Raw genomic sequence first — 72,089 nt, 5'->3', positions numbered from 1 at the left:
ACCATATTATTATTTTATCACTCTAAAAAGTATAACAATCTATTTATCGGTATATTGATGGAAAATACTATAGCAAATGTCATTTAAGTTGATCTTAATTATTAAAAAAAAAATCAAAAAATGTGTAAAAAAAAAATTAAAAATACATATAGTATTAAAGTATTAAATTAAATAGAAGATTTTATATCTAATTAGAATAAATTCGACATATATCTATTTTGAATTTGAGCTTTTATTCTATTTTAATAGAATATATATTTTTCGTTTTATATGAATTATGTTACCATTAAATTACTATGTCATACATTATTATTTAATGTCTAAAAAAAGATAGCAATTTCATAATTTAAAACAGTACAATTTTCTTGTGATGTGCGAGTATATATATATATATATATATATATATATATATATATATATATATATATATATATATATATATATATATACACACACACACATGCATACATACATACACTCACTGACTCACACACACAAGAGTGAAAGAACTTACTTGTTGGGCACAAAGCTTGAATGATAAAATTACACATTTGTCCTCTTTATTTTATGGTGATATGAAAAAAGATTAAATGAATGTCTAATTGTGGCAAGCCTAAAATTGATAAAAGTTAATAGATATAATGACACAAAATTATAAGGGTTAGACTTAATGTGGCAATGTCGCAATAGTTGAGGACTAAAAGTGAAATTTGTTATTTGAAAATTTTTCCAAAAATTTGAAATAATTCATAATAAGTTTTCAGTTAACTATACCAACAAAAAGTTAAATGGTTCATTCAAGGCATGTGAAAACACAATTTCTTTAAATAACAAGATATGACAAAAATTCACGTAGAACTCCCCTTTCGGGATTGTTTGATCTTCATATAATGAGAATGTCAAAAAATAAAGCTGGAGAATGAAATATTCAGTTCCAAAACTCATGATGAGAGAAAAAACCACAATATCATCATAATAAGAGGTTTCATCTCTTAAAGCAAGTTTCTTTTTGCTTGAAGTTGTAACAGGGATATCAACTCCATAACAATTCTCTTTGCTTTTTCTGGGTTCTTTTGCCACAGGAACCTACACAAGTGAAATACAAACGAAAGACCCAGAACTATGCATGTCACATGCAACTTGGAAACAACTTAACAAATATCACAGAAGCACTTATAGATACAAATTTAGGAATTATCAAGTTGGGATAGAAAAAGAAAGAAGATCAACGAATAAAACAGATACAAATAGTAAGGACATTCAGGTAAAGCAGATTCAGCCACAGATTCATAACAGTTAGCATAAAGGGCACACAAACAATATTAGAAACGGTCATAACCGGACCAAGCAACGAACACGAAAAACCCATATAGATTACATAAAAGGAAGACTGGCAAACACAAATAAATTTAGATCAGTAAACAAAGAAAACATGGAAATAGCAATCTCATATTCAGACATGAAAGAAATTTCAATAGCAGTAGATAATAAAATAGTAGAGGTTACCGATGTCCCTGATATTAATGATTCAAGTTCTTTGACTTCTAAGATTCCAAGATTGCAAGTACTAGGTCATCCGTTAACTCTTGATTGCGGGCAAGATTCGCTTAAACCCTTTGTTCAACCATGTGTGCCATAGATAGCACGACTGTTTCTGAAACAATAACAAATTTATTAGATAAAAACAAAATTTATTCAATTTTAGAGATACCTGTTATTCCAGATTGTGGTCCTTAATTCGCAAATTTGTCAATTTTTTAATTCAGTTTCTCTATCCTCCACTAGTTCCCGAATATCATTTTGCCTCCATTGAGATGCTTTTGGAATTAATTAAGATACGAAATATGCTTTCTTGACCCAAACTTGCCTTACAAATGGAGCAATAAGTTTGTGAATGTACTTGTATGGTATTTGATCTTTACAAAAGTAGAAGCACCCATTTCTTGTATGTCATCTTAACCTCCAATAATTACAAACATGATTATAAGTCTGTTATAATTAGTTTGCCTTACTTTAAAATAATCACGCTGAACTGTGCTAGATTCTGGTATATCTGTGTATGCAACAACAGCTTTGACAAAGACGATTTTTTTTGTGATTTTTGTCTCCAGTAAATCCCAAATCGAACTTTGTGGTAGACTTCCTTCCCGAATCGAGTATTTGATCTAGAGTGTATGTATTATTCATTATCTTTATTCGTCGCTTTAGCATCTCCAACTCTTGTTTCAGCTTGTCATCACGATTTAGTCTTGCTTTTATCAGTATGTCTCTATTAGAGACTTGATTTTTGTACACTTTTTGAGCATTTTCTAACAATTTAACCTGACTATACAATGTACAATTATCTTTTTACAAAATCTTCCATTTTGAGTACAATTTCTTATACTCTTGTTTAAATGGGTAGGGATGGCAATGAGGCAGGGTGGGTGCAAGGGATATATCCCCCAATATGAAAACCCAAATTTTAATTTTATAAATTCGGTTTTAAGAAATTCCAAAATAGCCATTTTTCACTCTACCAAAATTTTTATGATGAAAACAGTGTTTGAATTAATTATTTTGAGCTACGTTTTAAATAAATTCAACACCGGGACTTATTCTATCTCTGAAATCCTAAATTCTCGGGTACATTGTGTACCAAGTTTTTGACCCAAAAGTCAATTTGATTGAAACCGGGAGAAATCTGAGAAACCTAAACCAAGTGGTTATCTAGAAAGTATTTTTGGAAAAATGTATTTTGACCCCAAATTACTTAAAAATATATTTCTAGACTTTGGTCCATGTTGCTTGGTGAACAACAAAACTCCATCCCTTGTCTGTTGCTTTTAGAAAATCAACCAAATTACCATTTTGCCCTCCATCAATCATTGTTTATTTTCCTAGGGTTTTGAGCTACTATAAAATGAATAGTTAGCAGCCATTTTCCTCTTGATTTCATCATTGTCTTCCCCACCAAGAGCTCTGCAAGAATACAAAGAAGAAAATAGTAAGTTCTTAGGCTTAATCTCATCCATTCATCCATTTTCCAACTAGCTTCCATTCCTTAGCTTTCCATCTCTGAGATTCTTGTTCTTAAGGGTTGTTGTGTGGCTTGGTTGAGGTATTTAGGTGGTGAAGGGGGTAGTGGCTAACTTGGGAAGAAGGATGAATCCCAACAAGAAGAAGAGGCAACAAAGGTATAACCCACGGACTCCCAAATAGCTTTATTTTGACTCTGTGAAGTCTAGATTGATGTGTAAATGCTTAGAAATGCTAGATTATTGTTGTTGTTGAGCTATTAGTGATCTATTGTTGATCTATGATTTTGTTGTTAAGGATTTGGGAGTGTTGGATTGCTCAAAGTTTGTTGCAGGTGAAGAAGAAACCCTCTGGTGAACACTGTCTGTGCACCAGACAGGTTCACAGAACTAGCCAACGGCCCTAGTCAGGGACTGCTGGCTAGTCCCATGGAGAGCCAGCCCTTGGGCACAGTTCTCAGCTAGAACCGTTGCCCAAGGCCGCTGCTTGGCGGGGTTCCCCAAACCGCCACAAGCTCCGCCAGGCCAATTCTGTGTAGTGGTCGGGCTCTCTGTGGCTCAACTACGTATCGTTCAGACTAGGACTCGTGGGCCCTTGAGGGTCAGACACTTGGGTTCGTTACGACTCACTAGTAGAAGTTGATTTCGTCAAATTTGGAGTTGAAATGTTAAAATTACAGTAGAATTTGTGTTGAGAATTGATATTGAAATGCACTGTGTATTTGTTTACAGTGAAGAAAAGTAGAAGAGTTTGAGCTTAGCTATTTGAATGAAAAGCATGATCATTATTTGTTAAGTTTTGCTTGAATAGCATGCCTAAATATCCATTGTGAGTTATTGAGAATTTTGTCAAGAATATGAAATATTTGGTTTTTACAGTACATGAACTTATTTGTTTACAGTGAAGTGAAATAATAGAGCATGAAGTTATTTCTTGAGTTTAAAGAGCATGATCAATACTTGTTAAGTATTTGCTCGGAAGTTTTGCTAAGTATTAAGTGATAAGCATGAATTAGCACTTGGTTGGCTTAAATCGCAATGAAAGAGAATTTAAAGCATTCTTTTCAGTAAAGAGCATGTGTTTAGCATATCATGAACAAAAGTGCATAAGTGGCTGAAAGTAAGCCTAAGATCCATTTCAAAAATCTCTATCTATTTTGGAAAATCATTATCCAGTTGCATTGAGAAGTTGCGTGATATTTGATTTCCAATTTGTGAGAAAAGAGAATTGTTGAGAAACTATATATGTGCATGAGATTGCATAAATAGATTTGTTGCATAAGAAAGAAGTGCATGAGTTATATCTATATGTATCTAGTGTGAGAAATCCGAGGTTTTGGAGGCCTGTTAGGACTATGTCCTTTCGAAAGAAAAGAGAAAGAAAGAAATTTAAGAAAGAAACGAACATTGCGATCCGATGTGAAGTAACGAGGTCAATATTCTCGAGTTACTAGGTTGGATACTACCCGCCGGACTTGGAATCCCGGTCAGGGATTGTGCACACTGACAAGTACGATACCTGATTACGCAGAGTTTGAGAAAAGAACCAAGAGAATGGCTTTGTGGGTGAGACGAGTATTAGGCCAACTAGATGCCGAGCCCAAATAGGTCCGTTCACATTATGATGAAGTTCCTACCTCGCCCACGAGTAAGAGTAAAGAAAGAAAGAAAGCGAGTCTATGTGACTCAAGAGAAAGAAGAGAAAAGCGAGTCTGTGTGACTCAAGTGAAAAAAGAGAAAAATGACCTGCTCATTTCTTACTTGATTTCTCATCTACAAGATCTTGCAAATCAATGGTTTGAATTTGTTCACGTACAAGTTCCCACCTGGGACTGGTTCTCATATGATTAAGGTTCCATAGATACATAAATACATATATACATACATTCATATATATATATATATATATATATATATATATATATATATATATATATATATATATATATATATATATATATATATTTAGGATCATATAAGAACATTTGCTTAGGTGAGAACGTAAGAACAAATCGTGTGCATCCATTTAATATTTTTTTATTGGTCTAGATTATATTAAGTGTGTACGATCTCGAATTAAATGTGTGCAAACGCGATTAATTCGCGTTCGCACACACTTAATTTAATCTAGACAATTAGATGAATGCACACGATTTATTCCTACGTTCTCATCTAAGCAAGTGTTCTCATTGGAACCATACTATAGGATACTGGAAACATATTTCCCACTACCAATTTAATAATGATGATGATGAGGAAGAATTATTTTCCTCTTCCTTCACCACCTCATTCTTTCCCATCATATCGAAAGAAGAAAAAAATAATTAGTGTTCTCATTCTTAATCAACTCTACTTTGGATTTTTGTGGTTAAGATTCATATTCACTAAAATACATTTTTTTCCGAATCAATTTGGAATAATGTGTGGTAACATCTCGTGGAATCCTGGTCAGGTGGTGTGCACATGACAAGTACGATATCTGATTTCACAGAGTTTGAGAAAAGAACAAAGAGAATGGCTCTGTGGGTGAGACGAGTATTAGGCCGATTAGATGCCGAGCCCAGATTGGTCCGTTCACATTATGGTGAAGTTCCTACCTCACACACGAGTATGAGTAAAGAAAGAAAGAAAGCGAGTCTATGTGACTCAAGAGAAAGAAGAGAAAAGCGAGTCTGTGTGACTCAAGTGAAAGAACAGAAAAATGACCTGCTCATTTTTTACTTGATTTCTCATCCATAAGATCTTGCAGATCAATGATTTGAATTTGTCCACGTACAACACACACACACACACACACACACACACACACACACACACACACACACACACACACACACACACACACACATATATATATATATATGATCATATAAAAACACTTGCTTAGGTGAGAACGTAAGAACAAATCGTGTGCATCCATTTAATATTTTTTAATGGTCTAGATTAGATTAAGTGTGTGTGAACGCGAATTAAATGTGTGCAAACGCGATTAAATTAGATAAATGCACACGATTTGTTCTCACGTTCTCACCTAAGCAAGTATTCTCATTGGAATCATACTATATATATATATATATATATATATATATATATATATATATATATATATATATATATAGGATAGTGGGAAACATATTTTCCACTACCAATATAATAATGATGATGATGATGATGTCATGATGATGATGAGGAAGAATTATTTTCCTCTTCCTTCACCTCCTCATTCTTTCCCATCATATCGAAAGAAGAAAAAATAATTAGTGTTCTCATTCTTAATCAACTCTAGATATTTTAGTATGTACCGTGGATTTTGGATTTTTGTGGTTAAGATTCATGTTCAGTAAAATACATTTTTTCCGAATCAATTTGGAATAATGTGTGGCAACATCTCGTGGAATCCCTGTCAGGAGTGTGCACACTGACAAGTACGATACCTGATTCCACAGAGTTTGAGAAAAGATCCAAGAGAATGGCTCTGTGGGTGAGACGAGTATTAGGCCGACTAGATTCTAAGCCCCGATAGGTCCATTCACATTATGGTGGAGTTCCTACCTCGCCCACGAGTAAGAGTAATGAAAGAAAGAAAGCGAGTTTATGTGACTCAAGAGAAAGAAGATAAAAGTTAGTCTCTGTGACTCAAGTGAAAGAAGAGAAAAGCGAGTCATTGTGACTCTAAGAAACCTACACAGAACAAGTGTTCCTTGTTACAAAAGAAAGGGTGTATATGTATATCTATCTATACTTATACTAAAGCATCATGTTCATCTTATTGCATGATTATGTGAGTTGCACACGTTTCATGAAAGCATGAGAAGAAGCATGACTTTATATTGTCATTTTTTTATTATCTTGATAGTATGAGATTGCTCGTTAAAAGTTTAAGTATATCTTTATCCATCAGTTGAGCATGAGTAATGTATTTTGCCATGATAAGTTATATCTGTGAAAGCATGAGTTATTGATGAATTAAATGTTTGAGAAAGCATGCATATCTATTGATTAGGTTGCAAGCATCTAGAACTTATTGTTGAGTATGTTTAAGCGTTGTTTGAAGTGATTAAGATTACTTGATCTAAGTGAAAGTGGCAAATGTTTTCCAAAAGTATATTCTATAGTACTTTACAGGGTTGAGTGGCGTTATACTTAGCTCCGTGCTAACGGGTTGTTTTCTACTTGCTTGTTTGTTAACTCCTTTCAGGTGGGCCAGTTCTTGAGCGCGATCGAGTTAGACTAGCTTAGCTTAGAGAGCGAGTTGTAGTCTAAACTCTTTTCAGTTATGTTTGTTGAGACTTGGTTGTTAGATCTGTTTAGATGTTTTTTATGGTGTTGGACACTGGGGTTTTATTCTCCTAGATTTGGTTGAAGTTGTTTAAGCTTGTCTTTAATTAGAACTTTTCCTTGCATGTGCAATCACCGTGTGTGGTGACTGTGGCGGTGACACCTTTTGTAGTTTGACTGTTAATAAGCTTTTAATGCTATAATATTACTGTTTAGTATCCTTTTCAGTTAAGTCTTGTAATTAAGGTTTAAGAATAGTGGGGGGTTACACCCGCTCCTGCACCCACATTCCTAATCCACTCCCCGCACCCGCGCGGGTAATGAAATTCTTACCCCATACCTGCCCCGCGCGGATTTTGCCGATGCGGGTAATACCCAACCCGCAACTCTAATTATTAAAATTACACTTAAATCTATTAAAAATTTGCTACTATAATTGTAATTATCACATGCATGAATTTTTTTACAAGTTTGAACATAACTTTAAAATTTAATAAGTGCCAATGAAGTTAATCCTTAATTGGAACTAAAATTGTGTTGGTAGTATAAATTGTATCAAGTGTTTACTCATTATGTTATCTGTGTTGTTCCTATTCAATTTTCATTAACAAAAAACTAAGAAGTTTAAATCATTATTCATTTTTAATTACAAAATATACATAAACTTATATAATAAATGAATACTAATAATATAATATATATAAGTGCGAGTGCGGGTGCGGGGCGGGGATACCTCCCCCCGCACCCGCCCCCATACCCGTGCGAGTATATAAAATTCTTCCCATTACCCAAATTGTGCAGGTATTTTAAAACCCCTAGGGGCGGGGATGCGGGGAACCCATTGGGTGCTGGTAGAATTTTCATCCGTACAAATGGGGGAGTTCGTTGCTCTTTGTCATCAGTTGATGTATACTCCACAGCTTTTGATTTTGACTTAGCACCAGCCACAGTTGTGAATGCAATAAAATTCCCTGAAATTTCTTCTGTGTCAGATTCACAAGGCCTGACTCAGGTTTGTCATCACTCCATGTTAATGCAGACATTGACTTTTTCATCTTTAAATGTGTGGGACACTCAGCTTAAACATACCCGTATCCTTCACATTCGTAGCAACGATCCCTTTGCTCTTAGACTTTTCTTTTGACTGTCAAGATCTCGAAGATGAGCATCTATTATGATTTGAAGAACCATTTTTTGTTGAGTTTTTTGATGAACTTAAGTTTGTTCCTTTCTGACTTTGTGGTTTGCCTCCACGTGAGTTATTCCTTTGTTTCACCTATTTCAAAAATTTAGAAAATTTCTTGGTTAGTAAAATAACAGGATCATCATTGGTCTCATCTGAGTTTGCCTCAAAATTATTTTCTTTAGTAGCAAAAGCAACATTTTTCTCATTTTTGTTGTGATATGACAGAATCTCTATTTTGTAGGTCTGTAAATTTCCCATCAACTAAGCCACAAATTTATCTTCCCAACTAGCATGCTCCTAGATGGCTATTACCTTCATTCTGAACTATTGAGGTAAGGACCTGAGAATTTTCTTAACCAGTTTAGGCTGAGGAAATGGTTCACCAAGGAGCAAGGACCGTGGCACGATTTGCAAGTTCTTGAACTCGTGCATGAAAGTCTACGTACTATGGATTCGTCTTCATTCATTCCGAGTTGTTCAAAATCAATCTGGACCAATTGCAATTTTGATTATTTTATTAAACTTGTAACTTCATAAGTGGTGTCCAGTATTTTCCATGCCTCTTCACACCCATCAATAAGTGTGAATTGATCCTCATGCATCAATGAAAAGATTGTGTCCAATGCTATGTTGTTGTAGTTAGCTAATATAATTTCAGCATTTGACCATTCACTCTCTAGTTTTGGTATAGGAGGATCACCTTCATTGCACCGGCTTTGGTGGGATGCTCCCATCTAGTTAATATTAGTTAACACAGATCAGATCTCCATACTTTTTGTCCTTGGGCCTTGAGATGGATTTAGTACGAGCTTTCCAGTAAACATAGTTAGCCCCTGTTAACTCAGTTGGTCTCAAAATTTTGTCTATCCTGAAATACTCAATTACAGGTAAGCACGAATAAAACATAATAAATAAAACAACTAAAAACACACACATATTGAGTTCCTGAGTTCAAGAAACACGAAACACCCAAATCTCTAGACTAATAAATTAAGTCCCCGATCTCTGATACCAATTGTAAATTCGTGAGTCTTGGATGCAGGGAAAAATCTGTTGGGTTGGGGCTTCCCTCCTATCTGGTAAATAGCTCATTTTGGACCAAGCCTATTCCACTGCAATATTTGTTAGCTTGATGGAAAAGTTTGCTGACAATTATTTAAGTTGGAGAATGGGTTTTTGGGTAGAAGTTAAAGAGTGGATGTTGGGATGAAGTTGTTGGGCAGAATTTTGCTTGGGATGAACTGGGGAAGAGATTTCCTAAGGGAACTTGGGAAGAGGTTTCCTAAGGTTTATAGGAGGAGATTTCCTAAGGAACTTGGGAAGAGGTTTCCTAAGGTTTATGGGAGGAGATTTCCAAAGGATTATGGGAAGAGGTTTCCTAAGGTTTATGGGAGGAAGTTGAGGAATTAATTAGCTTTTTTCATTTCCCAAGGTGGTTGCCTGCATCTATAAAAGGAGGGAGAATTCATTGTTTCCTCACCACTACACCAGACACTTCTACATACTACACATATTCCTTTTATATTTTTCGGCAGAAGCAGTAGGCCAAAAAGAAAGAAAAATTCAGTTTTTCTTTCTTTCTCTTTTTCACGGCCGTATGCAGCAGTTGAAGGAGCAAAATCTATTTCTTCTTCTTTTTGTGCTACTTTGTCGTGGGTTTGCCTAGCTTCTTTGGTGGCACAGCGATGGCGTGTGTCGGCAGGTTTTGTCGCACGTCTGATGGATTTGTCGTGAGGTTTGCCGAAGATCTTTGGGGTACTTTTCTTCATCAAATATTTTGTAGAGGTCAGTGTTTGTTCCAGGTATCATCGTTTTGGGTAAGCTCTAATATTTGTATTCTTTTCACCTTGTTCGTGGTGGTTGAATATTTTGAGTACGAGTTGGTATCCCGTTTTAGGCCTGTGAACGTGATAGAATGTATTTGGCCTAGTTGTTGTATTTGATGATTTTTAGGGTGTTTGGCTCGGGTGGTAGCCAGCAACTTTGTACTCAAGATTTGTTATAGTGGAATATTGTGTTGGTGGTGGTCCGTGGTTTTTCCCCGTGATTTTGAGGTTTTCCACGTAAATCTTGTGTCCCTTGTGTCTGTTATTTATTTTGGCTGTTTTGCACCATCTCGTATTTGCGTTCTTGTCGGTCCTGTGATTTTATTTGTCACAGGTGGTGGGATTTTTCCCAACAAAATCTAACTAGTTCCTACATAGATTTTAAACAAATTAATTATCTGCATTAAGCTCTGTGTTAGACACAGAAAAATGTAGGAAATAAAGAATAAAATAAATGCAGAAAAATAAAGGAACCAAGATATGTTTACGCAGTTCGAAAAACTTCTTTTACGTCTGCAACGCTACTCAACGTAAGCCCAACTCCACTAGATGATCACCAATATTACAAAAGAGATAGAACAGATTTATCCATACAACTATGGTCTAATCTTTCATATCACCCCAATCTCTTTCATCTTCTTGATCGAGTTGATACTTTGCAAGCCAAATTTTCACTTCAAGCTTTAACAATCATAACCACGCAACAAAGAAAGTTTAGTCACTTGACTGCCTTAGCTTGATATGCCTTTCGAAGAATTCTAGGATGAGGAAAAATAGAATAAATCACTTGGGATAATAACAAGACTTAAAGTTGTAGAATTGTTGTATTGCTAGAATTATCATGCCTCCTTTTATAGCAAAATTATTGGACTCATTAGATCTGAATTTTAGCTGCAAGATCTCTACAAAATAAGGTGAATCATTTAGCTTAAAACACTGCCTGAAGATTGCATTCTCATAACAAATTCATTTAGCATATTTTGCATCCTCCTGTGTTATCCTCTAAGACAGATACAGACTGTAATACATTGTCTAAAAAATAACCTAACAAGATTAAGTTTTGACAAATAATGTGCCAGTAAATATTGATTAACATGTGTATTATTTGTAAACTTACAGATAAAAATTAATCACGGGCATTTTTAGACTAATAGTCAAACCAAAATCTACTACGTATAATGTATATATATATAGTATATTTATGTACATAAGCAGCCATGACAATTAAGTACAAAGGAGGAAGAAATATTGTACTTAAGAGAAGTTGTCCTCCGCCCCCTTTGTCATTCCCAGACTCCTTTGTATAAGGTATTTTCATACAATTATTACAACTTTCCCTAATAATCTCCCTATTCTCTTGTCTTGAATCCATTATCTTTGACTATATCATTCTTCATAAATAGTGATAATATAATATAATGAAATATTATCCCAACTCGCATAAACAAAATTTCAAAGCCGCCCTCCCAAAAAAAAGAAAGAAAATTTCAAAGCCGCCTGCATATAAAGCGACGAGAGACGAGGTAAGAAGTCAAATTAAATTCCTATCTATACGACTTTTATTTCGTATTTAACTTTTGAGTGCGGTGTCAAAATTTAACCTAAAACTATGAGATAACTACACCTGTTCAAAAGATTAAAAAATAATAATAACTTTATAAGCACTATTTTTAAATCAATAACGTATATTGTCAAATGAAATTATAGTAAAATTAAAATAATATTTTAATGTTGCTATGATGAAACTAGTTAGTGTACTGTGCGTAGAAAATGAAACTACAAAACAAAGCAATATTGTCAAATAAAACTTAAGTGTCATTAAAATGATACGATATCGTTTTGCTTTATGGTCCATGCTACTACATGGACCATGGTCCACGCTACTAATAGACCATGGTCCACAGTTAAATTTGCCGGTGAAGAGGTCTTGATGGACTAGGAAAGAAAGAAAGAAGCATGGTGTTGTAAAAGGAATAAGCAAAATCGTAAAGACGTACTACCTACAAGGTTCAAACCTGCAACCTCTAACCTCACATCACGCTCCACCAACTAACCAATAAAGGTACTCACATCTCATATACCAAAAGGCAAGATACTCTATTTATCTATGTGAAGAGTGCTTACATCAAAGTAGTGGGAAACACATGTATAGCCAAGATTGAAGGCAAACCAGAGCCGTACACTTGTCAAGCATCTAGATGGTCCTTTGCATTATATAAGGGGCTTGATGTCTCCCTTAGACATCATCCATTGGTCCTTATAATCCTTCCTAGTCCAGTGTATGTGTTTCTAACTTCTAACAGGAACACCCGAATTTGATTCCTAGCAAAAGCATCATTATTTCTCAATCGTTATATCCTACACCACGGCGCACATAGCACTGTGCACCGCGCGCCTCCCAAAACGACGTCGTTTTGGGGTAGTGTTGGGAGGCGTGGTAGGAAGTTGCTGAGATTATGTGTATTTGTTCACAACGTTATGTGTATTTGTTCACAACGTTATGTGTATTGGTTCATACAGTTATGTGTATTTTTTATACAATTATGTACATCCGAATCTGAAAATTTGTGTGTATTATGTTAAGAGTTGATGTGTATTATGTTAAAAGTTTATGTTTATTATGTATTATGTTAGGTTATGTGTATTATCTTTTAAAAAGAGTATTTATATTTTGTTATATAATTATGTACATTCATGTATAACATTATGTGTATTCTAGTATAACATTATGTACATTCTTGAACAGCGGGTTTTTTTTGAAAGAAAAAACTACTGCCATTCACTGGGGCAGGAAATTTCAAAAAAAAAAAAAAAAAATTAAAACGACGTCGTTTTGCATCTGGGCGCATAGTGCAACGCGCACCGTGGTGTAGGATATAAATTGCCATTATTTCTAGCAGACGTTATGCCATGGAACCGTGTTCACCATTCATGGTGAACACGGTTCCAACGGTGTTAGTGCACCGTTATCTTTTTTTTTTTTTTTTTTTTAATTAATTACGTGACTGCCTACACATTCACTTTGGAACCATGCCTACACATTCACTTTGGAACCATGAGATTATGAATTTTCTGTTATGAGATTATGAATTTTCTGTTATGAGATTATGAATTTTCTGTTATGAGATTATGAATTTTCTGTTATGCGATTATGAATTTCCATTACATTCATAATTTCGGAGTTTCGGACATTCATAAATTATGAATTCATGCATGCACATTCACTTTGGAACCATGCCTACATATTCCCGTCCGAAATCACGGACATTCATAAATTATGAATCCATGCCTGCACATTCACTTTGGAACCATGCCTACACATTCACTTTGGAACCATGAGATTATGAATTTTCTGTTATAAGATTATGAATTTTCTGTTATGAGATTATGAATTTTCTGTTGTGAGATTATGAATTTTCTGTTATGCGATTATGAATTTTCTGTTATGAGATTATGAATTTTCATAAAATTCATAATCTCATAACAGAAAATTCATAATTTGATCAGTAACGCGTCGTTAACTCCACATTCGCGATTTTTTTTTTTTTTGCCTAAAAACGACGTCGCTTTGACTTGTGTTCACCATTCTCGGTGAACACGATTCCACGGCATAATTTGCGTATTTCTAGTCTACTACTTTGGGCTGTAATTTGTATTTATTTATTTATTGGGTCGCTAGTTTGGATCGTTATTCGGACATTGTATATACACAATCATTATTGGATGGACCATGGTCCACACAAGTTGTGTGGACCATATTTTTTCTACTGTAAAATAGTGTACATTTAATACAAAAATAATGTACATTCAGTACAAAAATAATGTACATTATATTCAGGAAATGTACATTATTTTTGTTCTGAGTGTACATTATATTGTATAATGTACATTCAGTACAAAAATAATGTACATTTAGTATATTAAAAATGTACATTTTATTATGGTTCACATAACATTGTGTGGACCATGGTCCATACAATAATTTGCCGTATATACACTTTTGGGCCTAGCACACCCGATAATACCATACTATTTATTAGGTTTTCTCTATTTTCTGTTTTTTACTTTTTGTTTTTTTTCTAGTCCATATCTCTTTTCCAGTTGTCAACAAATCTGATAAAATGTCTACGTAACTGTATGTTTAGGTTTTCTCTAAAAACATAAACAGAAAGGAGATGATGTTGATTTTTGTTTCTAGCAAAATAGGTTGTTGACAAGGCACGAAACAATGACATTTGTGGTGTAGTTTCAAAATCAAAGTCGTGGATTTGAAAACACACAAGAAACAGTATAAATTTTGAAATTTTCTGCTTGAGAGTTGCCCCTACCTTATCATGTCTGTAGGATTGATTTGACCAATTCAAGTTATTTGTAAATAATATGCTAGCAAATGAAGAAAATTATACCATTCCAATTATGCACTACAAGAAAATTAACCAAAAAAAATGTAGTAATAAGCATCTTTAATTTTTATTTAAAGATAGCGAAAAAAAAATCATATGATGGTAATTTCGTAAATTTTAAAATAACTTAATTTAAATTTAAAAAATATTGAGACAATACGCATCTATAGTAGCCGAATACAAACTTGAATTGTATTAGTTTTTAAAAAAGGTTTTGTTACAATACGTTTTGTAATATGACAAAAATTTATGTGAGGATGTCTCACGGATCTTTAACTGTGAGACGGGTCTAGTTTATAGACAATTTTGTGTGTAAGTATCATAAATTAAGTTATAAATATTTCAATATTTATCACTAATAACAATTAATTTTACCTAAATAGTATCACAATTTCACATATAAGTATTACAATATCTATCATAAGTAATGATTTAATTTTAATTCAAATGTGAATTAAAAATTTTACGATAAGTATTACAATTTATTTCATAAGTAACATTTCACATATTTTTTGTTTTGAATGCTACTGACTCTATTACATTGTATTATCTGTCTCCACTGAGGCTCAATCTCATGGGAGACGACACTACATGCCATCTGAGTACAAGGTGTTTGACAAGTAACATTTCACATATAAGTATTATAGTATTTAAATTAGAACTACACTTTGTAAGTATCACAATTTTAGTTATAAATATTATGAGTTAAACACCTAAAATGGTCCTCGATTATAATGGTTTTTCTCAATTTCGTCCTAAACGACTTTGGTGACTTAATGTAGTCCCAGACTTTTGTGTTTTTGCTCAATTTAATCCTCTGTTTGTTATTCCATCCATTTGGTATTAAATAGAGGGACATTTCAGTAATTTTAATATTGACATCTCTTTACTCCTACACCTGCGAAGTGCGAAATCTCTTTTTCTTTTACGAATTACTCCCAAACCTGCGAATTTAAAATTTGATTCGCAGGTCTGAGAGTAATTATGGGAGTAATTCATAAAAGAAAGATGTATTTCGCACTTCGCAGGCTAAGGGTAAAGAGAGGCCAATAATGAGACTACTGAATTTTCCCTTTATATAACACCAATTTGACGGAATAACAAAATCACAGAAGTCTAGTACTACATTAGGTCACCAAAGTCGTTTAGAATGAAATTGAGAAAAACAAATATAATCAATGACCATTTTGGGTATTAACTCTAAATATTACGTACAATATTTATCTTTAGTAACAATCATTTTACGCTAAATAGGTTTACAATTTTACATATAAATATTATAATATCTGTTATAAGCATGGTTGCAGTAGGCGCTAGGCGCTGGTTGGGCACCCGGGCAGCGCCTAAGCGGAATCTAGGCGGCGCTAGGCAGGAGCCAAAAAAAATAGTAGCAGACTTGCAGTCTGAAATAATGATAATTCATAAGTCATAACATCAAAACAATATTAAAAATTAAAAATACTCAATTATGAAATACTCAAATACTTCAATCATCCAAAGATTCAAAGTATCAAACTAGTGTACGGGTGTATATATGTCATATTATATATATGGATGTGTGTGTGTGTGTGTGTGTGTAAATATATATATATATATATATATATATATATATATATATATATATATATATATATATATATATATATATATATATATATATATATATATATATATATATATAATGAAAAAAAAATTAGAAAGGTCGAGCTGACCGGGTTAGCTCGACCGAAGTGGACGAGTTAACTTGACCAAGTTAGACGCTAAACGGTCAAGTCGGCCGAGTTAGGCGCTAGGCGGACACCTAGGAGGAAAATCTGCACGGTATAGGGGCGCCCATCGCCTAGGCGAGCGCCTAGACCGATTTTTGCAACAGTGGTTATAAGTAACAATTTATTTATTTTAAATTGGTATTTAATTTTTTGTAATAAATATTATAATTTCTATCATAAGTAACAAACAACTATCCTAAATTCAACATGTTTCACAAATTAAGAAGATCCATGAGATGATCTCTCACATAAGTGTGATTCTTGTACTCAGTGGCGGAGGCATGTGTATTCTATGGGGGCCTTGGCCCCCTCCCTCAATTTTTTTTAAGTGTTAATTTAAAGAAAAACTTAAAAATATTGTATATAATTTTAAAATTTTTTTATTCTTTCAAAATATTTGGCCCCCCTCTCACTTAAATTAATCTTAGAGGTTAAGTTATAAACATTTATATCTTCTCAACTTCTCCAATTTTCTCTCATTCTAAATTACGTCTTCCTTATATTGTTGACTCACATCCAAATTAAATCTCATTTATCTACCTACTAGTTTCTCTCTCAAGAACCATACATAGGCATATACGATATAACAAGATAATTTGTCATTAATAAAATCTATGCATCTTTTTCAAGTTAATTTTTGTTTTTTTAGTTTCTAACTACTTGTTTGGTTAGTTTTTGTTTCATATTCTATTGTTTATCTTAAATAGTTGTTTTGTTTGATTCTAAATAATGGACATCAAGGTGTATTTGTTTGGTTAATTATGCATATTTGTGGTTATGTGATAAATTTTGTATTTAATTTAAAATGCATAATAATGTAACAATTGTGTAGTATATGTATTTGAGAAAACAATTGCTATTATGTTAAGTTGTGAAGAGGGGTTTTCAAAAAATTGTAAAGTTTTCCCAGATTACATTATTATAATATTAGGTCAACCTTATAATAATTAAGGTAATCTGTTATGTGGTGCAATTCTTCCATACATACTCCTATCAATTAAGGTAATGATTGATTGTAAAAGATAAGGAGTGTGATTAGGAAGGGATTCAGTTACCATATTGATGGCATATGGTTATTATATAAAGAGCCCTCTAGTCCTCTCACTGCTTAACATTCATTCCTCATACACCATCCAGAGAGGGTTGAGAAAGTGAGAGAAACATATTATGTTACTCTGCCGCAGCAGTCCCATGACTACTCAATCATCATCAATCGGAAGCTATGGCTGGAGGTTAGTACTTAGTACTTTAATAAGATCCTATCACGTATTTATGTTCCTACGTGAGTTTATATGCTTACAGTTGGTATCAAGAGCCTGTTTTACCTCAGCCTAGCATTAAGCGTTTTAATTGCATATGTTGTATATTATTGCATGAATAATTATATGCAATTGTTTGGACTGCTAGATGTTTATTTTCCGCATTAAGTTTATTTTTTATTTTTTATAAAATCAAATTAGATTTTATTTTTAAAAAAAAAAATAATAAAATTGGATAATATTTTGCTTGTTGCTGCTTCGCCGGATCAGGAGCTCACCGGCGGCCATTGTTGTCGTCATACATGGAGCTTCTTTTCCGGTGATGGAGACGGATCCACGGCCTCAAGGATCTATCGCGGCAGTAGGCAGGGCGGCATTGGCCATTTCGCGTCGTGGCTACGGACGGCAGACGGCGGCCGATGGTGCTGGTGTCGCATCGAGGGCGGTGGCGGTGGCGGCGCTGGGCTTCCCTGCGATGTTGCCGCTGTCCGTTCTCCTTGTGGCGACGCCGGCGACCCTTGACTCCCGTTTGTCGATCTCTATCGCTGCTGATCCTGTGCTGCTGCGTTGCAGAATGAAGAAGATGATGAATGAAGATGGGTTTAATAGTTTGGGCCGGGTCTGGCCCAATTCGGCCAGACCTGGGCCTCTACTTAAAAAAAAATTAATTAAATCTGGGCCTGTTTAGTTTGGGCTTGCTTAAGTATTATTTCTTCATTATAGGTAGACATCTTCTCATTAAAATTATCTAATTGATTTGCCTAAAGTCAATATTAAATTATTATTAAATTTTTTTTGAACAAATTATTAAGTGTTGAATTTGTTTGAATATTAATTTAATATTGAATTTTTCAGTTTTAAATTGTATTAAGTGTTACAATTTATTTATGGAGTATGAGTAATTGATATGCATAATCTAAGTATGCCTTATATGTTTATTGCCATAATTATTTTGCTGTTATAATTATGTCTTTAGAAATGCATGCTCTTTTAAGGACTAATTTAAAGCCTTTTTAGGTATGATTTAAATACCTTTTATGCATGATTTAGTGCGTATTAGGTGAATTTAGTGCCTTATAAGGAACAGATTGCTCATATCAATATTATTCTTCAATTATTACTCCATTCGTGCTTAAATTTCTTAAATCACATAAAGTACATAAAAATTATAGTTTACCCTATTTAAAGCCTTATTCATAGGTGTATCCAATCTTATAGATCTCACAAACAATTTTACTTCAAACATGAGAACAAATGACTTAGGGAAGTTTCTTGGGGAGTAATACTAGTTCTATGGCCCTGGCTTAAAAGCCTTGTTGCTACTAGTCCCCTTGCGACACTACTCTGTCTAAGGAGTTGGTATTTAACCGAGTTTCATCTCAACCAACTTTCCTGGGAGTATACCTAATGATTGTCTATCATGTGTTGGTTTAATATGTTTGCTAGGCTTTAAATTCTCGTTTTGCCAAGTGATTACAATTTTTTGTAATTAAAGAGTAGCCACAGCATCTTTAATTGCCTAAATTATCTTTTAGATTAAATCACATTGAGAATAGGCAATACCTTTGTAATTCATTATACGTAATATTGCAAGATTTAGCACACAAGCAATTTTGTTGTATTTGTAGGATGAATTAGGATTAAATACTAAACTATGATCATAATTTGCCCACAGGGATTATGAATCGGCATATAGTTTGGTAGTTTTATCATTAAGGGTGGAAAAATCAAACCAAAATCCGTACCCATTCTGTTTCCACTATTCAGCCATGATAGATTTATTTTGCGTAAAAATTTAGCCCACAGGAAATTTTTATGGCATTCAAGTCTATTTCTTGCATAACTTACATTGGTAATAATATGCACTTCAGTCTTTCTCTATCTTTGTGCCTCGAAAAATCTAACCAAGCTTTTATTATACTTTACAGAACCTCAAATCCCAACTCAAAAGACAATAATGATTGACGTTCCTATGTTAAACTATGATAATCACCAAGAATGGAAAGACGCTGTTCTCCTACACTTAGGGTTGTTAGAGATGGATTTCGCTATTCATAATAAAGAGCCTGCTCCTATCACTAATGATAGCTCTGAGGCTGACAAGAAATTTCATTAACAATGGATTAGATCTAATCGGTTGTGTGTGTATTTCATTAAGAAACGAATTCCAAGAAGCATTCGTGGGTCAATTGACCATTGTGATAAAGTCGAATCCTTGTTCAAAGCTATTGATGACCAATTTGTTACATCCAATAAAGCTTTGGCAAGTACTCTAATCATGATGTTTGTTGGTCTTCGTCTTTCCACTATTAAGGGCACGCGCAAACACATCATGCAAGTAAGGGATATTGAGGCTCAACTGAATAAGTTAGAAATAATTTTGCCAGATACCTTTGTTGTGCATTTTGCACTTAACACCCTCCCTCACCATTATAGCCCCTTTAAGATTTCCTACAACACACATAAGGACAAATGGTCTATCAATGACTTGATAACCATGTGTGCACAAGAGGAAGAAAGGCTTATTGAAGAGGTTGGGGAGAGTGCTATGTTGGCCACAACAAAGCCTGAAGAAAAATCTGGGAAAATCAAGGGATTCACTGCAGCAGCAAAGGGGAAATTGACCTCAAAAGCTGATATTAAGAAGGTACAAAAGTGTTTCTTCTGTAAAAAGAAAGGACACATGAAGAAAGATTGTACCAAATTCAAGAAGTGGATGTCTGATAAGGGTAATATTTCCACTTCTTTATATATTCTTAATCTAATATGTCAGATGTTAATACTAATTCTTGATGGATTGATTCTGGTTCACCAATCCACATTGCAAATTCTTTGCAGAACATGCAGAATCTAAGACAGCCGACGGGAACTGAGTGAAGCATCTTATCTGGAAACAAGATTGCATCACTAGTTGAAGCTGTTGAAATTTGCGAATTAGTTTTTGAATAATGTTTTGTTTTGACATTAGATGAGACCTTTTATGTTCCTAGTTTTCGAGGAATTTAATTTCAGTTTCAAGACTTGTACCCTTTTGGATTTACATTCGAATTTAATCACAAGTATTTCAAATTATTCAATAATTCTACTTGTGTTTGTGATGGTACATTGCCTGATGTTCTCTATCGTCTTAACTTAAAAATGATTTAAATCATAATTCTTTACATGTTCAAAACGGAACCAAACGGTGTAGTATTAACGAAAATTCATTAACAAATATTTCATCACCATCATTAATGATTTATCAAGATCTACCTATGTTTATTTTCTTCATAATAAGCATGAAACATTGGATGCCTTTAAATTATTTAAGGCTGAAGTTAAATCCAATGTAACAAGAAAATACAAATAGTTAGATCTGATGTGGGTGGTGAATACTATGGTAGATACACTGAAAATGGAGAAACACCAGGTCCCTTTGTAAAGTTTCTTCAAGAGCATGGGATTATTTCCAATACACCATGCATGGGTTTTCGGACTAAAACGGTGTTGCTAGATGAAGGAATTGGACCCTTTGAATATGGTGTGGAGTATCAAAGTAAATCTTGCCTTCCAAAATCGTTGTGGGGTGAAACACTTAAGACGGAAACGTATATATTAAACCGTGTTCCAACTAAGGTTGTCCTTAAGATACCATTTGAGTTCTTCAAAGGTTGGAAACCGAGTTTGCAACATATGCGTATTTAGGGATGTCCGTCTGAGGGGAGGATATATAACCCGCACGAGAAGAAGCTTGACCCAATGACTATTAGTGCTTTCTTTATTGGATATGCACAATCTTCTAAAGGTTATAGGTTTTATTGTCCATCTCATACTACTAGGATACTGGAATCAAGGAACGCTAAGTTTTTTGAAGATGACTTGATCAGTGGGAGAGATTGATTAAAGGACTTAGTTCCTTCATTCGATCATAATGGCTCTCAACCTTCTACGTCATCTAATGGGGTTGTAATTATACGCAATGTTCCTACGGTCCCATTTGCGATTATACAACCTACTGTTAAGATTCCACAAACTGTTGAGACTCAACCTTTGGAAGAATCACTTTAGGACTTATAGCAATTTCCTGAACTAGATTCTAAACTTATGGTTGAACCAATTCAGGATTTACAAAATTCTGAACCGATACAGACTGAACCAATCCAAGGACTGCCCCCAGTTCTTGAAGAGGTAGTTGCACCACAACCTTTGCAAGGTGATGGAGGTTCAACATTAAGACGGTCTACTCGGTTGAAAAGATCAACAGTACCTAGTTATTACGTTTCGTATCTACAAGAATCTGACATTGGAGTCGAAAATGATCCTAAGACGTTTTCTCAAGCCACTAAACGTGCCCAATCTGACTTATGGTATAAAGCCATGAAATCAATTCCATGAAGTGCAATAGGGTTCGGGAACTTGTTGAATTTCCTTATGGTTTGTAAATGGGTCTTTAAAACCAAAAGAGATTCATTAGACAATATTGATAGATACAAGGCCCGACTTGATGTGAAGGGATTTTCTCAAAAGGAAGGAATCAATTACAAGGAGACATTCTCTCTTATATTAAAGAAAGATTCACTTCGAGTCATTTTGGCATTGGTTGCACATTTCAATCTTTAGTTGCAACAAATGGATGTGAAAAGTGCGTTTCTTAATAGTGATCTAGAAGAGAAAGTTTATAGGTTTCTCTTCTAGGGGTGGTGAGAATTTAGTTTGTAAGCTTAAGAATCCATATACGGTCTAAAACAAGCTTCCCATCAATGGTATATCAAGTTCGATGGGGTTATTTCTTCATTTGGTTTTGTTGAAAATCCTCTTGACCATTGTATATACCAGAAGGTGAGTGGGAGTAAAATATGCTTTCTTGTTTTATATGTGGATGACTTTTTGCTTGCCACCAATGACAATGAGATGTTTCTTATGTGAAACAATTTCTCTTGAAGAGAGTTTTGAGGTATCTAAAAGGAACTAAGAGTCACGTGCTTGGGTTTAGGCAGACGGACATCCTAGATGTTGTCGATTATTCTGATACGGACTTCGCTGGCTATGTTGATTCTCGAAGATCAACTTTAGGGTACATTTTTATTATGGTCGGTAGGGCTATATCATGGAGAAGTGTTAAATAGTCTTTAATAACTACTTCTACCATGGAAGCCGAGTTCGTTTCTTGTTACGAGGCCACTTCATAAGGTGTGTGGCTCAAGAATTTCATCTTTGGGCTTAGATTTATGGACTCTATATCTAAGCCACTGAAAGTCTATTGTGACAACTCAGCTACAGTCTTCCTGGCTAAGAAAAAAAAAAGTGCGAGTCATTACTAGCCATTAAGTTCTTAGCCATTACTACTGAGTTGATGTTAGCAGATCCCTTGACTAAATGCATGCCTTCAGTTAAATTCAAGGATCTTGTTAAGAAAATGAGACTTTCGCCCACTTTGTAATTTGTATATATACATTCAGTATTCAGTTTTAATGAAATTCTCTTGCATTTTGACATTAATCTCATTAAGTGTGTACACCTTTATTTTGTTGAGATAATGTACTTCAGTTGGACTTGAAATAAACGTAGGGTTTGTTTCATTAAGTTTTTATTTCCTAAATTAAGTGCTCAAGGGCGGTTTACATTTGATCATAATGGATGCTACTCGATTTAAGGAGGACATATCACTATGGTCGGTGTTTTTCTGTTTTTGGGTTATGGAGTTTGCACCAAGTGGGAGAATATAAAGTTTTCCCAGATTACATTATTATAATATTAGGTCATCCTTATAATAATTAAGGTAATCTGTTATGTGGTGCAATTCTTCCATACATACTCCTATCAATTAAGGTAATGATTGATTGTAAAAGATAAAGAGTGTGATTAGGAAGGGATTCAGTTACCATATTGATGGCATATGGTTATTATATAAAGAGCCCTCTAGTCCTCTCACTGCTTAACATTCATTTCTCATACACCATCCAGAGAGGGTTAAGAAAGTGAGAGAAACATATACTGTTACTCTGCCACAGCAGTCCCGTGACTACTCAATCATCATCAATCGGAAGCTATGGCTGGAGGTTAGTACTTAGTACTTTAATAAGATCCTATCACGTATTTATGTTCCTACGTAAGTTTATATGCTTACAGAAATAATCAATAGTCTTTTAAGACATGCATGTATGTTTTCATTCTTTCAACCGTACAAAGCAATGTGCATTGAAAAGCATATTGCAAAATAATTTAATATAGATTCAATTATAAATGATTTATTTTAAACTTTATTAAATTTGTAATGTAATAATTATTTTGAAATATGTTAACTAGATATCTTGATTTAGTACCTCGACTGTAGTTGGCCTCCTGCACTATTAAGTTCTGGATCCGCCCCTGCTTGTACTATATACGTACAAACGCTTACTCTATTAATTAAAAAAAAAAATTTCTTGGGACATCTCCAACCATTATCCATCTATGTCTCAGTCTTGTGGGTCCATCTCATCCACATCACCATATAATCTTCTTTTCTATTTACTTTCTAATCTTCTCCTTTTTGTGAGCCTTACCCCTCCACGCTCCAACACATCATCTATTATTTTATTCACTTTTCTTCAGTTAACTTATTATATCTATGCATTGCGCGCTTAAATTGTTGTCCAACACGAAAACTAAAATACGTAAATATTTAGTATAATTTATATATATATATATATATATATATATATATATATATATATATATATATATATATATATAATTAATATAAAATAAGAATGATTATTTTCAATATAATCAAAATGAGTATTTTCAACTTATAACAAAAGTAGTAGTAAAGATGAATATTGTTGTAGATAGTCTTAATCATAAATATAAATGATGTTCATCCTAACAATTTTTATATTAGAATAAATTAACTCGATATTCTTAATGCGATATTGATAAGTCACTAAAACTAAGGTTATGTGTGGCAAACCTAGTTGAAAAGGTAGTTGAAAGCTGAAAAGTAGCTGAAAGCTGAAAAGTTATAAGTTAGAAGCTAAAAACTAAGGAGCTGTTAAATAGCTGATTATGCTTAAAAGTTTTTGGTAAAATTAACTTTTTGATAAACTGATAAATGTAAAAAGACAAAAAAGGACATCTTCTTAAAATTTAAATGATATGATTATTATATTGTTTTTATATTTATCTACTATACTAATAAGAGTCCAAGAGAGTTAGGCATATAATGGGTACAAAAAATGGCGGTCAATTTTTTTTTAATCTAATGAATGGCTCAGATTGATCGGATTTTAATTTTTCCTTAAGATTTTTTAATTTATCTTAATGAATATGATTACCTGTTAACTTTTCTGTTATATATTGTTTTTTCCCTTAATTCTTGTTAGTTCACCGTTAACTTACTCATTAATTTCAATAAAAAAAGTCTTAGGTTCGAACCTCATCCCAATCAAAGTTGACATAATTAGTACTCTATTTTACTCTTATTAAATTAAATAATAATTTAGTAGCTACAACAAAAAAATAATACATATACATTTCTTTAATTTAGAATTATGTGTCTACAATGTCTTTATTGAAAAAAATTATTCATTATCAATAAATTAAATAAGAGAAATAATTTCATTAGTTATATTGTATTTATTTTTCTCCAGCATAAAAATTCTTTACATTCAAATTCATCAGTTGATTATATTCGCTACATTGTCCCTACAATATCTTTATTAAAAAAATTATTCATTATCAATAAATTAATTAAGAGAATAATTTTATTAATTATATTGTATTTATATTTCTCCAATGTAAAAATTCTTTACATTCAAATTCATCAATTGATTGTATTCACTACATTGTCTATTATCTTTTTTTGTGCACTATTTTTTAATTAAATATCAAAGTTATAATACAAAATAATGCTATATATTTATTTACCAAGTATTTTATTAATATCATAAAAAATTAAAAAATATATAATTAATAAAGTCAATTATATTAACTACTTGAGAGATTTGTCGACAAAGAGAGTATTCAAATCAGACAACAAATTGAAGTGAGAACTACCTCGCAATGTCCTTGTTTGACAATCAGCAGTTAGCGATTAGCGTTAGCGGATTATATTAAAAAATTTCACCAGCGAATTATGTCAACGGTTGGTAAAAAGATATTTGAAAAAATTAACTCTTTAGATTAACATATAAAATGACCTAAGGGTATACATATATTTAATAATAATAATAATAATAATAATAATAACAATAATAATAATAATAATAATAATAATAATAATAATAATAATAATTTAATATTTTATGCTTTAATTTTTATTTGCTCTCCATTATGTCCCGTATTTGGTTTCAACCATACCTATACAATTATTTTATGGACAATTATAATCAATCTTGACTATATTACCTTGCATTTGTAAACTTAGAATTGTCTATTTAAATACGCAAATTTAACATTCAATTATCTATGTATGAACAATTCCAATATAATCTTGCCTTGATATACTTTAAAGTACTTATTAAAAAAAACATTTAGCATTATCCCAATCGCGCAATGCGCATAAAAAACTAGTTATTAAATATATGAGATATATTTAATTTATAAAACAAAAAAGATTTTGTTTTTATAATATATATATTAAATTAAAACAAAAGAAAAAAAAATTATTTTTATAATATATATGATATATATATATATATATATATATATATATATATATATATATATATATATATATATATTAAATTTTCTTTCTTTCTTTTTATGTAAATCTCTGTTTGTATGAATAAAAAAGGTTTAATTGAAAAGTGTAAATGATGTCATTTATTTAAAATAATAAGGATAAAGATAGAGAAAAAGTTAGGACGCAATTAGCTTATTTTGAAACGCTATCTAAGCTCTTATTTTAAGCTACTAGCTTATTTTGAGAACATTACCAAACAGAACTTATAAGTTATTAGTAACTTAAAATAAGTTATAAACTCCTAAATAAGCTATGCCAAACATAATTTTTTTTTAATTAAAAGTGAAATGAATATAAAAGGCTTATTGATGTTGTTGAATGTAATTAAAAAATTATAATTGGATTCTAATTATATAAGAGTCCATACAATTCACCAAACTCGCAACAAAAGCCCTAGCCAATGCGTTATATCATCCTCAATTTGTGGGAAAGACAGACTCACTAATACATAAAAGCACATATACACTTATACAAGGGAATCCGCTACACTTGTACAAGTGTAGCGGATGTGTGTGATGAGAAAAGGCATAGGCTTTCCGCGACACCCTAACATTTGACCGTTTAATTGTCAGGTTCCTTTTTTTTCCCTTTTTTTTTTTCTCTTTCTTAGATGACTTTCTAAAATGATGTGTAAAAACCAAACAATTGAAGATTCTCTAAGACCATTTCCACATAATTAAATATTAACAATTCCCTTCTATTGGGCTTTGTTGGAAATTCTTCAATTGGGCCAACTCTTGGATCCATTCTCTTTGAATATAAGAATAATTAAAGAGCTTCATGGAGATTTTTTGCACGTGTAATTGGACCTTGAGGCAACTCAGATCAATTGCGTAAATTATGCTGTGGACTCGTGTCCACAATGCATTGTGGACACGAGTCCAAAATGATGTTGTTTTAAGGGAAAATACGGCCTTTTAGTTAAAAAAAAAAATTAATTTTGTCTCGCTGTTAACGGCGTTATTCGTTTGTGGCATTACGAATGTACAGTTATGGAATTATGAATGTACAGTTATGCAATTATTAATGTACAGTTACGGAATTATGAATGTACAATTATGCATTTATGAATGTACAGTTATGCAATTATGAACACAGAGCTCTGACATTATGAACTTACAATTATGAACATATAGTGATAAAATTATGAACATATACTCCTATAACAAAGTGGTCTGAATTTTTACTTTAAAAAAAAAAAAAGTAGAAGAGAACGGTGCCAGTAACGACACCGTTACCATGCTGGACACGGGTCCATAGCATAACGATGGAATCAATTGGGTCTTTAGTTGGTCTTCCTTGATCTCAATCACTTTGTGCAATCGTTATACCCCGCACCACGGTGCACGTAGCACTGTGCGCCCCGCGCCTTCCAAAACGACGGCGTTTTGATAAGTTGTGTGGGGAGTCGACGCGACAGAGTATATGTGTATTATGTTATATAATTATGTACATTATGTTATACAATTATGTACATTCTGGTATACGATTATGTACATTATTTTATACAATTTTGTACATTTTTTTTTATATAATTATGTACATTCGAACACGCAATTTTTTTTAACAATTAAAAGTTTATGTACATTCTCATATACAATTATGTACATTTTAGTATACAATTATGTACATTTTCAAAACATAATTTTTTTTAACAAATTAACAATAAACGGAAAAGCGGAATTTTAAAAAAAAATATATATATAAAACGACGTCGTTTGTGCGCCCTAGTGCACCATATAAACTGCCCACTTTGTGGGGATTGTGCAGTTTGATACCACTAAGGGCATCCTCAATAGTGGAGATTTTGGTATAGTTATTGAGGAGTTTTTGTAGGTGTGATTAGGAAAGAGAAAATGGAAAGAAATAAAAATAAAACATAAAAACCAAAACAAAATAAGAAAAAGTAAATTAAAAAAGCAATACGTGACATTGTCAGAAGCAAAAACCAAAACTACTGTCTGTCTCTTTCTTCAGCTAGGGCCTACAAGCTGACAAAGTCTCTATATTAACATAAAAGCATCCACATTAGTTGGGAAGAATGTGGGGATAATGTAAGAGTGATTAAGAAAGAGAAGGTGGGAGGGGAGAGAAAAATAAAAAATAAAACAAAACTGAATTAAAAAAAAAAAACAAACAAAAAAAAAAATTAAAATATGAAGTTAGGCGCGCCAGTCGGCGCGCCTGACGCGCCACCGGGTGCGTGCAGTTTATGGCCAAGTTGTGCGCGAAACGCGCATAGCGTCGGGCACAGCGTTTCTTTCTTTCACTTTTTCTTTTCCTTTATTTTCTGACATTCTTTTGTAATTTACAGGAGGATTATTTCATCTAATAACCCCATCCCACACTTGTGAATAACTCTACCCAAGTGATTTATTCTGACATTAACTCTCTATTATTCATTGATGTAGATGCTCTAAGCACCCCAAACCTTCTCTCACTTCATTTTCTTTTATCTATGTAAGCAATTTTTCTTAAAACAACTCCCTAATTGGGGATGCCTAAGAATAGATTTCTAGCAGCGGGTGACGTGTTCACTATCAAATTTTGGGACTGATGCAGACGGTGGACTACCGGCGATTATTAGTACTGCAAGTAGAATTTTCTGACATTAATTTTTTTAAAAACATACTTTTGCATTTATATGTTTTTAGGCTTCTCCTTGTCTCCTGTTTAACAAGGAATATTGTTGGCTATTTCTACCAGTGAGAAATGTTAGACCTAAATAGTCTAACTATAATAACCATAGTATACGAGAGATTTGACCTCGTATGAGTGAAGCGATAGCCGTGTATCTCCCGCCATAGTTGATATTCCTGTTGTGTTGCCTCTCAACGGTAGTCCGTTAGCCATGTTTTGCCTCAGACCTGACTCAGAACCTTAGATGGTGTATGGTGTATTGGTGTCTACTGAGCAGTCTGAGTACCGTAACTGAATGTGCTAACATCAATCATCCTGTATCCCATCAATCCAGGACTATATTAGGCACAGAGTCTGGTTGACTAACAACTACTAGTTATTAAGTCCAACCAGACCACTTAATAAGCCTAGTCAACTTGCACCACTTAATTAAGACCCTAATATATAATATATATAATATATATTATTAGGGAAAATCTTACATTCTCCCACTTGGTGCAAGTACTAGCACAACCTTCATCAAAAAACAAAACACACGAATCATAGTGACATGTCATCTATTTAATCAGAGTAATATCTACTATGGTCATATGCACTTTAATTCTCCAACTTAGGTCCTTAATGAACAAACCCTATGTTTATTCTCGGTACCTTAAGGGATGTTTCTCAAAATACATTATGTGCACAACTGAAGGAGAAAACGCATCCAAATTGTACAAAAGAGTACACTGTATGATTTCTAAAATTTATAAGCATGCCTTAAGTAGAGATCTCTTAATGTTAGCCTAATGCTAACTATATTCTATGACTTCTTTATAATTTAACTTTAAGCACTATCTCTAACAGCTAAGAGCTTGGAGTTGACACGTTTGTCACTCCCACTCATCAAAAATAGCCAAAAGATAATCAAGTCACAGAAACATTCCAATAACTTAGACAATAAACCAAAAGTCTAAGTCCATGAATTTGGAATCTTAAACATACACCATAACTTCCCAAATAACTTCAACGTTCATTTTAAATGAACTGAACATAATGAGTCTTACTTATATGTCCCACAAAATTGTTTTGAGCCTTACAACTGAAATGGCCCAGGATCAACTTTGAAGAAACTAAAGACTCTATTAATCACTGAAGAATTTATTAAATGACAGTGCACCACAAATTAAATGTTTTTGTTCTAATAAATTCCTTGGTTACAACATTTTCATAAATATGTTGCACAACCAAATGTTCAATAATTTGAACTTATGAATTTATATGAACAAATACAAGATTAATACTTGTGGAATATTTTGGACTTATTGTTTGACATACAATCAAATTTAGGATGTATGAAGCCATTTAAATCCATAAACTTTAGTGGAGTATCTTAATGATCTTTTTCTAAATGATCACTCCCACTGATTAAAATATTCTTCAGCGAAATTAATAAAGTGAACTTAATAATATACATACTCATAATTGATTTATTGACCAACTAACAAATGATGACATAATTCCCCACCATTGGTTGGACATACTAAATAATCAATTTTTGGTTCCAATTAAAGTCCAACTAAATAATGAAGATATAATTCCCCACCATAGTTGGACATACTTAAAAAAAAAAAAAACAAAATACACCTTCCAAAACCAAGCTAGAATTTGGCTCAAAAGATACATTTTATTATTAATGGAATCCAAAAGAGGTATGTCAAATCACGTAACTTACTACAGTTAGTCCGAAAAACCGAGCAAGATTCGTGGATCAATTAATAAAAGTTGCTAAATTTTGAGAAGTGACTGAATACATGTTTTGCCAATGCAAACCATGAAACTTAGAATTGTAATTGAACTGATTTATAACTCTAAGAAATTGTGATAAAATTATCATCTAATGGGTCGTGAGATTATTGACATAAAACTTGGGCAAATTATATTATGCACCGCGGTGCATAATCGATTATGCACCGCGCGTCTTTTTTTTTTTAAATGAAAATTAACAGTGTTTATTTCCGCTGTTTCGCACCCTTTTGCAAAAAGTAACTCTGTTATTCAGTGTCATTTTGTATACACTGCAGTTTCAGTTGAACACAACTACAGTTTCATTTCGATATAACTATAGTTTCATTCGATATTTATAGACTCAAATATGTGAAAATGTTATTTAATTTTATTTTATATACACTATAGTTTTATTAAAACACAACTACATGATCATTTTGATATAATTACAGCTTCATTGTACAATATACACTCAAATATGTGAAATGTTATTCAATTTCAGTTTATATACACTGCAGTTTCATTTCACTATAACTACAGTATCATTTTGATATAACTGCAGTGTCGGTTTGGATATACTGTAGTGTCAGTTGGTGTTTAATACACCAAACAAACGGACTCCGTTAACTCTAACGGCGAGCCGTTTCTTTACTTAAAGAAACGGCGCCGTATATGGGCCGCGGTGCATAATCGATTATGCACCGCGGTCTATAATATAACAACTGTAAAACTTGCCTTTGGGCTAAAGTTTTAATTCTATTAAATCCAATTAAGAAACCATTATGCTAATATTTTTTCTTAATTACTAAATAGCCAGAAGAATCTAGAGACATAAAACTTGTCTGTGGGCTAAAGTTTTACTCAATTAGATCTAACTGAAAAATTTTATTTATAATGAAACTATTATCAAATGAGTTGAAGAATCAAATGACATAAAACTTGCCTGTAAGCTAAAATTTTAGTCAATAAGATTCATTACAAGCATTATGATAAAAAACTTAAGAGATCATGTTCATTTTCTTAATCCCTGTGGGCAAATTAAGAAATATGATCTAAAGTTTAAATCATAAAATTAAACTTCATGATAGAATTGGTAATTATGTACAAATAAACATAAAGTAAATAAATTGATTTATTTCTATCACCACTGACAAAACTACTAAACTACGTACCGATACATAATTGCCTGTGGGCTAAATTATGACCGTAGTACAGTATTTCATCCTGATTAATCATACAAATATAACGAAATTGTCTGTGGGCTAAATTCCATCATATTACATACAATTAATCACAAATGATATGTCCAAAACTTTATGTGATCAAAATAAATCACTTAATATATAATTTTAACTGATTAAGGATGTTGTGGCTACTCTCAAACCAAATTAAAATTATAAGATCACTAGACAATTATCAATTCCTTGCCTAAACTTTATGTGATTGAAACTTAACAATCTTAGATAGCTAAATATGCTGTTGCATTTTCTTAATTAACCAAGATTGAAAACTCAAGATATTTCAGTAAATTAAAGATGCTTTGGCTATTCTTTAATGAACCGAAATAAAATCACATTGGCAAGGGATACTTAAAATTTTGACAAACAGATTATACCAGATTGTAATGGGAAAATCTAAATATACTCCAAGGAAAGGTGGTTAGAGACTAAGTCTCACTGAAAACCAATTCCTTAGATAGAGTATCAATTTAAGGAGACTAGTGGCACAAGATGTTCTTAAGTCATGGCCATTAAAACCAATATGTCTCCCTGATTCATATATATACTTAATGTATAATTGTTTGGGGGTATGAACCTAAAACTGTAGGGTATACACCAGAGAACTGTATGGTTCACCTATGATTAAAGCTTAAATGGTGAACTAAATTAGCGGACTAAACGTGCTTAAATTCAGGCACTACCGCAACTAAAGTTTATGCATAAGTCCAACTTAAATAGGAACTAATATAATTTCATCCCAAAATATGCATTGCTAAAGGCATAACAAAATTGCATAATTTAAAACAGAATATTATGCTTAGGACAAATATGCATAAACTTAAACATTAAACTTGTACATTCCAAATAAATTGCATAACTTAAAGCAATTTACAATATGAGATTTTAAAGTATAAACTTAATATTCATACACCGATGAGTCCAAACCAAAAGAGACCCAACATTTTGAATAATAATGTACTAAATATATACTTTAAAATTTTTAAACTGTAAGCCCATGAGTGTTTTAACGCATAAAGATCAAATTTATGAGAAATAACTGAATTTACAAATTCAAACAATATCAAACCAAAAGGATATGCTAGCATTTGTAAATTAAAATCTCATAAACCCTAATTACATAATTAAACTTAATATTATGCACTTAATGTGATCGAATGCATAAAACAATCTAAAGAGTATGAACCAACTAAAGGATATGAATTTAAACAAAATATTCATTTATTCATACTTAACCAAATATGGGAAATCATAATTCAAAAAAACTAAATGAATTATGAAATTAATGGCAAAAGTCAATTGCCTAGAAAATATGTTTTCCAAGATTACTAAATTGATTCAAAATCACTCTCCATAACCCAGATAATAATATTACTATTATGAATGGCAAAATTGCAAATAACCAAAATAGCAATAAATAGCCATAATAATATTATCACATTATTTAGGAGACTAAATATGGAAAAACAATAGTTAAAATCGCTAACATTTATAAACGTTTTCGGATAAAATTTTGAACACTTAATAAAATTTGAAGTCCGAAAAACATTAATGTCAAGAAAATTATTTTCTGTACTGAAATATTGTCACATAAATTTATTTGGAAACTGTTCAAGATGCATAACTGAATACCATAACAATATTAATGTCATCATTAATTAATTATTAATAGTAATAAGTAATATTATAATCACTATTAACATTAATAATAATGACAAATCAAAGTATGGTAATGCACTTTTTAATGTTTTCATTTTTCTAAAAAGTAAAATATGTGACTAGTCCAAATTAGCGGTTAACTGTAACTGTAGCACTAATTATCAATAACAACCATAAAAGATAATTAATGGCTAACCTTAATGATGCAAAACGCATCTGCCCATTGCGCTAACAACGATGATGATCCACAAGAGAAGAAAAAACTCCAGAATTCTCCCATCTTCACTATCTAGTCTCGATGCAGCGTCCAATGGTACATTTAAAAATTTATTGGTAGGACTTAATTACCAACATTAATAGTCATGTAAAATGAAGTGTTAATCATGCCAATGTACCAAATATAGCATATTACTATTAAATTATAATTATTATGAAAAGTAATAAAATGAGATTAGCCCCTAAACTTAATAACAATAATTAATAATGCTAATTAATAATAATTACAATAAAGGCAAAACTGTAATTAAGGGATGCCAAATACTAATCTCAATTTACCACATAATAATTAACCATGACTATTATGATACTTAGGGAGACTGAAGTTAAGGTAATAACCAAATTACCATTATACACAATATATTAACTATATTGCTTTTTCCATAAAATTAAAGACTTAATATTATTATTAAGGCCCTGAAACTATTGATAGATTAAAAATTAATCAACTTAAACAATAGTTGTAGTTCTTAATGGCCAAAATAAGAATTAAATCCTTAATGCCTCTAAACAGGCCAAGACAATTATTATAGCACTTAATCACTCAAATTAGGCTCATAAACCTCAATGGGCCAAGTGAATTATAACATGGATGAAAAATGGTCTAGTACTGTAATAGACCCAAAACTTAATATTATTACCAACAATAAATACCAAAATATGGTAGTTAGTAATAATTAGAACTGAATAAACATGTTATAATCAAAAGGAGCTATAATTATTATTTAAAATATCAATCAAAATGGTGGGATCCATACTTTAATGACCTAAGATAGGTCCCAAATAGCTTGTTCAAAATAGGTTCTAAAGTTCCAGAGACACATAGAATTAAAATGTTCTCAAAATTAAGGGAAAACCAAACAAGCTACTTAACAGGCCATAATGCTTAAAATTGGCCAAAGGATAAAAAATTGAATGATATTTAATAATAAATTTATGAGTTAAGAATATGCTAACTCCAACCTTAATGTATGATATTATGAATGCATAATCATAACAATAATTTATGAATATACATAGCATGCTTGGAATTACATATTAATATATTATTAACTCATATATCCTAAATAAATTGCAATACTTAAAGCAATTTAATATAATCTCAACATTAAATTAAAATTCAAGCAGCAAATTAAAAACTTAATATTTGTTCAAAATTGAATGATAATTTAATATTAAATGAATGAGGAATTAAATTGAACAATTAAGCTAGAAGAAGTTTAAATATGATGATGGAAGCTTAAGCAAGCCCAAAAAAAACTAAATAGGCCCAGAAGTTTTTTTTAATAGATCCAGGTCTGGCAAAATGGGCCAGACCCGGCCCACACAATTTAATCCCAATCATTATGGTCCACACAAGTTGTGTGGACCATATTTTGTCTACTGTAAAGTAATGTACATTCAGTACAAAAATAATGTACACTCAGAACAAAAATAATGTACATTGTATTCAGGGGATGTACATTATTTTTGTTCTGAGTGTACATTATATTGTATAATGTACATTTAGCACAAGCATAATATACATTTAGTATATTAAAAATGTACGTTTTGTTATGGTCCACATAACATTGTGTGGACCATGGTCCACATAATAATTTACCATTTAATCCATCATCTCCTTCATCTTTAATCAGCCGATGCAAGCCCCCAGCAGCCATGGTGAATTGACAGTCGCGACTGAAACGAGGAGCAGCATCTTAATGTCGCCGGCTTCTCCTCTGTTTGCAACGCTTCCACCGACCGACAACCGTAACAGCTGCACGGAGATGGAGTAGCGGCAGCCAGTCGCCGGCGTCACCTGAAGAAGAAGAAGAACAAGTGGCGACGTAGCCGGAAAAATCCAGATTCGCCTCCATCGTCCCTCCTCTGCGCAACGCCAACAACTGCTGCCTGCCGTTCCAACTCGCGCCACTTTCGTCGTCACCAGAAGTACCAACGCCGAAAAGCAACTTAGCCACCATTCGACGTTTGGAGTCCAAAGCACCGACAAATTGAGAACCGATAACTCTCCGATTCACAACCCTCTGTCAACACCTGACTTGATCGCGTCACAGCGGTGGCTGCCGGAGTGAAAAAAAAAACGCTCAACGTACAAACGTCACAGCGGCGGCTGCTGGAGGAAAAACGACACTCCATGTACAAAAAAAAAAAATTGTTTTTTTTTCTTTTGTTTGTTTTGCTGTCGTTTCCTTCCCCGTATGTTCCAATAGGTTCCAACAATCACGATAGGTAATTTCATAATCCAAAAGAAATTAAAATCGTGCTTGGTCAAACAAATTAATATCAATTACGATTAATTCATTCAAAATATACATACTAAATTACTCAATTATATCCTAACCAAAAGATATATTTTAGATGCATATTTTGATGAATTAGGATGAATGTAATTGTAAACTAAAGCATATACAAAAACTTAATGTATATAAAATTAATGTTGATTCTTAGGCAATAACAATTAACCAGGCAGAGATTATGAAGGCTCTGATACCAAATGTTAGATCTAAATAGTCTAACTATAATAACCATAGTATACGAGAGATCTGACCTCGTATGAGCGGATGCGATAGCCGTGTATCTCGAGCCATAGTTGATGTTCCTGTTGTGTTGCCTCTCAACGGTAGTCTGTTAGCCATGTTTTGCCTCAGACCTGACTCAGAACCCTAGATGGTGTATTGGTGTCTACTGAGCAGTCTGAGTACCGTAACTGAATGTGCTAACATCAATCATCCTGTATCCCATCAATCAAGGACTATATTAGGCACAGAGTCTGGTTGACTAAAAACTACTAGTTATTAAGTCCAACCAGACCACTTAATAAGCCTAGTCAACTTGCATCACTTAATTAAGGCCCTAATATATAATATATAATATATATTATTAGAGAAAATCTTACAAGAATGGCATCAAAATTTTTGCAAACGTAAATGGTGCCAATAGACTCTGAAGTTTTGGTTCTCCTAGTGCCCTTGTTGGTAGTAGTGGTAGCGAACAAAGCTTTCGGTAAACTACTCGTATTCGCGTTCGGTAAGCGTTCGTTTATTAAGTTAACGAACATAAATAAATAAATTTTAGAGCTCGAGAGTTTGAACAGTTATAGGCTCGTTTGCACAGAACTTGTGAACTACTTCGTTTGTGTTCATTTAATTATGTTTGTAAACACAAAAATGTAAACTTTGTATATATTCACAAAATTCCGTGTACAGCGTGTGTATAATTCAAGTGCAGGTACAAAATCTCTGTCTAGTCCTCTGATTCTTCACTGACGTTATCTATTGAAGTGCCTCCAGGATTCAAATAGCGTAGCCTCCGGGATTCAATTGGCGCGTGCCTCCGGGATTTAAGTGGCGTAGCTTCCGGGATTCAATTGGCGTGACTTTCAACAACGAACGTCAAGAATTTAGAAATAATCGACCTTGCAATGGATTCAAATTGCCTGCAAAATCAACAAAAATGCCTTCAAGTCTTCAAGCGTTCTTCAATGCCGTTATCTATTGCAGTGCCTCCGGGATTCAAATAGTGTAGCATCCGAGATTCAAGTGGCGCGTGCCTCCGGGATTTAAACGGTGTAGCTTCCGGGATTCAATTGGCGTGATCTTCAACAGCAAACATCAAGCTCCGAAGCAATTAACTCTGCAAAACATTAATTAAAGCGCCTGCAATGGCTTCAAGTTGCCTTCAAAAGGCTCCAAGATCTTCAAAGTACCTACAAAAAGGCTTCAAGTTGCTTCAAGATCTTTAAAACCTGCAAAAAATGCCTCCAATGCCTTTAATTCTTCAAGATCTTCAAATGCCTTCAAAAGAGCTCTCAAATCTTCAAGCCTTCAAGTTGTTAAGCGTTCTGCAATGCCTTCAAGCTCTCAAGTCTTCAAATTGTTCTCAATGTATTTAAGGTGTGATTTGAAGAATGGAATTGAGGCTCTATTTATAGTGAAGTTTGTAACTAAAATCCCTCAACAAACTCCACTAATTTTTATTAAATTAAATTAATTAATTATCTACTAAAATGAACCTTGCCAAAATCAAGTCTAGGTTCATTATTCTATCATCTAATTCAAATTCAAATTAAATTATAATTATCTAATTCAAATATAATAAAATCATATTATATTTAAATAAGAGGATGTGTACTGAGACTTAAAATTCTCTCTCTAGGAAATTCTCTCTAGGGTTTTTGCGTTCCTACTAGGGTTTCGCCTAGGTTTTCATCGGTGATCTTCGATTTTATCCGGTTGATTACCGGTGCGGAAGCAATGGAAATTGATCAAGCTACGATGGGGAGTCAGCGCCAAACGGTGGGAGAGGAGGGGATTGGACGAGGAAGCGGTGAGGGAGTTGGGGCAGACGAACGCCGGAATTTAAGGGGAGTGGAGGGAGATGTGTTTGCTGGATTGCATGAGGGGGGAATGATGCATGGGCCACGCGTGATGCATGAAGGAGTGGGACGTGGATGTGGTGAGAAGGCAGTGGCAGGTCAGTGCCGAATTGTGAGGGGGGTGGAGGGAGAAAACCATACTGGTTTGTATGAGGGCATGCATAGGGATGGGGAAGTTAGGCGTGGTGAGGACAGTGGGTTTCCAAGGCAATTAGGGAGGCCGGAGGGGGTAGGCGGGTTGAGGGTGAGGGTTGGTAACGGGAGGGGGCAGGGTGGGGGAGAAGGGTCGGTACCAGGCCGGCCGAGGGGGGGGGTGGGTGTGGCGGAGTTAACGGATAGGTGGGCGGAGATGGCTTTGATGGAGGAGGAGGGGGCGGTTTTTATGCCGAAAGATAGAGAGGCGGTGGAAGAAGGTGATGGGGAGGAGGAAGAGACTTGGAGGATTGTCGGGCGGTTTTTGACGCAAAAAATGATAAAGCTGGACTTTATGAGGCAGGTTCTGGCATCTGTTTGGCAACCGGTACGTGGAGTACAGGTAACGGAGATTCAAAGGGGTTTGTTCTTGTTTGTTTTTTTCCATAAGACTGATATGGAATATGTGCTGAATGGGGGACCCTGGGCCTTTGAGAATAATGCTCTGGTGTGTCGGGAGGTGTTAGATGGGGTGAATCCTGTGGATGTAGAGCTGGATATGATTGACATGTGGGTACAGTTGCATGATTTGCCAAAGGGATACACGTCGCATGCAATTCTGGAACAGGCATGGAATTTTTTGGGCTCTTTTGTTAAACATGATGACCGATTTGAAGGGGCGCCATGGCTAACGTTTCACCGTATTCGGGTGTCAATCTCGGTTGATAGATCGCTTAGAAGAAGGATGAGGTTGATGAAGAGAGATGGGACTACAGCATGGGTAAATTTTAGATATGAACGGCTGCATAAGTTTTGCTATTTTTGTGGTTATATGGGTCACTTGCATACTTTCTGTATACACGCTAGGGAGGCTGGAATTCCGGTCGAAAGGTACCTGTACGGCTCGGATATGCGAGCTGGTGGATCCCGGAGCGCTCCTAGAGCGGTTGGGGATAGCTGGCTTGTTCCGGTTGGCGGGAAACCACGACCACTGGGATGCAAACTGCGTGTGGTAGATGGGGGCCAGGGAAGTGGGGGTGTTACACCCACGAGCATGTCTGAGGATGAGGTGGTGGTGGCTACGGCAAAGCGTCGTAGGAATGGGATAGAGACTGGAGAGGATGGGGGGAACGGTGAGGTACCAATCACTGAGGTTTCAAAAAACTTGTCCATGGCGGGAGCTGGTGTCCAGCCCCACCCATCATCATGAGTACGATAAGCTGGAACTGTCGTGGCTTGGGCAATCCACGTACAGTTCGAGAGATTGTGGACCTTGTGTCTGATAAGAAGCCTGACTTTGTATTTCTAATGGAAACAATGGTAAAGCGAGACCATGCGGAGAGATTGCGTGTGAAAATAGGTTTTGAAGGTTTGTTCTATGTGGATGGTGTGAGGAATGGTGGGGGACTGGCCTTGTTATGGAGGAGGAATAATACAGCTACACTTTTGGGCTATTCGAAAAACTATGTGGATATTGAGGTCCGAATGTCATTGGGAGAGACATGGCGTATGACGTGTTTCTATGGCTTTCCTAAGAGTAGTCAAAGGCGAGAATCATGGGAGTTGCTTAAATCTTTGGCGGGGAAGTCTCCGCTTCCGTGGGTTGTAATAGGAGATTTTAATGATCTCTTATTCCAGCATGAGAAAAGGGGAACCAATCCGCATCCAGATAGTTTTCTCCGGGGTTTCAGTGAAGCTGTGGATGAGTGTGGGTTGCGCCAGTTACCTATGAGGGGGTATCAGTTCACATGGGAAAAGTATAGTGGGACGGATAAATGGCTGGAGGAGAGACTGGACAAGGTATTGGCAACGATGGACTGGTGTGATGTGCATGATGGGGCGGGTGTGGAGAACATAATTACTAATAACTCGGATCATTCAGCTCTGTTTCTTGATATGAATGCACGAAAAAGGGGAGGAGGAAGGGTTCCGAGGAGGTTCAGGTTTGAGATGGCATGGCTGCTGGATGAGGGGTGTAGGGATGTGGTGGAAAATGCCTGGCAAGGGGGAGGACAGAGGGGTTGTTGAATTGTCAGCAACGATGTGGGGATAGACTGATGCGCTGGGGCGGTGACCACTTTCATAAGTTCGGAGAACATATCCGGCGACTCCGCAGGGAGCAGGGGCGGATCCGTGGTAGGAGGGATCCGGCATCTTTGGCTCAGTTCCAACTGTTGAATAACCAGATCTCCCAGTTAGAAGCCCAGGAAGATGTCTTTTGGAGGCAGAGAGCGAAGCAGCATTGGCTTCGTGGCGCAGATGCGAATACGAAATATTATCACAGGTATGCTTCTGCTAGAAAGAAAAAGAATTCTGTTTCTAAGTTGTTGGATGAAAATGGGGTATGGGTGGAGGGACAGGATATGAATAATGTAGTAATCAACTATTTCAATACAATTTTTGCTACTAGTAGTCCTGTGTGTGAGGACCCTTTATTTGATGAGTTTGGGCCCCGTGTGACAACTGACCAAAATGACGCATTGTTGTGTCCCTATGATGTGGCCGAGGTTAAAACTGCTTTATTTGCCATGTATCCTGACAAGGCACCGGGACCGGATGGGATGAATCCCGGATTTTATCAGCGGTTTTGGGATATAGTTGGAGAGGATGTGTCTACTTTTGCTGTTAATTGCTTGAATTCAGGTGAAATCCCCAGAGATTTGAATGAAACCAATATTGTTTTGATCCCGAAAAAGAGTAATTCTACAACTGTGGCGGATTTAAGGCCTATTGCCCTGAGTAATGTACTGTACAGGATTATGGCAAAAATGATTGCCAACAGGTTGAAACCTATGCTGGGGGACCTGATTTCAGAATCTCAGAGTGCCTTCATCCCAGGTAGGCTTATAACGGATAATATACTTGTGGCAGCAGAGGTGGGCCACTTTTTGAATCGTAAACAGTGTGGAATGGCTGGGTGGGGAGCGCTAAAACTGGATATGGCGAAAGCCTATGATAGAATGGAGTGGCCATTCTTAGAAAAGATGCTGGAAGTAATGGGTTTTGATGAAAGGTGGATTAAGCTGATAATGACATGTGTTACCACTGTATCATACAGTGTGATGGTCAATGGCGTGAGTGGAGGCCAGGTGCAGCCAACAAGGGGTCTCAGACAGGGGGATCCACTTTCACCTTTCTTATTTATTATTTGTGCTGAAGGCTTATCCATGCTTTTGCAGAAAGAGCAGGCAGTAGGGTCTATTCATGGTTGTAGAGTGGCTAGGGGAGCCCCCCCAATATCACACCTATTTTTTGCGGATGATAGTTTGTTGTTCTTTAAAGCAAATGTCCAGGAAGCTACGGTGGTTAAGTAGTGTTTGGAAAGGTATGGGGAGTTACCTGGTCAGTTGGTCAACTATCATAAATCCAATATATGGTATAGTAAGAATACTGGGGAACAGATGAGAGAGGAAGTGGTAGAATGCCTGGGCGTGGAACGGGCAAGAAACTTTGGAAAATATCTGGGGCTACCCTCTTTTATAGGGAGAAATAAAAGGGCTGTTTTCTCTTATATAGAAGATAAAATCAGACAAAGAGTTTTCTCGTGGAACAAGAAATTGTTATCACAGGCTGGTAAAGAGGTACTTTTGAAAAGTGTGGCTCAGTCTATGCCCACATTTTCAATGAGTGTTTTTTTGCTCCCTGAATCAGTTTGCGAGTCGATACAAAGGGCCATGAATAGATATTGGTGGGGGAAAGGGCCAGACAGAGGAATCCACTGGAAAGCATGGGATAAATTGTGTATCCCTAAGAAGTTTGGTGGATTGGGGTTTAAAGATCTGAGGAATTTTAATCTGGCAATGTTGGGTAAACAGGCATGGCGTTTCTTAACAAATCCAGGATCACTGGCAGCACGAATATATAAAGCAAGATATTTCCCTAAAACTTCTTTTGTTGATGCAGTGGTAGGAAATAATCCCAGTTTTTGTTGGCGAAGTATTATGGCTGCTCATGATTTTGTTATTGCCCATGTCCGCAGGAGAATTGGAAATGGCCAGGAAACTTTGATATGGGGTCATCCGTGGTTGCAGGATAATCCTAGTCCTATGGTACAAACAGTAATGCCTGAACCATTAAGGGATGCAGTTGTTGCAGGCTTGATAGATCAGCAGACGAAAACATGGGACCCCCATATTTTAACAGATTTATTTGAACCTGAGGATGTGGATCGTATTTTGAAAATACCTGTGAGCCCAGACTATAAAGACACATGGTATTGGCATAATGATGTGAATGGTTGCTACATAGTAAAGGATGCTTATAGGCGTCTAATGGGAGAATTTAATCACAGTTTGGGAGAATTTGATAGATGGATTACATTGTGGAAGTTGAAAGTCCCCCCCAAGTGGAAAACTTTTTTATGGAGAGCGGTGTGTGATATACTCCCAACCACAACAAATTTGATCATGAAGAGGGTAGATGTGAACCCAACATGCATGTTGTGTGGTCTTACAAATGAGAATGTTATGCACTCATTAGTTTTATGTGATTATTCTAGAGCTGTGTGGAATATTTCGGGATTGCCTATTATGAATATTTTTTCAACGTCTTTCCCAAACTGGCTTATGACTGTTATGGATATGCTCACAGGCGAACAGGTCAGACGCGTTGTTGGGGTCCTCTATTTTTTATGGATGGCCAGAAACGAGGCGGTCTGGGAACATGCGGTACGGAGGCCGGAGGTGGTGTGGCACCGTGCAACTGCGGGGGAGGCGAGCTACACGGCACTGCATTCTCGGCCAGTGACGGCACCGGCTGGCGGGGTGGTGACAGTGGCAGCCGGCCGGACGACGTGCCATGTCGATGCCGGATACGATCCGGGCACGGGAAATGCAACTTATGGGGCGGTTTTACTCGGTCCAAATGGTTTGTTCAAAGCAGCGGCAAACGGAAAACTCCCGGGGTGTTTAACTCCTATTATGGCATAAGCGCTGGCATGCAAGGAAGCCTTGTCTTGGCTTAAAGACCGGAACGAGAACGAGGTGGATATTCTTACGGATTGTCTTGTTTTAAGGAATGCGGTTCATGCAGTAACTACACCGAACTTATCTTATGTTGGAATTGTGATTGAGCAGTGCAGGACAGCTATTAGTAGTTTTGTTTATTGTTCGATTAGTTTTATTCCGAGAACTTTAAATTTACATGCACATACTCTTGCTAGATTAGCCCATGATCAGGATCATTCTATGTACTGGGATTTAATCCCTCCTGACTCTATCATTCAATTCTTGAATTAATATACTGGTACGTCATATTTCAAAAAAAAAATATTATATTTAAATTATAATTGATGGGGATATGGACCCGGGGGTCCATTTCATTGGCATAGTATTGACCCAAGTGGGGGTGGTGACGATAGGAGATTGGCCCAAGTCCTATTGGGCTAAGGAGACAAGGGGGCGTGGTGGCCCAAAACGGAGGAGAGAGAAAGATGTTCGGGGCACAAACCGCCGGTGGCCCGCCGGGCTCCCGATGACGAGGCGTGGCCAGCGGGGGTGGGTGCGCCACCGGTCGTGCCAGCAGCGCCCCACCAGCGCGGCTGTGGGAGGTAGCAGCTGGGAGGGGACCATGCACAAAAGGAGGGTGAGACGCTGCCAGTGAGGGTCGAACACGAGACCTCCCACATAACAGGCGCGCATCTAACCACCAGCCCACGACAACTGTTGTTTCTTAAGGCGCAGCAAATATATATGTCCTATATTTGCAGCTGGCAGCCTCCATCACCGGCCGTTGGCCGGCCGGCGCCAGGTCCCGCCGGCCACCTCAGGCCGAGGCGCGGCCAGCGGGGGCAGTGCGCCCCCCAGGTTGTCAACGGCACCCCCCCCCCTTCCCGAGGGGGTACTGGGCGGGTGCGCCGAGCATGGTGGACCGGGGTGGTATGCTTGGGAGTCCTGGAAGTATGGCGAACGTGCCCGCTTGCGTAGCGATAAATGGGGAAGTGGCGATGGATTGCATGGGACACGTGGACGCTAGAGGAGGAGGGGGTTTGCTATAAATAGGGGTCCTGGATCCTTAGCAAGGGGCAACTCGGACACGACAGGCACTACAGTCCAGTGGTCTTGATCTCATACTCTCAATCCAGTCACCTGGGTTCAATTCCTCTCAGTAGCATAGTTAGTTATATCCCACCCCGTGGGCCTTGTTCTTTGTATCTGGGCCTGTACCTCGGGCTTTGTACGTATTGTTTAGGGCCTAGCGCCCCGGGTAATAAAGTCAGTACTTTCATACCCCCGTCCTATGTTCCTGTACCCGGTTTATGGTGGACCCGGTCTCAATAAAACCATCTTTGGCACCGTCTGTGGGGCTCGCTACGATTAGCCCGTGTTTATAGTCTCTATCATCCTATCAAGGTTCCGAGGTACGCCCAAATGGTTGATTCGCAAGAGGAGCTACCCTATAAGGTAACACACTTAGCACATCGAGACGCTACTCTGGTGAGTACACTTGAACACTTAGTTAGGAAAAGATTGTGTTTATTTTCCCGAACTATGTGCTCCTACGTGCTCTGCAAAGATTGTGTTTATTTTCCAGAACTAGGTGCCCCTATGTGCTCCTATGTGCTCTGTATGTTTAGCCCGCGGCCACCTCAACTATATGCTCATATGTGCTCTGCATGCATGGCCTGCGGCCACCTCAACTATGTGCTCCTATGTGCTCTGCATGCTTGGCCCACGGCCACCTCAACTATGTGCTCTGCATGCTTGGCCCACGGCCACCTCAACTATGTGGTCTGCATGCTTGGCCCACGGCCACCTCAACTATACGCTCATATGTGCTCTGCATGCTTGGCCTGCGGCCACCTCAACTATGTGCTCTTACGTGCTATGCATGCTGGCTCTACGGCCATGGCGGATGGGGCATGTGGGTTATCGCAACCCACATGCGCAGACTTGCCCCCGGCAAGCCGCATGGTTTTGGCGGATGGAGCATGTGGGTTATCGCAACCCACATGCGCGGACTTGCCCCCGGCAAGCCGCATGGTTTTGGAGGATGGGGCATGTGGGTTATCGCAACCCACATGCGCGGACTTGCCCCCGGTAAGCCGCATGGTTTTTGGCGGATGGGGCGTGTGGGTTATCGCAACCCACATGCGCGGACTTGCCCCCGGCAAGCCGCATGGTTTTGGCGGATGGGGCATGTGGGTTATCGCAACCCACATGTGCGGACTTGCCCCCGGCAAGCCGCATGGTTTTGGCGGATGGGGCATGTGGGTTATCGCAACCCACATGCGCGGACTTGCCCCCGGTAAGCCGCATGGTTTTTGGCGGATGGGGCGTGTGGGTTATCGCAACCCACGTGTGCGGACTTGTCCCTGGCAAGCCGCATGGTTTTGGCGGATGGGGCATGTGGGTTATTGCTGTTGGAAAAATTAGCTTAAAATGGCATATTAAGTGGCTATTTTGTAGTACAATTATCAGTGGGGTCCACTTCCGATTTGGATCGGGTCAAAGTGGATTCGGATTCTTCGTAGTAAGACGAAGAGATTGATATATTGTACGCTCAAAACGGATAATGGGTGAATGAGATATTGATTCTCAAAGTAGACCCATTTAAGTTGGGAAATGAAGGGAAAATGTAGGACTTTGTCCCACATTGGTTTGGAAACAAGATTTGCCCCCCTTATATACATGAGCTCTTTTCAAGCTTGTAGAATTGTATAGCATAGAGGCTCTCTCGCGCGGGGGAGGGGGGGGGGGGGTGCAAATCAAAATCCAACTAGAGGACATCGAAAATGCTTGATTCAAGCCCGAGCTCGCGTGCGCCGGCACCTGCGGGCACGAATGTCGTCCGGAAATGGACTGGCCTTGCGGGCTAAGTTATGCCTAACTTCGGTATCATTTTCCATCTGGTATAGTCACTTGGTTCGGCCAGAACCGAACCGAGAGCACCTACTCTCGTGTTACAGAGGAGCAAGAGAGGTTGTGGTGCACCGAGAGCACAACTCTCGTGCATCTGTGACCACGAGAGTAGTGCACTCTCGGGTTGCACCACAGTGCACACGAGAGATGTACTCTCGTGTTGCCTGGTCCGTGTGCTCTCGTGTGAACCTGCACCCCAACGGTCTGAAACCCGAAAGTTCAGCCTGTTGTACAGATTAAACTCATCTGTTACGGAATTAATACTGTTTTAATTCCAATTTTTAAATTCTGAGTTTAATCCTACTTAGTGGTGACCGTTACAGGTGTTATACAATTGGTTTAATACCAATTAAAGGTCATGTTGAATGCTATCCCTTCCAACATCCCTATATAAAGAGAGGTAGAGCAGTAGCATTTTTACACAGTGAGAAACAAAGGAATTCTAGTAACTTTTCATCTCAAAACTTTTGCTTCTACTCTCTTCTTTCAGCCAATCTGTGTTCCAGCTTTGCTTTGTTTGCCGGGTTCCTTGTTTAGGTGCTTAAACAAGGAATCGTAGCACGTTTTATCCTGGGAAACCTAGGCTACAATGCTCCTAGCACTTGTGGGAGGTAGCAAATAAGGTTTTAAGGAAAAGAACCTTGTGTTCGAACTCGTGCTAAACCTATACCCAAACACTCAACCTTTTCCTTCCCAATTTTCTGTTTTCCCATATAATATTAATCTTTCCGTAGGATTATTATTATTTTTTGGGATTTTCCACCTAATTACCCAACAATCGCAACCCACATGCGCAGACTTGCCCCCGGTTAGCCGCATGGTTTTGGCGGATGGGGCATGTGAGTTATCGCAACCCACATGCGCGGACTTGCCCCCGGCAAGCCGCATAGTTTTGGCGGATGGGGCATGCGGGTTATCGCAACCCACATGCGCGGACTTGACCCCGGTAAGCCGCATGGTTTTTGGCGGATGGGGCGTGTGGGTTATCGCAACCCACATGCGCGGACTTGCCCCCGGCAAGCCGCATGGTTTTGGCGGATGGGGCATGTGGGTTATCGCAACCCACGTGCGCGGACTTGTCCCCGGCAAGCCGCATGGTTTTGGCGGATGGGGCATGTGGGTTATCGCAACCCACATGCGCGGACTTGCCCCCGGCAAGCCGCATGGTTTTGGCGGATGGGGCATGTGGGTTATCGCAACCCACATGCGCGGACTTGCCCCCGGGAAGCCGCATGGTTTTTGGCGGATAGGGCGTGTGGGTTATCGCAACCCACATGCGCGGACTTGCCCCCGGCAAGCCGCATGGTTTTGGCAGATGGGGCATGTGGGTTATCGCAACCCACATGCGCGGACTTGCCCCCGGCGAGCCACATGGTTTTGGCGGATGGGGCATGTGGGTTATCGCAACCCACATGCGCGGACTTGCCCCCGATAAGCCGCATGGTTTTTGGCGGATGGGGCGTGTGGGTTATCGCAACCCACGTGCGCGGACTTGTCCCCGGCAAGCCGCATGGTTTTGGCGGATGGGGCATGTGGGTTATCGCAAGCCACATGCGCGGACTTGCCCCTGGTAAGCCGCATGGTTTTTGGCGGATGGGGCGTGTGGGTTATCGCAACCCACATGCGCGGACTTGCCCTCGGCAAGCCGCATGATTTTTGGCGGATGGGGCATGTGGGTTATCGCAACCCACATGCGCGGACTTGCCCCCGGCAAGCCGCATGCAGTTGACGGCAAATTGCATGCCAAAAAAAAAAAAAAAAAAAAACTAGATTATCACTAGATTATTAAGGTTGCCGAAATATTCGAAATTTAAAAAAAAAAAAAGTTTGCATGCAGGTGTAGCATGGAGAAGGAGCAAAGACATCCATTGAATAGTTAAAAGAAGCATGCAGGTGCATCATGGAGAAATCGACAAAAGCATACTAAATAAATGCAACAAAAGAGATGTACAGTGCAAGAAGCGTCCAAGAAGTGACAATAGAGGAGTCACCTTGATCTCTCGACACTAGGTGATGAAGCGAAGGCCAGGGCAACGTGCGGTGTGTGGCAGAGGTACGGAGTAATGGCGTGACGCACAACAATGGTGATAATGGAAGGTGGTGGCGAGAGGTTGAGAAAGGGAAAGGAAGGAGGTGGTGATATCGAATTCTACTTCCTTTAGGCATCAAGATACCTAAAAGAACTGGGGGACTTGTGATGGGGATATGGACCCGGGGGTCCATTTCATTGGCATTGTATTGACCCAAGTGGGGGTGGTGACGATAGGAGATTGGCCCAAGTCCTATTGGGCTAAGGAGACAAGGGGGCGTGGTGGCCCAAAACAGAGGAGAGAGAAAGATGTCCGGGGCACAAACCGCCGGTGGTGGGCCGGCGGGGCCGGACTCCCGATGACGAGGCGTGGCCAGCGGGGGTGGTGCGCCACCAGTCGTGCCAGCAGCGCGCGGCTGTGGGAGGTAGCAGCTGGGAGGGGACCATGCACAAAAAGAGGGTGAGATGTTACTAGTGAGGGTCGAACATGAGACCTCCCACATAACAAGCACGCATCTAACCACTAGCCCACAACAACTATTGTTTACCAAGGCGCAGAAAATATATATGTCCTATATTTGCGGCTGGCAGCCTCCATCACCGGCCATGACAGGCCGTTGGCCGGCCGGCGACTGGCCGGCGCTGGGTCCCGCCGGCCACCTCAGGCCGAGGCGCGGCCAGTGGGGGCAGTGCGCCCCCCAGGTTGTCAACGGCAACCCCCCCCCCCCTTCCCGAGGGGGTGCTGGGCGGGTGCGTCGAGCATGGTGGACCGGGGTGGTATGCTTGGGAGTCCTGGAAGTATGGCGAACGTGCCCGCTTGCGTAGCGATAAATGGGGAAGTGGCGATGGATTGCATGGGACACGTGGACGCTAGAGGAGGAGGGGGGTTTGCTATAAATAGGGGTCCTGGATCCTTAGCAAGGGGCAACTCGGACACGACAGGCACTACAGTCCAGTGGTCTTGATCTCATACTCTCAATCCAGTCACCTGGGTTCAATTCCTCTCAGTAGCATAGTTAGTTATATCCCACCCCGTGGGCCTTGTTCTTTGTATCTGGGCCTGTACCTTGGGCTTTGTACGTATTGTTTAGGGCCTAGCGCCCCGGGTAATAAAGTCAGTACTTTCATACCCCCGTCCTATGTTCCTGTACCCGGTTTATGGTGGACCTGGTCTCAATAAAACCATCAATAATTATAATTCAATTATGAAATGGGCTTAGACCAATTAATTACTTAATTCAATAGCCCAAATCAAATTTACTTGGACTAATGATCAACCCTGAAATTGGGCTCGATAATGATTTAATCGGTCCACTTGTCGGCTTCAAATTTTCTGTGTCTACAATGTTTATGAATATGTTCATGAACAAACAATTAAGCATATATATATATATATATATATATATATATATATATATATATATATATATATATATATATATATATATATAGTATGATGTAGTAAATACTTGCTTCTACTACGGATATGTATTTTGAGAGAATAAATCCAGGCAAAGTATGCAATGTGTATAAGAAAAAATGTATGATAGGTTGACAGTAGATGAAAGGAAAAATATGGAAAATGATCTTTCTTTTATTGAGTGTTTAGAGAGATGATGTGTAGAGAGAGAGAGTAGAGAGGGGAAAAGAGAGTGTTGAAAATGGTCTTTATATACGCAAGGTCCATACCCATAAAGAATAAAATATTTTTAAAATACACATGACCCTAAACCGAATAGATGCTTGGGGCGTATAGGGCGGTATCCGAAGTATATTCCCTATCAAGTAGTCCCCCAGTCTGTGTCCTGACGTCAAGCTAACGAGGAAGGATTCGGGCTGAAATATCCGAGTACACAGTCCATGACGAGCTCCTCGAGCCTGAGTTGAGCATAGGGGCGCGATTTACACTGGTTGTCTCGTTAAAAATCATAAACTAAGAAAAATCCAATGGGAAAAAACTTAGCGTAAGAGAAAAAGAGTACAACCTAAAGTGCAATTTTTTGGACTACAGAGAAATCGAATTAGTTGCGATCTAGAGATCTAATTTTGCCAATTAAGGGATTTGATTACTCACGATATAGGGATCGAATTTTAGCACGATTAAGAGATCAAATCTTGCAAATCTAGGGATCGGGTTTTACCAATCAAGAGATTGAATTTTTAGAGAGATCTAGTGATCAAGTCTTACCGATCAAGAGATTGGATTTATTCACGGTCTAGGGACCTCTACTGATCTTACCGATCACAAGCAGGAACGCTTTACCCAATGCCCTTTACTTGGGCTAATCAGTCGCAGCTAGCTTGTACTTGGTCAAACTCTGACCCAGATTACATGGTTTTAAGATCGTTCTTAGTCGATCGCGTTTGGTTAGTTTTGATTATCCACATTAATAATTACGATGGGTTTTGAAAATCGAAATCATTTGCCCAGTTTACGAACCGAGAGTCCCAAGTGGAGGGATGCTTGGAGACTCGGAAGTCTAATGATAACGAGACCGGGAAGGTCATTACGCTCGGGAAATGTGCTAAGGTGTGCTATCGTCGCCAAGTGCAACACGCTCGGGAAGTGCATTATGGACGGGAAGTGCATTATGGTGGGAAATGCACTAGCGAGCTCCATAGGCCAAGGAGGATGCCCTATATTCCTATCAATATGCTCGGGAAAGTGACCCGATAGGGTTCATGGTGTAGGTGCTCGGGACGCCAACCTGACCGTACTTTATGGTAACGGTGATCGATTTGTCTACCTTGTAGGACTTTGGAGATTTAGGAGGTCTAAACTTACCGATCAAGATATCGGATCTCGATACTATGAAGAGATTGAAAGCTACCGATCAACCGATCGGATTTCTAACTTGATCTGGTGATCAAATTTACCAATCAAGAGATTGGATTTACCCGAGGTGGGAAGATCGACCTGGCGGGCTCACTTGCCTACTTTGTAGGGCTTAATGCCGAGATCTGTTCCCAGACTTATGGTGTCGGGGGTGACAATACCGACCTAACCGGACTTAATTGCCTACTTCATAGGGATTATCATGAGATATGATCCTGGGCTTAAAGTGCCGGTGGTGGCAATACCAACCTAACCGGGCTTCGCACACTACTAACCAACATACATGATCGTGTATAAAAATTTTGCTTCGCTTGGTCACAACTTTGAACAAGTGAGCTCGAGCACTGATGGAGTTTGGCGCTGTTTTTAACTTTGAAATTCCTTAGTTGGTTGTAATGCTTCATCAATATCCGAAGACTGTAATTTTTCCCGACTTTTCGGTTGTAACTGATCTTAATGATCATAAATGGGCACCTTCCTCCCAACGCCCTATAACCGGGCAAATCAATGTGAGAACCATTTGAAACGGACACCTTTCTCCCGAAGTGGGTACCTTACCCCAACTCCCTATAACCGGGTAAATCGGTCCGAGGACCTACAACAGGCACCTTACTCCCGCAATGGGCACCTTGCTCCCTGGCCCTATAACTGGGCAAATCGGTCTGAGGACCTACAACGGGTACCTTACTCCCGCAATGGGCATCTTGCTCCCATGGCCCTATAACCGAAAAAATCAGTCTGAGGACCTATGAACAGGCACCTTACTCCCAACGCCGATTTTCAATCGGTCAAAAGTACCTATGTCGTAGCACTTATTCCGAGATTTGATCCCAAACTTAGGGCGCCGGTGGTGGCAATACCAACCTAATCAGGCTTAGTTACATTTAATTTTTGCTATTACTATTCTAAATACAAAGCTAATTTATATCACAAAACTATAATACTAATTTTACAGGTTTAAAAGAGTAATAGCAAATTCAGACTGCTGGGCTGTCGGATTTTCCATGTGACCGCTGGTTCGCCCAGCAACAGTTCCACACAATCTTTTATAGGGGTGTATTCAATTATGCCTTTTATAGAGTTTTAAAGACTTTTATGAACTTTAAAAGTTTGGAGGTATCCAATTCAAACTTTTAGAGAGTCTTTAAAAATCAGGCGGTATTAAATCAAGATTTTTAAAGAGTCTTTAAAAGTCGTGTAGTATTCGATTAAGACTTTTAAAGAGTCTTTAAAAGTCATGTAGTATTCAAAAAGTTATGAACTTTTGTAAACGTTTTAATTTTAAGACTTTTGTAGACTTTTCCTTCTCAAATATAAATAGTTGAAATCCAACCATCAACCCCAAGATTTCAAAAAATTTTTAACAACTTTGAATGTTTTCTCTCTCTCTCTAATTAAACTCTATTTTTTCTCCCTATTTAAACTTTATAAACCTATCTAAATTCAATAAAATTATTTTTTTCTTCGTTATCCTATATTTTCCTCATACCTAAACTCTACCAATTTTTCTCTCTCCTAAACTTTAGAATCTTCATCTAAAAATTTGAAATAATATTATTTTTACTTCTTATTGCTTATTTATATTGATTTTTATATTTTTTTTTATGAATTTTTTATCCCTAACTTTCTCTAATTCTCCCTAAGTACATGAACAAAGCAAATTTTTCATCGTCAATTTTTTTTTTTTTAAAAAAAAATATAAATACTTATATATTTTGATTTTTATTCTTTTATGTTTATATTCGTAATATATATTTTTCCTTCAATTACGTACTTAAGCTGAAGATTCTGTTAATTCAAATGCTGAAAACCTAAGTGACGATTAGATTGTGTGTATTAATATATTTCGTACCGTTTCTAACGATGTAACGTTTTATAATGCTATACTTTTGCTATTATTGTTGAGTTTGAATTTATTAATATAATATATTTTACAATTATATTATTGAAGTACTATATTATACGTTTAAATGTAAATTTATCCCAAGTCCTGTAGACACCGAAAATTTGAACCCGATAAATGGACCGATTAAAGTGTTATTGGGCTAATGTTGAGATTGATGATTGGGCCGATTTGATTAATTGGATCATGGAAATTAATTTAATTTAATTAGCCCAATTAGATTTGATTTGGGCCATTGAATTACTTAATTAGTTGGCCCAAGCCCACTTCATATTTGAATTTAAATTATAATTATAATTTAAATATAATATTAATTTTATTATATTTGAATTAGATAATTATAATTTAATTTGAATTTGAATTAGATTATACAATAATGAACCTGGACTTGATCTTGGGTAAGGTTCATTTTCCTAATTAATTAATTAGTTAACTAAAAAGGGGGGTTGGTTGAGGAATTTTGGTTAAGCTTTTAGTATAAATAGGGCCTTCATTTTCATTCCAAAACACACTTGAAAGCTTGAAGAACTTGAAGGCTTAGAGCTTGAAGGCATTGAACAGCAATTGAAGACTTGAGAAGTTGAGAGCATTTGAAGAACTTAAAGACGTGAAGGCTTTGAAAGCATTGAAAACACTTGACAACTTGAAGGCTTGAGAGCTTAAAGGAATTGAAGAACGCTTGAAGATTTGAAGGCATTTTTGTTGATTTTGCAGGCAATTTGAATCCATTGCAGGTACTTTGGAGCTTTGCAGAATTGATTGTCTCGAAGATCTTGAAGTCTTTTGAAGGCATTTGAGGATCTTAAAGCCTTGAATCCATTGCATGTGTTTTGAAACTTTGCAGGGTTGATTACTTCTAAATTCTTAACGCTCGTTGTTGGAAGTTACGCCACTTAGATCCCGGAAGCTGCGCCACTTAAATCCCGGGGGCACGCGCCACTTAAATCCCAGAGGCTACGCTATTTGAATCCTGGAGGCACTTCAGTAGATAACGTCAGTGAAGAATCAGAGGACTAGACAGAGATTTTGTACTTGCATTAAATTATACACACGCTGTACACGGAATTTTGTGAATATATACAAAGTTTACTTTTTTGTGTTTACAGATTTTGGCACGCCCAGTGGGACTACTCTGCCCCTCATCTCTTCACATTGATTCACGAGCTCTACAAGGAAGGAATCCAAATGGCATAAAGAAATCCCTCCTCCAAGATGACCTATGCTCAAGCTACCCGCTCCAAGGCATCATCCGTGGCTGATTCCGGTGATAGCCAAAATGTGGAAGGAGCAATGACTCGGAGCCGAGTGAGGAACCTAGGGGTGCAACTGAACGAGACCCAGAACATGGTTCGTAACATCATCCGAAGGACTGAAAGCAACTCCACCAAGTCATGGAAAGCTGCATATGACAAGGGTTCATCTTCGACGAGAGAAACTATTGGCGACAAGAGTCATATGGGCTCTACTACCACAAAAGGAACTCCCAGCAGCAAGAGTATGACTCCCCCAAAAGGAACCCCTAGCAGCGGTAGCTCGTCTTCTACATCTCAATCATCACCTCTGCAGAAAACATCGTCGGAATTGACTCACAGCTACACAGTCATGCCCGTTATGAATACGAACGCAGCTTCGGTGAAGGAACAACTAGCAAACATCACCAAAGCTCTTGAGGGGATAACTATGTTCATGCATAACCAAAAAGGAGAATCAATGAGCTCAGCGAAAAAGTTGAAAGCGGAAGAAACGGCGAAACAAGTCGAGCTTCCGAGAAGCAGCCTCAAACCCAAGAATATGAGATTGATATCGAGTCATCGCGTCATCAAAGTAGGCCAGGAATGGAAGAGACAATCTCTCGTCCACCACCCGCTGAGAAGAGTATTCCAATTTCTGAGGGCATGATACCTGTAGACCAGTTGAACGACTACATCATGGGAGCAATTAAAGGGAAGCTCGAGGGAGGACAATCTTCATACACTTACACTAAGCCCTATACTCAGAGGATTGAAGAAATGAAGATGCCGCTGGGCTATCAACCTCCCAAGTTCCAGCAGTTTGATGGGAAAGGCAACCCAAGGCAGCACATCGCCCACATCATTGAAACCTGTAATGATGCAGGAACATATGGAGACCTCCTCGTCAAGCAATTCGTCCGCTCTCTGAAGGGCACTGCCTTTGATTGGTACACCGACCTGGAGCATGGTTGCATTGATAGCTGGAATGATATGGAGCGCGAGTTTTTGACCCGCTTCTACAGCACAAGGAGGACTGTCAGCTTCTTGGAACTCACTACTACCCACCAATGGAAGGGTGAGCGTGCGGGCGCTTACATCGAGAGATGGAGGGAGTTGTGCCTTAACTGTAAAGAGAGGATATCACAAAGCTCCGCAATTGAAATGTGCATCTAAGGGATGCGCTTCGAGCTCTCTTACATCTTGCAGGGAATCAAGCCTAGAACATTTGAAGAACTATCCAGTCGTGCTCATGACATGGAATTGAGTATTGAAGCTAATGGGGGATTAAGCATGTCAAGTATGCCCAGCTCATCAAAGGCACCTACAAACCAAGATGTCAACAGATGGAGTAAGTTCTTTCCAAAGCAAGAGAAGAAAGAGACGATGAACGTGATGACAGGACCAATGCGGGTTTTCACCAAAGTGGCTGAGAAGCCCAAGCAAAGATCATTCCCTGACCCATCAAGGGGAGCTAGAAAAACAATTGTTGAAGAGTGGCAGGAGAAGCATTATCCATTCTTGGATTCTGACGTTTCTCCTATGTTTGACGAGTTGCTGAAACTCAAATTAATTGAGTTGCCTGAGATGAAGCGCCCCGAAGAAGCTTCTAGGGTGGATGGCCTCAACTATTGCAAGTATCATCGTCTCCTCGGACACCCGATTGAAAAATGCTTCGTCTTTAAGGATAAAGTGATGGGGCTTGCTCGTGATGGAAAGATAGAGCTTGCGGATGCTAGCGCAAGCACAAACCAAATTTCATGTGGGAGGTTTGCTCCATTACTCATAGAAGATGAGGAGAATAATGGGGGCAAGCAACATAAATGCACACTTCCATTTAGAGTTAAGCATGCTGGTGTCCAGTATTTAAAACCATCACAAGTTGATCCTGCTAGTCATATTAGACCATTAAAGAAAATGACAAGGCAATGGGTTGAGAAGGAGTCGGCAAGGGACCCCGTCCATGACTCGAAGAAGAAAGGACTTCCCAACAAGCCACGGACACCAGTTATCCTAGCTCAATACATGCCAAAGAGGTTTCTCCTGAGTAGAACAGACATTCTTGGAACTTGTTTGAATACCAATGAAGAACATGTTGAAGTGGGAGAATCTTCATTCCCCTTGATTGAAGGAAGCAACGAGGTCCAAACTCGCAAAGCCGCGTCTTATACCGCCGAGATAACTTTTAAAGATGAAGATCTATTGCTTGGTAGTACACCACATAATCGTCCGTTGTTTGTTGAAGGTTATGCCCGCGAGCAAAAGATTAAAAGGATTTTGATTGATCAAGGGTCGGCTGTGAACATTCTGTCACTCCGGGCTATGAAGGAACTTGACATTTCCACTGATGAGCTCTCTCAAAGCCGCTTAATGATTCAAGGATTTAATCAAGGCGGACAAAGAGCACTTGGTACCATAAGACTCGACCTCAGGGTCGGAACGCTAAACTCAAGTACACTATGTTATGTGATAGATGTAAGAACATCTTACAACTTGTTGCTGGGCCGGCCTTGGATACATGAGAATGGAGTAGTTCCCTCATCCTGGCACCAATGCCTCATGTTTGAAAAAGGCGGGGTGATAGAAAAGGTAGCCGCTGATGAAACTCCCTTCATCGAAGTAGAATCATACTTTGCAGATGCAAAGTTTTACTTGAAGAAACAAGTTATAGAAGAGGTTGACCAAAGCGATGTTGACACACCTCCTGATCCAAAATGGAAAGGTAAACAGGTCGTAGACCAAGCTCATTGCCATAAGGAACTTGTTTTTCCGCTTACAAGAATTGAACCATTGAAAGCTCTACCAGCCAAACCGCTTGGAGAAGAAACTAAAGATAACGATGCTCGGGATGGAATAGATGAAATGTTGCCTGTTAAGCGCACTAATGGCTTTGACCCCAATGCTTATAAACTTCTAGCTAATTCTGGCTACAATCCCAAGGAGCTGCAGAAGTTGGGGAAGCTTATCCCAGAAGCCGGCGGTAAAGGCAAGTCAAATCAGCAGGGACCGCATGAACGTAAAGGATTAGGCTATGGGCCCCCTAAACCAGTGCGAATCTTCACAAACAGGGCCGCAAGTAATTGCATAACGTCTACCGATGAGGAGGAACACCACAAGAGGCAATCAGTCTTTGATAGGATTGGCGAGGTAGAACCACGACGGTCAGCCTTTCATAGGCTCGGGTCAAATTCCAAACCTGCTAAGAGGAAGTCCATACATGACAGACTCGGAGCTTCTCGAGTTTTAAAAGAACACACCGACACTTCTATTGAAATAGAGTCTTCAAAAAGGCTTAGAAGTATAGTTCCCTCTCGTACGAGATGAGAAGTTGATGTCCATGTTTCATGTAGCAAAGTCTTGAAGGTCCAGCCAAAGACCATTATATACACCCGTGTGCAAGAAGGAAAAGAAGAAGATCTTGATTCAGGTTATGGAGCGACACCAACTCAAGATGAGGTGCCGTCTTCATTCCACATTAATTGACACGATGAGATCCCGGTTGCGGGGGGCATGTACAACTTGGTTGATGAAAATGATGCGCAAGTTGGCCCTATTAATTAAGTAAACAAGATGAATGATATCCACAAAAAATGCAGTATGTGGTTAAACTGCTAATGCATCTCGCTTTGTCTATGGGTGGGCCCAAATCATAGACGCTCCTGGCCCGCATGAGTCTAAACTGTGAACGGCTCTACTTAAAAAAAAAAAAAAAAATCATTTGAACTACGTTTGACTTGATCTCCTTCGTGGGAGTACGTAGGCAGCTTAGAAATTTTATTGTCTAAGTTCAGTCATAACAAAATTTTTATACTTTCGTCCAAGATAGTGACTCTATATTGGCATGGGAAGGAGGAGAACAAGTCTAGGAAGCATCGCAAGTCTTGGAATGGAAAATAATTGTCAAGCATGCATTCACGCAACAATCGGTCACTGTTCGGTATTTTGGTCATATCTTGGTCTATAATAGTCCGATTGAGGTGATCTGGGTATCGTTGGAAAGCTAACTTACAGAGCTACAATTTTTCTGAAGACATCTAAACTTGAATATGACTTTTGAAGGATCAAAATTCGAGAGGAAATGAAGTCACGAATCTGTCCAGAATTTCCTACGTTCATATCTCATTTAAATCTTTCAAGGAGAAGGTTTATGAGTAGTTTTCATGGTTCCTTTTAATGTTCAGGAATATTAAAATGCAAGAGAAGTATGCTTTAACATTCCAATAAAGGAACAAACTAAAGTGAAGCGATAATACAAATTCAAAACTACAATGGAAGAACAACAGCTTGTGTGGCATCGAGTTATTGTTGAGCATGGGTAAAAAGAGCTTCAATTGTTGGTCATGAATTTCTTCGGACTTCTCTTTCGTACTCAGGGGTCCAATTGTTAAGGACGGTAAAGTGATAATATTATAATGTATCATATACATGTATACATATTATTATTATTATTATTATTATTATTATTATTAATGTCATTATTATTATTATTTAACATCTGCTTGAAGCTTGTTAATAATATAAGATTATATTATACTATATTAGTTGTTATAAAAAAAAATACGAAACAAAAGAAAGTAAAAAAAATACGAAACAAAAGAAAAAGGAAAAAAACGAACATAAAACAAAACTAAAAGAAAAGGAAAGGAAAAAACGAAATAAAAAATGAGAAAGGAGAATACGAAAGAAGGTAAAAGAAAAGAAAACTGCAAAGAAAAGAAAAACAAACAAGGTTTCAAAAAAAGTTTTGTACACATGTTCATGCGTGTGTATATGGCCATGTCATGCTCTTGTCTCCTTCAGATTTAAAGTGGGCATAAGAGGAAGAAACACGTGTGGAGGATAAAGTGCCACATATCTAACTTGCAGTAGATGTTGTCCTCTAAAGAATAAAAGTGCAGTCCTTCACTTCTTCCTCTATCAGTTCGTGTTCCCATTTGCCATCCTTGCTCAGCTGCTCCGTCAAATTTTTCAGTAGAGTTCCATCGTCGAGGAGGGTTACCAGTAGATCGCAGCAGCGTCGACCTCCAAGCAGTAGAGAAGCAGAGATGAACATAAGGCATTCATTTCCAGCAACGGCGACCTGCAACTAACAGAGAAGATAGATTCAGGTTCACTTCCGGCAACATCAATAGAAGTCAGGAGAAGCAAATCTCAGAGACACGATCCTGCACCAACAACAGTAGAGAAACAGAGCTCTGCGATGGCGATCCGCGATGCGACCCTACGACAACAAACAACAAAGTTAGACTCCGAACCAGCGATTTGCGACGATCGGCACCGGCAGCGGCCATTGTCGGCATGCATGGTTCTTGATCGACAGCAATGAGTGGTCTCCGGTGAAGCGGTACCATCAACAGTTGAGCAGCGGTTCCCGACGGGCAACGCTCCGGCGACTTCTGCAAAAAAAAAAAAAAAAAAAAAGCTTCCAGCGAGGCGGTAGCATCAACAGTTGAGCGGCGATTTCCGACGGGCAACACTCCGGCGACTTCTGCGAAAACTTCCGGCGGCGGGCAACAATCCGGCAACTTCCTAAAAAAACAAAAAAACTCCTGCCACGACGAACTCCGTGTGATTGTGTTTATTCACTATGCCAATACCTCCCTCCTTGGAATTGTTCCCCACACTGGAAGTACAAGGCCACCCAAGACATTCACTTCCTGTAGAATCATTTGTACAGAGATGGATTCACCACAAGTTCAGTCCATAGACACCTCCATCGCTAAAAACTTCCCTCCACCTCAAGATGAACAAGACAAAGCCATTGACGGCTGGTAACCTTACTTCTACCCTTTTGATGACTTCATAAAAAAAAAAAAAAAACACAAAAACTCTCCGGCGAAGCATAGCAACGAGCCTCCTACGACAGTTAAAAAAAAAAAAAAAAAAAAAAAAAAAACAAGAGGAAAAGCCAGTCCGGCGGTCTTCATCAACTCCGGCGGCTTCAAAAAAAAAAAAAAAACAAAAACAAAAATTCCACCGGGCAGCTCCAGCAATCTCCGGTGATCATTCTACTTGTTGGCACCTTTTACGTTGCTACATTCATGCTTGCTCCCAGGTTGTATTCCCGTTCCTGCAAATAAAAGATGTATACAGGAAGAGAAGGGTACGAAGTTGAGAAATTACCTGATTAAGAAGCAGAGTTGTTCTTCCCTGATCTTTATCTCGTTGATTGGTGTGGATGAGGGTATGTTTAGGCCATATTTATAGTGTACTGTGAGGAAGGAGGTTAGTGTCGGATTAGAATCCTAATGGTATTATAATTATGGTTGTGTGGTTGAATTCAATTGTGATGCTGGGATTACGGATGAGATTGGTGTGCATAGAATTTGAAGGACTCAAATTTGTTGCCAGATGAGAAGTTGATCTTAGTAAATTTAGAATATTGAGATGGTCTTGATGGATTTGACCATAGTACATTGCTAATTCAATTTTGGGTTGTGGAGTATCCAACGTGGGCCAATAAATGTTGTATGAGCCCAATATCCCTTCACCAGCTTCATCCTAAATTAATTTTGGGCTCAATGAATAATTTTGGGCTCATGATGTTATAAGACACTCCCATGGATTTGAATGGCCATGTGTTAAAATTTCGAGACTTTCTCACTCCAAGCACATTAAGCGGCATGTCCCGGCAAGTCTCGAGGGGGCAATTTGTAGACACCGAAAATTTGAACCCGATAAATGGACCGATTAAAGTGTTATTGGGCTAATGTTGAGATTGATGATTGGGCCGATTTGATTAATTGGATCATGGAAATTAATTTAATTTAATTAGCCCAATTAGATTTTATTTGGGCCATTGAATTAATTAATTAGTTGGCCCAAGCCCACTTCATATTTGAATTTAAATTATAATTATAATTTAAATATAATATTAATTTTATTATATTTGAATTAGATAATTATAATTTAATTTGAATTTGAATTAGATTATACAATAATGAACCTGGACTTGATCTTGGGTAAGGTTCATTTTCCTAATTAATTAATTAGTTAACTAAAAAGTGGGGTTGGTTGAGGAATTTTGGTTAAGCTTTTAGTATAAATAGGACCTTCATTTTCATTCCAAAACACACTTGAAAGCTTGAAGAACTTGAAGGCTTAGAGCTTGAAGGCATTGAACAGCAATTGAAGACTTGAGAAGTTGAGAGCATTTGAAGAACTTAAAGACGTGAAGGCTTTGAAAGCATTGAAGAATACTTGACAACTTGAAGGCTTGAGAGCTTAAAGGAATTGAAGAACGCTTGAAGATTTGAAGGCATTTTTGTTGATTTTGCAGGCAATTTGAATCCATTGCAGGTACTTTGGAGCTTTGCAGAATTGATTGTCTCGAAGATCTTGAAGTCTTTTGAAGGCATTTGAGGATCTTAAAGCAGCTTGAATCCATTGCATGTGTTTTGAAACTTTGCAGGGTTGATTACTTCTAAATTCTTAACGCTCGTTGTTGGAAGTTACGCCACTTAAATCCCGGAAGCTACGCCACTTAAATCCCGGGGGCACGCGCCACTTAAATCCCGGAGGCTACGGTATTTGAATTCTGGAGGCACTTCAATAGATAATGTCAGTGAAGAATCAGAGGACTAGACAGAGATTTTGTACCTGCATTAAATTATACACACGCTGTACACGAAATTTTGTGAATATATACAAAGTTTACTTTTTTTGTGTTTACAAGTCCGTTCTCATTTATTCCGCACTCACCCCAACTTTAACGGGTTTCAAATTTCTATTTTCAACCCTCATTAACTTTTTGTGATCGTAATTTAACTGTAGTTATAATATCTGCTCAATATAATTATGCCAACATTCTTAATTGAGATGAAACTCGAACCTACCCTATTACCCTTAATCCCTCATTAACTATTAGAGTAACTTTTTAAGCATTCTAGCGCATATATAAAAAGACACTTGGTATTTTAAAAATAAAAAAAAAAATAAAAAGACCGTTATATTCAAAAAAAAAAAAAAAAAAAAAAAAAAAAAAAAAAAAAAAAAAGAGAAGACACTTGGATCTCACCGGCATATAAAGCGACGTGACACAGTCACACAGTGTGTGAAGACAAAAGCAACTACCATGTTTATCATGCACGATTTGACTGCCACCAATCTCATATATATCTTGAGTGTCGTATCAAAACTTAATTCAAATGATGTGACATTTTTTGTTTGACAAAATAATGATGTGACAATTCGTCCTATGAAAATAGAAGGAATAAGAATATGATTAAGACAAAGGCTTGTTTTGTAAATTGTAATTCCTTCATCCTATTTTATGTGTTTAGTTTGATTAACGAGGTTTGACTGAAGTTATTTTTAATCCCATTTTTCATAATATTAAATTTAGTATTAGTTTATAAAATGTATATATATTTAGAAACTACACTAAAACTGCTATTAAACACAAAAAAATTAGATTTAAAAATAATTAAAGAACACTAAAAAAAATAAACTAAGAAGAAAGACTTGATTTGATCAATAAATAATAAGTAGAACATATAAAATGAGACAGAGGGAGTAATAGACTTGATAAGTCAATTTTGTTTGATTTGATTAAGTTTGGCTGATTTGACTGGAAATAACGCTATTTAAGTCTTTGGTAAAATGACATATTGCATTAGTTTATTAGGACAAGAAGTCAAAATCTTAAAAGCTGAGAGCAGTAGCATTTTTTATTAGCAAATTGGACTTAATTATAAAATGATCATTTTACCTTTACCATCCTTAACATTTATATATCTCTTCAATCTCTCGTCGTTCATCTGTGTTGCCCCTTTTTCTTTCTGTTTTCGTAACAACAATAATAATGTTTTTCTTTCTTTTAGATTTCACTCATCCATTTAATATATATATATATATATATATATATATATATATATATATATATATATATATATATATATATATATATATATATATATTCATAGAGTAAATTGTTTTGGGTCAGGTAAATGTGCCTAGGAACTCTATTATAGGTGAAATAATATGGTTCGGAAGTTAAATAAAGGTCCGACTACATGAGGTCGGGAATATTAATAGAGGTGTGATAGTGTAAATACTCTCGGGTACACGTGTTTGAATACAAATTATAGAAGAGTTAGGGCATAGTAGCTCGGGTGGTTAAGACCAATGGTCAGAGGTTCCCGGGCATGTAAGTACTATAGAGAGAGGGTGGGAAAAAATTCCCATCTACAAGAGTTGGAAATGGTATTTATAGGAGTTTGGAGGGTACACATGTCCAGAAGTTGACATGTACAACACGTGTCCTGCATGGACTCAATGGTCTCGGAGGCTAAGGAGGGATGTCCACATGTAGCGGAATATCTGACTGACCAATAGCTATCATGCTCGGTTTGGACGTTATTAACTATGTTCATCTCGGGGGCCTCAACTGAGCAGGTCGGTTAATTAAGTACGCTAGGTAGGTCAGACACGGTCAGGAAATTAAAGACCCTCAATATGAATGGACAAATTACACATTCTGGCATGTTTTAACTAGATGGGTGATTGGCGTGATCAATTTTGACATGAAAATAATAGTCCTAGATGAAAATTGATTATAATTAAACATGTGGACTAAAACTGTCAATTTGCTTATACTCGTGAGACCAAAATTAATATTTGCTTCAAAGCTTTTGATCAGTTACTTTAAATCACCTTTAAATTTATAGTTGGTGTGTATATATGTAAAATGACTAAAACCATGATTGTTATATGTAATATTTTTTAATAAAAATATAATACTTTTTAATTTATTGATCAACATTATTAATACATTTTTACTAATACAATTTAATCACGGAAATCATCTTGTACATATATGTATACGTAGCTAGTCAAGTGCAGCATCTCGTCTTTATTGCCTTTAAGAGATTATTTTTTACTTTGCATCACTCCATTAATTAACTGTGAGGACCATCTTCCATTTGGATCCTCATAACGTCAATGTAAGCTTTACCATCTAGCTTTCGAGCAAATAAACCTTTGAAATAATCTTCAACTCCCACTGTTCTGAACTTTGCTGGAATCTGTGGTGTGATCAATGTGGGGGCAGGACCCAATTCTGCGTCAAGTCTGGGATTAAAAAACGTTGCGATGGATAGCCTTTCCTCTTCCGAGTTTACTACTGCTCGATGCTCAATGCTGCGGTAAATTCCATTACTCAATATCTACAAATAAATGCACAAAAAAAAAAAAAAACAATTATACACCTGACAGTAATTTTCATTAGGAAAATTTGTAATATATGCTCCTCACAAATATATGTCAATTATCAATGTCACCCCTAAATTATTAGTGGTTTAAATGTTGCTCATCAATTTTCAAAACGTGACATATATTATCTCTTTCCTGAATTATTAGTGGTGTAAATCTGGTTACCCGCTGTTTTCCGTGTTCGAAGACCACGTTTTTTTCCCTCCATTTTTTTTCTTCGTTTGTTCTCCTTCTGTCAACAATAATGTTTCTCCTTCCACCTACTAGGGTAGTAGGGGAGGAGCAATATATGTCACATTTTGAAAATCGGGGGGCAACATTTACACCACTAATAATTCAAGGGTGATATTGATAACTGACATATTTGTAAGGGGCATAAATTATAATTTCCCTTTTCAGTATTCTTGAAAGTAATTTTAAGGAAAAATTGTAATTATTTATGCTTTTTTTTATTATTTATGTCCGTTTCTAATATGTCAATTATAAACGTCATCCCTCAATTCTAACGTGTATAAATGTTACCACGGACTTGGATTGTCTGAACATTTGTTAGGTGTGTATATATTGTCCATCCCGGTTATAAATATTGTCCCTGAATTTTGAACAGGGATGGATAATATAACACACACCTAACACACGTTCAAAGCAATTCTAATGCAATATTTATACCACTTAAAATTGATGGTTGTCATTTATAATTGACTTATAAGAGGAGCATATATTACAATTTTTCTTAATTTTAATTTCATGGCCAAAATTACCTCTAAAATATCACCAATGTTGACGACAAAGGCTTCTGGGAGAGGTTTAACAGGAATCCACATGTCATGTTTCCTGATCTGGAGACCTTCCTTATCATTGAGTTGGAGCAGGATTGTAAGCCCGACAGCATCGGAGTGAGGACAAAGTCCTATGACTTTGTTTGGTTGGGGACAACGAGGATAGTGATTCATCCGCATAGCCTGCATCCCTTCCTTGAATAATCCTCGTACATGTTCCAGCTCAATTCCCAGAGCTTTTGCTAAATATTCAATGATTTTCATGGCCAAATTTCTCAATTCCTCTGCATACATTTCTACTGTTTCTCTGCATGCAATAACCAAAAAATTGTATCAATATGGTTTAGCAGTGTAGCCCAGTCAAAGACTCAAGAAATGAAGGTGAGAGAGAAGATGTCAGACCTGAACGGCAAAGGGAGATTTGGGAATAAATCTGATTTCCTTAAATAAGTTGGGAGAGTCATAATATAAAACATATCAGACCAGTCAAGTTTTTGCTCCTCAGAAATTACAAAAGCATGTCCAAAGCCTTGAAGATCTCCGGGCTCTTGCCAAAGCTTCTTCTTCTCTTCCATGGGGAGATGGAAGAAATCTTTTGTGTCAGCTTTCACCTTTTCAACCAATGAAGAACTCACTCCGTGGTTTATTAGCTGCAGGTATAGTAGGACAAATTTTTACACTAATTTGATAAGAACAATAATTTGTAAAGAATTTTATATTAGTTCAATCATATTTTTTGGGGTTACAATGGATACAACAATTACATCTGAGGGTGTACATTGTTGGAGATTACATTCAAGATGGTGGTTTAAAGTGTGTAGAAGGAAGACACTCTTGTCCCACATTGGAAGGATAAGGGACTAATTCTCACCTTTTTAATACCAACCCATTTGGAAGGCTTAAACTATTGTAGAGAGAGAAGGAAAGGGAACTCCACACGCGCGCCGCCGCTGCCCGCCCGGCTCGGTTCGCGCGGTGGGGTCAGCGTTTTACTCGGACTTTATTTTAATTCCGAGTTTTTTCCTTTTTAGAGGTAGATTTCATGTAGAAATCTACCATCCACACATTAAGTTGTGGTGGAACAAGTCTTCCTATTCTTGTGGGCATTTTCACCACAACTCTTCCTAAAATCGTGGAGCATGAATGGCTGAGAGGGGAGGGGCGGGTATTTCCAATACTATAAATACCCTGCTTCTCCTCAGTTCTATTCACTCATCAAATTCTCTTCTTCTCTTCTGCAATCCTGAGCTTCGGTGTTAACTGGTCGAAAGCAACCGGTAAGACTACAACCGTCTCCGGGAAATTTTTGCTTTTAAGGTAGTGTCTTGCACACGTCACCGATCCCTTCAGGATTCATCCATTCTCAGCCTATAAAAAACAGTAGCCCCAGGTCTACGACATACTCTATCCGAATTTTCCCCAACATACATTAGGTAAATCCCGTCTTATGGGGAGACGAGGGAAACCCGCATAGAAGGCTACGTGAGGGTGCACATCGAGTAAATTCAAATCCGGCTTTGTAACCCTAGTCAGCAATGGAACACAATGATGTAAACCAACCTAGCTAGGTTACCTATAGCTCTCGAAACCTTGTAATTACAAGTTTGTATTCTTAGTAATCTTGACTAAGTCTTCATCAATCATATTTCTAAATTCCAGGATGGGATATATTTATAGGAGTAGCTAGATGGATTGGGAAATGATCAACTTTACTCAAAAGTGCAATTAGACTCTTGAACTTTAAAAAAAAGTGTAATTAAACACTCAAACTTATCAAAATGAGTCAAATAAATCCAATTTTTGTTACCGGTAAAATTATTGATGTTGGCCACTGTTCACAACCTTTAAAAACAAAAAAAAAAAAAAAAATGAAGCAATTTCCAATGACCTTTTCCGCCAGAGAAGACGATTGGATAAGATGACTGGCTGGTCGTCTTCTCCATTGGAGAAGGACCAGATATGGTCGCCTTCTCCACCAGAGAAGACGACTGACCAGTTGTCTTCTCCAGTTGAGGAGGCCATCAGATTTAAAAAAAAAAAAAATTATGGTCACTGAAATTTTTATTTGTCGGAATATCGTCGGAATCTTAAATGACCGGTTATTCCAAGTGAATAACCAGTTACTGAATTTAGACGACCCACAAAAATGAATATCCAAGTGCTTAATTGCACTTTTTTAAAGTTTGGGAGTCTAATTACACTTTTGAGTAAAGTTTAAATTTAACCTTTCTCATGGATTAGTCCTAGTCACGACAAAATTAGTAAAAAATAGATTTGCAATAATACGATGAGAGAGAAATAATTTTAAGGACTAATAAAATAAAGAGTCCTAATAAATTTCATGTTGAGAAGTGGTAGATATAATTAATACTGAAATTACAAGAGAGTAAATAATCAACAAATACCTGAAAAAAACCCCATTCTTTGCTTGCAACATCCATCTTCTTCAGCTCCTCGTTATCTCCTTTAAGCAAGTTAGCCATGTTGATCACTGGAATTTCATTCACCGCCGGTGCCGGAGGCTCCAGATCTTCACGAACGTAGCGTGGTGGGATGATGATTTCAGGCGATTCTTTGGCCAATTCTAGAACACAAGGTACCGGCAAAGAACTCCCAAGTTTTGGTGATATATTTCTCTCCATGATATGAAGCTACCTTGGATACTTAATTGGTTGCGTTTTCGAACAAAAACCAATGCTATATTGCCTATATATAGGCAGTTAGGCACCTTCACATTAAAAGCATGTTCCATGTCTCTAATACATGGGAAAAGAATAAAACACTCTCTATCTCTATCTCTATCTTTATATATATTAAAGCAAAATAATTGTCTCAAAAATTTTCCCTCCAAATGTGAAAACATTTATTGTATTCATATTAATTTATAAATAGATTCATGTAATTCCTAAAAAAATTTCCCTCCAAATGTGAAAACATTTATTGTATTCATATTAATTTATAAATAGATTCATGTAATTCCTAAAAAAATTCCCTCCAAATGTGAAAACATTTATTGTATTCATATTAATTTATAAATAGATGAATCATGCATCCTATTAGCCTTAACGGGATATTATTACTATAATTATTATTTATAATAATAATAATAATAATAATAATAATAATAATAATAATAATAATAATAATAATAATATAATACTATAATACTATACTATAATAACGAATTAGCCAATTTATAAATAAATTCATGTAATTTAACATGTTGAGTAAAAGAAGAATATAATATTGGTTATTATTATTATTATTATTATTATTATTATTATTATTATTATTATTATTATTATTATTATTATTATTATAATTCGTTATTATAGTATAGTATTTTAATTAAATTAAATTATTTAAAATTAAATCACCCTATATATATTTAGTATTACAAATGATCATCCTTAATTAAATTAAAGCATCATTAATTAAATTATTTAAATTAAATTAGCCTATATATTTAGTATTACAAATAAGCATTTTTAATAAAATTAGATCATCCTTAATTAAATTAAATCATTAAAATTAAATCAGCCTATATATTTACTATTACAAATAATCATCCTTAATTAAATTAAATCATCCTAAATTAAATTCAATCATCCTTAATTAAATTATTTAAATTAAATCAACCTTAATTAAATCAATCCTTAATACAAAACGTAAAATCAGCCTTAATAACAACACAGAAACGCGTAATCATCCTATTAGCCAATTATTATTACTATAATTACTATTACTATTTTTTATAATAAGAATAATAATAATAATAATAATAATAATAATAATACTAATAATAATAATAATAATAATATAATACTATACTATAATTATACTATAATAACGAATTAGCCTTACAAAACTAATTATTCACATACAGAAACGCGAAATCATGCATCCTATTAGCCTTAACGAATTATTATTACTATAATTACTATGCACGTGTAATTCATGGTATTTAGTATGCATGGGAATTATTATTCATCTGTTACTACGCACGGGAATCATGCAATAGCTATTAGTATTAGTATTTAGTATTTCATAATTAAATAATTAAATTAAATTATTCATTTGTAATTCATTTGCACAAATTCATAGTTATAAATACCTCATTGGTCTTGCTTCTCATTCATTTTCAATCCTCTTCCTGTATTTTTCATACGCTACTTTCCAACTTTTCAATATGGCTCCCACCTTCAATCTACTTAACCAAATCACCGCTACCTCCACGAATTAGGCGATACAAGTTCGTCTAATCTGAATGTACGAGTCAACATTCAACAATAACACCTACAATTCTCATACTTTGGAGTGTGTGTTTCATGATTCTGAGGTATATTTATCACTTTTAGTATAGATATATATAGATTATCTTTTCGTGTACACACACACACACACACACACACACACACACACACACACACACACACACACACACACACACACACATATATATATATATATATATATATATATATATATATATATATATATATATATTATTTCATAATATATTCAATACCAATATATATTTTTCTTAATTTTAGTTTTATAATTCACATGCTAATATGTTTGTTATATAACACATATTCATGTATTTCATATTCTATTATAATATAGATTTCCATTAAATTTTTACGTTTTGCTCATTTAGGGTACACGTATACATGCAACAATAAAAAAGGCTCAAGTTGATGAATTAAAAAAACTCTTTTTTGAGGGTCATTTGTACTCCATTAAAAATTTTATCGTTGCAACAAATGACATGAGATACAAAACTACGCACCACAAATACAAGATCATGTTCATGCATTCTACAAAAGTCTTTCAGTATAACAACAACGACTTTTCAAACATGACATACATGTTGAAAGCTTTCGATCAACTTGGTCCTACCCAAATTAATGCTTCCGAACTATTTGGTAATACTTATTTACGGTCCTCATTTCGTTTATCGTTTCAAGTATAATATATATATATATATATATATATATATATATATATATATATATATATATATATATATATATATATATATATATAATCTAATATAATAGTTATTGTTATGATGATAAATCTCTATAGATTTGGTTGGTTCTGTTGTCTCGATTGAATTTCCATGTACAACCATAATTAATGGATGGGAGACCAAGTTCATCCACTTTGTTCTTCAGGATCATGAGTAAGTCATGTTATATTAATCAACTTTACACTTAATCATGGATTATATGTGTTTCCTAATGTGTGTACGGCTTATAACAATCTTTTTTTTTTTTTTTTTTTTTTTTTTTTTTTTTTTATCTTTTCAGAGAGAGACGTTTACCTTGCACATTTTGGGAGCAATATGTTGATCAACTATTACAGCATGTCAACTATGACAACCCTAATCCAGTTGTTTTACTCATTCAGTTTTGTCGTGCAAAAATGTACAACATATGAGTGAGTTGCATACGGCTGAAAGTAGAACATATTTTAGTTGTGACACAGTGTGCAAAGCCGATGCAGATGTTGGAATACTGGGTGATGTACACACTTGAATTTTTTAACGACATTAGAGCTTCAGGTGTACCAAACCATTCATTAACTTTAAAAATTGGCTCACCAGTCATGTTGTTAAGAAATGTTGATCATTCAGTTGGATTGTGTAATGGTACGCGGTTGGTAATCACCAAGTTAGCAGACCGTGTAATTGAAGCTGAGTTAATGGATGATGCTAACAATTGAACAAAAGTGTTGATCCTCAGAATGCCAATGTCACCATCTGATACCAGGTTGCCATTCAAGTTTCAACGAAGACAATTCCCATTGATATTATCATATGCAATGACTATTAACAAAAGCCAAGGTCAAACATTGTCACACGTAGGATTGTTACTTAAAAAACCAGTTTTTGTGCATGGTCAGTTGTACGTGGCTGCTTCTCGAGTTAACAACTCAGATGGTCTTAAAATATTGATTGCCATTAACTCAAGTTCCTCTATTACATCAACAACCAACGTGGTATACCACGAAGTTTTCAATAATTTGTAATTTTGTCACTCATATTTTTCTATATTGTATGTTAAAGTAATTTCTTTATTATTTCTATATTCCATTTTATATTTCTGTTTCAACTTTTTATATATTACATCATCTCTAAAAAACTTCACAATTACACAATAATATGAACAATATTCATCTCGTGCATCGCACGGGTATCATACTAGTTTAAATAAAAAGCTAAGTTTGGTTATCGATCAATTTTCTTTTCAAAGCGAATTCTCATATGATCGTTTCGCGATCAAAATACTTATAAGGTCCTTGTACTATATTATTTTGTTCAATTTAGCGTGTTACTTTAATGTTGTTCAATTTAGTTCATATATTTTAAAAAGTGAAACAATTAAAGACAATAACTTCTGTGGTGCTGACATCAACTCTGACATGTCATCATACTTACATGCAATCTCATATTATTTTATAAATATTTAAAATTAATTATTTTAAATATATGAGTTGGCATATAAGTATGATGACATGGCAGAAATAATGTCAGCGCTACATCAGCTATTATTCTTAATTGTATCACTTTTTAAAGTACAAGGGTTAAATTAAACAAATTAAAATTAAGATAGAAACACTAAATTGAACAAAACAAACATTATAATACAGAGAGCTTATAGATACTTTGACATCGTTTCGCTATATTTATGGATTATTGGTTG

At 36.6% G+C, this 72,089-nt stretch overlaps 1 protein-coding gene and 2 long non-coding RNA genes across 3 annotated transcripts; 1 reads left to right on the top strand and 2 right to left on the bottom strand.

Annotated features, from left to right (window-relative positions):
- The first annotated feature begins 42,147 nt into the window (after positions 1 to 42,147).
- On the top strand, positions 42,148 to 53,170 carry LOC109173386. The gene is made up of 3 exons (XR_002052891.1): positions 42,148 to 42,161; positions 48,421 to 48,426; positions 53,036 to 53,170. It is a non-coding gene; the product is annotated as an uncharacterized LOC109173386 (long non-coding RNA).
- Positions 53,171 to 59,071: 5,901 nt separating this feature from the next.
- On the bottom strand, positions 59,072 to 61,145 carry LOC109173378. Its single transcript, XR_002052885.1, has 2 exons — positions 60,512 to 61,145; positions 59,072 to 60,045 (listed from the first exon to the last, which is right to left on the bottom strand). It is a non-coding gene; the product is annotated as an uncharacterized LOC109173378 (long non-coding RNA).
- Positions 61,146 to 64,181: 3,036 nt separating this feature from the next.
- LOC109173432 (protein SRG1-like) lies at positions 64,182 to 68,074 on the bottom strand. Its single transcript, XM_019322662.1, has 4 exons — positions 67,785 to 68,074; positions 65,782 to 66,029; positions 65,362 to 65,686; positions 64,182 to 64,554 (listed from the first exon to the last, which is right to left on the bottom strand). The coding sequence occupies exons 1-4, from the start codon at positions 68,019 to 68,021 to the stop codon at positions 64,288 to 64,290; spliced, it is 1,077 nt and encodes a 358-aa protein (XP_019178207.1). The 5' UTR covers positions 68,022 to 68,074; the 3' UTR covers positions 64,182 to 64,287.
- Between the last annotated feature and the right edge of the window lie 4,015 nt (positions 68,075 to 72,089).

Source organism: Ipomoea nil, unplaced genomic scaffold (genome assembly GCF_001879475.1).
Source record: "Ipomoea nil cultivar Tokyo-kokei standard unplaced genomic scaffold, Asagao_1.1 scaffold0480, whole genome shotgun sequence".
NCBI classification, from domain to species: domain Eukaryota; kingdom Viridiplantae; phylum Streptophyta; class Magnoliopsida; order Solanales; family Convolvulaceae; genus Ipomoea; species Ipomoea nil.
Note: the sequence above shows the minus strand (reverse complement) of the source record. Positions and strands in the feature narration are given on the sequence as shown.

Bases quoted from the DNA above. Each gene is read 5' to 3' on its own strand.
- LOC109173432 (XM_019322662.1), bottom strand. From the start codon at position 68,021: ATGGAGAGAAATATATCACCAAAACTTGGGAGTTCTTTGCCGGTACCT. The intron at 66,030-67,784 runs GTATTTGTTGAT...CTATACCTGCAG, and splicing joins AAGAATGGGGTTTTTTTCAG to CTAATAAACCACGGAGTGAG. The intron at 64,555-65,361 runs GTAATTTTGGCC...ATTTATTTGTAG, and splicing joins ACATTGGTGATATTTTAGAG to ATATTGAGTAATGGAATTTA.